The 70,899-nt window shown below is 42.8% G+C and overlaps 5 protein-coding genes across 8 annotated transcripts; 3 read left to right on the forward strand and 2 right to left on the reverse strand.

The window, feature by feature from the left end:
- Positions 1-7,892: 7,892 nt before the first annotated feature.
- On the forward strand, positions 7,893-12,391 carry LOC133906771 (microtubule-associated protein 70-1-like). Its single transcript, XM_062348777.1, has 12 exons — positions 7,893-8,000; positions 8,125-8,378; positions 8,550-8,635; positions 9,308-9,373; positions 9,460-9,630; positions 10,069-10,239; positions 10,328-10,483; positions 10,591-10,737; positions 10,889-10,972; positions 11,079-11,549; positions 11,647-11,834; positions 11,944-12,391. Exons 2-12 carry the CDS (start codon positions 8,231-8,233, stop codon positions 11,978-11,980), a joined length of 1,725 nt encoding a protein of 574 aa, XP_062204761.1. The 5' UTR covers positions 7,893-8,000; positions 8,125-8,230; the 3' UTR covers positions 11,981-12,391.
- A 190-nt stretch (positions 12,392-12,581) lies between these two features.
- LOC133906770 (casein kinase 1-like protein HD16) lies at positions 12,582-18,213 on the forward strand. 4 transcript variants are annotated; one of them, XM_062348774.1, is made up of 16 exons: positions 12,582-13,273; positions 13,368-13,493; positions 13,584-13,657; positions 13,749-13,818; positions 13,922-13,977; positions 14,443-14,514; positions 14,602-14,696; positions 14,870-14,936; positions 15,020-15,149; positions 15,256-15,474; positions 15,578-15,702; positions 16,103-16,277; positions 16,350-16,440; positions 16,826-16,983; positions 17,623-17,811; positions 17,906-18,213. In XM_062348774.1, exons 1-16 carry the CDS (start codon positions 13,070-13,072, stop codon positions 17,963-17,965), a joined length of 1,911 nt encoding a protein of 636 aa, XP_062204758.1. In that variant the 5' UTR covers positions 12,582-13,069; the 3' UTR covers positions 17,966-18,213. The 4 variants fall into 4 exon arrangements, with proteins under 4 accessions (XP_062204758.1, XP_062204759.1, XP_062204757.1 ...); XM_062348775.1 differs by having other exon boundaries at positions 12,583-13,273; positions 13,362-13,493; positions 13,922-13,970; positions 14,454-14,514; XM_062348773.1 differs by having other exon boundaries at positions 12,584-13,273; positions 13,362-13,493.
- A 158-nt stretch (positions 18,214-18,371) lies between these two features.
- On the reverse strand, positions 18,372-38,678 carry LOC133906769 (sodium/hydrogen exchanger 8). Its single transcript, XM_062348771.1, has 23 exons — positions 38,266-38,678; positions 37,955-38,005; positions 37,774-37,865; positions 36,989-37,066; positions 36,762-36,919; positions 35,939-36,040; positions 35,737-35,854; positions 34,074-34,126; positions 33,928-33,993; positions 31,599-31,643; positions 31,431-31,486; positions 30,471-30,655; positions 30,307-30,357; positions 30,120-30,227; positions 28,660-28,891; positions 27,228-27,530; positions 21,676-21,773; positions 20,793-20,924; positions 20,474-20,692; positions 20,166-20,372; positions 19,298-19,556; positions 18,904-19,208; positions 18,372-18,821 (listed from the first exon to the last, which is right to left on the reverse strand). Exons 1-23 carry the CDS (start codon positions 38,402-38,404, stop codon positions 18,489-18,491), a joined length of 3,390 nt encoding a protein of 1,129 aa, XP_062204755.1. The 5' UTR covers positions 38,405-38,678; the 3' UTR covers positions 18,372-18,488.
- A 376-nt stretch (positions 38,679-39,054) lies between these two features.
- LOC133906772 (uncharacterized) lies at positions 39,055-40,474 on the forward strand. Its single transcript, XM_062348778.1, has one exon. It carries the CDS (start codon positions 39,165-39,167, stop codon positions 40,275-40,277), a length of 1,113 nt encoding a protein of 370 aa, XP_062204762.1. The 5' UTR covers positions 39,055-39,164; the 3' UTR covers positions 40,278-40,474.
- Positions 40,475-42,654: 2,180 nt separating this feature from the next.
- On the reverse strand, positions 42,655-46,496 carry LOC133905880 (sucrose transport protein SUT2). The gene is made up of 5 exons (XM_062347666.1): positions 45,934-46,496; positions 44,112-44,842; positions 43,952-44,015; positions 43,840-43,883; positions 42,655-43,150 (listed from the first exon to the last, which is right to left on the reverse strand). Exons 1-5 carry the CDS (start codon positions 46,400-46,402, stop codon positions 42,974-42,976), a joined length of 1,485 nt encoding a protein of 494 aa, XP_062203650.1. The 5' UTR covers positions 46,403-46,496; the 3' UTR covers positions 42,655-42,973.
- Between the last annotated feature and the right edge of the window lie 24,403 nt (positions 46,497-70,899).

Here is a 70,899-nt window from a genome sequence, read left to right on the forward strand (position 1 = left end):
CCAGGAACCTCATCACACGGACATCTAGTCCACACACTCACTCATCAAGATGCATGCGCCCGGAGTCTAGTCAAAAAGGTTCTGCCTTTGTCTGTCCATGACCGTGGACATGGCTATTCAAATAAATTTACACTCTGCAGATGTTGTACAGCTTTACCCACGCGATATGCTCAGCCTCCAACCGTAGCTAGCGGAGAAGCGAATCATACCGAGACTCTCCAAACACCTTTCCCGCTGGCCTTTTCCACGAGACACGCCAAGTATCGGAGCTGCATGTTCCGAAGGCCAGCATCCCTTTTTAAGCCTAAGCTGGTCCCTGAAACCTCCAAACAGCAGGACAGATGGACCCTTGGCTGCTCGTTCCTCTCAGCCTCCTGGTATGATGCCCAACCCAGTCCAGTGAAGGAGAAGTCAAGTGTTGTCCATACAAGACGCATGGTTGCACGGGAGTCGCTAAGGCATGGTTGCGAAATGACTCGGTCCTTAAACGGCCGAGCCAGACATCTTCATTGGCAATGAATACCATTAGGTAACTCAAGCCCCCAAGAGCATCCCCGGAAGACCACTGTACCTGCCCGCGCCAAAACAGTTTTCACCTATTTTTTACGCATCACCTTTCATATCCCACGCAATATCAAGGATTTCACAACCATCACAGAATTCACAACCATTAAGGATTAATGGTATATGAGTTAACATCAACAATGATGAAGCGATATCTCCGAAGAGACATTTTTCCCAAAAGCGACGCCTCCGAGGAGACGTATTCAATCCTAAGCATGCTAGATATCAAGACGTCGTCCGACGTTAATATAGATAACGACATGTACTCCTAGGGTAATATGTATTCTGAAAGATGACATGTAAGGCATGGCATTGTTGATAGGATTAACTACTATAAATAGTTTGAAAGAATACGCAATACATACCACATGCGATAATAAGTCCAATTTTAGTTGATCATGTAGATTGTTTGACAACATAGGTTCAATATGATAAAAAAAAATAGGACTTGCTTCCATAAAGATCAATTCAAGATTGGTCTTGTTGCTTGAGTCATTCGAGGTTGTTCATTATCGGGCCTCGCCTTCAGTTCCTTCCTCATGTTCTTACTTAGAACCTAGACTTTGAGGCTACGCAGATTAACAATGAAAAGCAAGCATCAACTAAGCAAATGAATACAGAATAAAACCAAAGAAGAACGACTGAGGGAAAACGATGAAAGCTAAACCTAGTGAAAGGCGATCGGCAACTCTAAGCAATGTGAAGCTAATACACAGAGAATAGCGGGATCTAGCGAAGCTAGGTTAAGCTGTTAACTTAGTTGTTTTATTAACTTAAGAGAAAAGCCTAACAAGTTATTAACAACTAGGTGAGCGTTTATAAGCTTAACTACTGAAAGGCGACAGTTAGGGTTTCTACATGCAATTGATTGTACGTGTACCGACATAAACGTATGTGCGATACTTACGTTTATATGTATGTGAGCATGTATACATATATACGTAAGTATAACTCTAGATGATTATATGTGCTTAAGTATTGGATTAATTATTCTAATCTATAGCACTACTAAGTTTATCTAGTAATTAATTTTGATTACCTAGTGTTGTTTAATTTTCATATTAATTTAGCTATATACTATTGTTATGTTAAAAACATGCATGTAATTAATTAATAAGGTTAACTATTCTTTGAATCTAATTAATTAATTAAAAGGTTTATTCAATTAATTATTTATTAATATTTAATTATTCTATCATATTCTAATGACTAGTATTTATTTAATTAACAACTACACTGTTTAACATATTACATTAGGTATACTAGGATTAATCATATAGCTTAAAGCATAAAATAACGATCTACTCCAACTAGAATAAAAAGCAATCTTTAGTTTATTCTAAAAACCATTCTTTAATTAACATGATGATCAAGCCTATATTTAAGCTAGATTAATATAAGCAACTAATCTATGATTATATCCTAATCATATTTATAGAATTATCTAACTCGACTTTATTTATCAAAAGGTGAAACCTAATTCTAGATTAAATGTTGTGACAAGAAATAAATACCGAGCGAGAATATTAAATGGACTCTAAAAATTACAAGATTTGACGAAGAGATAGATTATGATTTTAGAGGAATATTGGAGAAAGAATCGCCAAAATCGGAGTTGAAACGGGGGAGTTATGAACCTCGGAAGATTTGCCGGAATAAAATTCCTGGAAATTGGAAATGTCACTGTTTCACGGACACGGTCTACTGAGCTGTGGACATGAGGAGATTTGTGAGGGGGTGTGCCAAAGGAAGCAATCAAGATACGAGGGCAGGTGATACTATTTTTTGTGTTTCATGCATGATACATTCCCCATCTGCAAAGATGCCACTAAGCGATTTGATTTCTTTAAACCTCTCATTCTTGTATCTGGAGCCATCCTCCTAGCCAAACATTTTTATTGATAGCTCCAGTTCTACGGTAGATCTGCTCTCTATGGATTTTTAGAGTAAAACTAAAAAATTTGAAGTAGAGTTGTGGCAAACACGCCCTTAAAAAAATGTATGTGTTACACAATTGTAACAAAGTTAAAAACTTAGTTGCCTTCCCCTCTACCCCTCTCTGTGCTCTATGGCCTTCCACTCTACCGAATGCTGATAACAGTCTTGACAACTTGGGGGCAGTTCTGACTGTTGAGATGATACGTTGATGTGCATCTCATAGTTGTTTCCCTGAATCTGAATGAACGTTTTCCACATGTACTGTATTACAAGTTCCACATACTCCATTGCAAGATCCATATACCCTATTGCACATGTACACCCCATGTTCCAAACCGGTTTCAGAACCATGTGAAATTGTTAAAAAATTCTAAAACCACCGGACTAGGAGAGAAATCTCGGGAATTGACCAAAACACACTTGCGACGATCAAGATCTGGTATGGGAGTGTGTCAAAGGAAGCGATCAAAATACGAGAGTAGGTGATACTATTTTTGTGTTTCATGCATGATACATTCCCCGTCTGCAAAGATGCCACTAAGCGATTTAATTTTTTTGTTTTTTTGGAAGGGTGTCATTGATAATTTATCTAAAAACCTCTCATTCTTGTATCTGGAGCCATCCTCCTAGCCAAACACTTTTATTGATAGCTCCAGTTCTACGGTAGATCTGCTCTCTATGGATTTTTAGAGTAAAACTGAAAAATCTGAAGTAGAGTTGTGACAAACACACCTTTAAAAAAATGTATGTGTTACACAATTGTAACACTTTAGTTGAACAATTTTTATCATAGTGCATGGAGTAAATACATGGTCTACAGCTGATACATATCACAAGGATGAAAGATAATTTGAAAAGAATAGTCCACGACTCAATATATGATCTAAAGATAGATAGCGAAGCTATAAGTAACTCCCAGTTACATTGGGATGTGCAAGACACTTTCTTTTAGAAAAAGAATGGTTAGCATGTCTTGACAAATGTAAGCTTACATATAATGATATGTTTGGTTGGAGAGATATCTCTGGATGAAAAATATCTATCTAGTTTTTTGAGGTGTTTGGTTGGAGGGCTAATCTGGATATGATGACAATCTAAAGAGAATATTCTTTAGATGTTAGGTGACCCCGTCTGTCAAAACTGATGGACGGAGCCATCTAAATTTTGGATGAGCTTTATCTCTGCCGATGTGGTATATTCTAGTTAGTTAGAATAAATATGTTTTTTGTTAGTACGTTTTAAATGATATTATCTCATAAACTGTTTATCTGATTTGCAATTCGATTATATCATTGTATTCATTGCAATTAAATCAATAAAACAAGATCTTCCATTATTATATTTTGATAAAAAAAAACTAAATATATGACAAGTGGGTCCCAAAAAAAATTGGCTAACCCCATCCAAGTCATGTCTGTCCAACTAAACAAGAAATTTGATCACCCTATCCACACTACTAAACAAGAAAGTGAATCTTTCCATCCAACAAAACCTGGATGGCTATATCTCATCTAACATTGTTCTCCAACCAAACACACTCTAAGTAAACTAAGAAGAAAACTCATTCCAAGTCTTGCTTCTTTCAATATGTTACCATTTAGCTGCATAGAAAAACAGTATTATAATGCAAAAGTTGAACCCCATGGAAATCATACTGTCGAAGATTGATGAACCGTCGATCTTACAAATTTATAGAATAGATGAGGGATGCTCCGAGTAGACGAATCATATGATAACTCAGGGGGTTTTATACAAGTTTGGGCCTTCATGAGGATAATAACTCTGCATCTTATTTATCGTGTAATGATTTGAGCTTGTTACAAAAGGATGTACGGCTAGCCTAGATAGATCTAAATCTAGTTGACGACTTATTTGCTCGGCCTCAGGTGTCTTCTGGCTTGTAATGACTTGTTCAACTTGTGCAACTTCTAATGGTTTGTCCTCTACAGAGGCTTCAGGCTCCGTATATATAGGGGGCGTCATACATTCTATTCTTGAAGATAAAATTTCCTGTTTACGAGATGACCTTTGTATATACGGGTAGTTTCCTTTCATTTAGGGATCTCTTTTCCAAAAATAGAGATATGCCTCGAGAATTATGAAAAACCCTGAGATGCTCGGATATGATAGTTACCCAATTGTCATCGTCAAGCTCACCATCAGTACATGAAATGAGGCTTCGATGGATCAAGTACATGGCCAGCAAAGATAAGCATTTTATCCAACCGTGTCATCGAGTAAGACTCGGGTTTCCGATTAGGATAAAGTATCTAATTGGTCCTCTGGATTCTCAGATCATCTACTCAGGATTCCAAACACCTCCGAGTTCTCAGGCAATTCCTCAAGAAGACGTTCCATCCGAGTAGGTTTTCTAGTCAGCCCATAAAAGATTATCCTGTCCCCACGAGAGGATGGTGTCGATGGTAAATCTTTGACAGTGATTCCGGGATATGTTGTATAGTGGGTGCATGATCTTTGTTCAAGATGTGTCTGCTGAATCTGTTTGTGCATGTGCAACTCAAGAACACCGAGGTTTATCCAGGTTCAGGCCCCCATTGAGGTAATAGCCCTGCAACCTGCATCCTGTGTATTCTCCTCTTTGGTCTAAATTGGTTACATATCATGTTCTTGCCCAGCCTTCTTCTCTCCTCTTATATATCAGAGGGAGAGAGAATTTACATGTGAGTCAAGATATAGACCCGGACCTAGCTAGAGATTCCCTCCTAAGCCCATCATTACTAAGAGTAGACGTATCACATTTGCTCTACGGCGCTACAGACATGTCCCATCGTTCCATCGTCTGCGTCATCCTGGTCGCCCGGACTGTCCTGTCCCGTCCTCACGCGCCGCCTGCGCACCTGTAAAAGACTTCCTGGTACGCCTGTCAGGTCATTTCATAACATTTAATACTACGGGACGGGTCATGACAGCTCTACGACGATCACACCATGGACGACCAGAAAGAGGACCTGGGGAAGGGAAATACTCAAGTGAAAATGCATTTGTTATGATTAGATTGTTTAGACACATACCTGCCCCACGACCAGAGGAGACTGGTCGCGAGGTTTGCTTCTGCGATTGGGGACTGATCGCGGAGCTCGGTCGGAGAGCTTGGTTGCGTAGTGGCTGGCTGGTCGCGCGGTTGCTGACTGGTCGCGCAGGAGGACCACGGTTTCAGACAAAACGTGGCATGCAGCACCTACTCTCTTACTAGCATGGGTCCGCCTGCGAGAGGACCCACTATTCTTTACACCGATAAATGGATAGGAGAAAACTTATCACTGGTCAGGTTCGAAAGTTGGAGCATGGCATTAACCACCAAGTCCAGTTAGCGTGTTGACATGGTAGTCCATATCAGCACCACATGTGGCATTAACCACCAAGTCCAGTTAGCGTGTTGACGCCATAATAGGGTTTTGCAATTAAAGTTTACCTATTCATTCTTTTACTTAGGTAATTTTGCATTTAGGTCTCTAGAGTTTTCTATTTTCACAAAAGGCCCTTGTCAACTATTGTGTTTACATTAATATTCTTAGACTTTCTTGTTTTTACATTTACATCCCTAGACTTACTATTTTATTACAAATTATCCCTAAACTTTGCTATTTTTACATAAATACCTTGATTAGTTGATATCTTACATTTAACCTCTTATAGTTTTATTTATTTACATATAGGCCCTTAAGCTTTTTACTTTTTTTACAAAAAAGCCCTTAAATCTTAACCTTTTTACATATAGGTTCATAAAATTATACAAATAAGCCCTTAAACCTTTCTATTTTTGCCAAATGGTCTATGTTCTTTTACAGAAAGACCACTGTAGCTTAAAACTCTTATAACTTTTTCGTTATAGCTTTGTTTTAGACGGTTCTTATACTCATGCGATCGTAGTGGCGTGTGCTTTCTGTTAGTAAGCTTGTCTTAGCCTTTTGATATGGTTCGATATACTATTCTTAGTTGTTTGTACTTGCTTATTTTTGGTGTTCATGAATTCAATAGGAGACGAGTAGTGTGTGAGCTTGTAAGAATAGACCTTTGACGTTTGTGAGCAACCTGCTGTTATCCTTGACCACTTTGATCCTATTGTAGAAAAGTGTGTCATTTATTTGTTATATTGTATGCTTGTTAATATGATTCCCATGTTTAGTGTTTACTAGTACTTTTCATATTATCCTTGTCACCTTTGTAGGAGTAGGGTGTTAAGGGTAGACTTACTTAGCTCTGCTGTTATGGAGAATTTGATATAGATGTGTTACTTAATCACCTGATTGACTATCTATGCACATAAACTGGATTGGATAATCTTTTATAGCAACATGGATCATAAGGATCTATATAGGTTGGTTTGGTCGGTATGGCTACTATGTGCGCATTGGGTAATGTGCGAGTACCTACTTTAGATCATAAGGATCGGTTTGTGAAGCATGTAACTCGGCTCAATATTACAACCACGAGGCTAATATGGTTACGACCCGGCTGAATAATTAGTGGTTCGCCTAACTCTGTACACACCAGTTGGCTATTGAGTGGCACAAGAGGGGGCCTCTGCAGTGGATGAAATCCCTGTCAGCGGTGAAACCTTAGTGGATGTATACAGTTCTACACTCAGAAGTGTGAAACAACACGGGAATTACGACTCGTGGGTTTGTACAATCTCTGCAGAGAAATAAAACTGGTTAATCAGGTCAAGAGCGGTTTGGACTTCTTCACGATTAGTGGAAATCTTGGATGATTGGTCTTCGTAGTTGAGTGGTGGTGATCCGAAGAGTTGGTAGCTGTATATGGAATACCTGCTGAGTTTGGTGGTCGGATGGAATCCGATGAACTGTATCTTTTTAAGTCTGCTGTTACATATAGTATATAGGACTGCTATATCTTTTGAGTCCCAAGTTAGAATAGCTTAGTTGCAGTAAATCAGAGTCAAACATTACTTGTCTTAAACCATCATGTCATATTTTCTACACTTGCAAGTACTCTATGTACTCACTATTTTTCTTTTTCCTTTCCCTATTGTGACCAATTATTATTCAGTCCCTGGTGATGAAGTAGAGTTCTATGAGGAAGACTTCGACCCAGAGACTCTATTCTATGTTGGTGCTTCCCCGGACAACGCATGTTGCTGATAGAAGACCCGTTATCGCTTGAGATTTATCCTAGTGTTTTTTTAAAAAGACATATGGTTTTTTTAATGAATTCTATTGTTATGTAATGATATTATAATAATTTCAATTATAAATATATTTAATATGATCTTTCCATATACATATATGGAATGCATCTGAAAAATTATGTTTCAAAATCGAGTGTGATTGAAGTGACAGTCATCAGCGAGCACAACCAGAGGCCAACTTGACACCACGCGTCCTCAGTGCCGACTGCACAACACCGGCAAGCCAACTTGACACCTGAAGATGCACAAGAAGCCGCTTCCTCCGACGGTGTCTGCGGCCATTTCGGCACTGAGGAGCGCTGATACGTTGTTGTGTGGTCTTGGTGTGGTGAGTGACAGTCCGACGGGCTACTGGAGTAGAGAAGAGCAGTTAGTTGTTTTGTTTCTCGCTCCTAGCATTTCCGCTCCAGGGCACTGTTAACTCTCTCCCTCCTCACTTCTCTCTCCTCCAGGCCAGACAAAGGCCACTCCACTCCTCCTGCCCCAGTCGTGTCTTCGTTCCGAACGGCGAAGATCGATCGGTGGCAGGGCAGGGCACGGCATTGCATTGCGGCGGCCATGGCCGATCCGTACCAGCAGCCGCCGCCACCACAGCGCCCCAGCCCCAGGCTGAGGCCGGCCATCGAGGTGGAGGACTTCATCAACCTCCTCCACGGCTCCGATCCAGTCCGCGTCGAGCTCACACGCCTCGAGAACGAGCTCCAGTGTATGTAACCAACCCCCCCCCCCCCCTCTCTCAGCCTCTGCCTCAGATCTCATCGACCTACCTACGAACTCTCTCCTCCTCCTCCTCCTCCCCATCCTCATTCTTCCGGCTTGCCAAGTTCCCAAATTGGATTGGATCTCACTTCCAGTTCTGTTCTGCTCTGCTCTGCAGATAAGGAGAAGGAGCTCGGCGAGGCGCAGGCGGAGATCAAGGCTCTGCGACTGTCCGACCGCGCGCGCGAGAAGGCCGTCCAGGATGTCAGTAACCCTCACCCTTATGACGACTTTGCTGCCTCTTCCTCAACTCAGTTTACGACCTGCCCCTCGAACAGCTTCTCAAGCAGATCCCACTAGGTGTCTATCAGCATCTTGCAGCTAGTTTAGTATAGGACTCATGATCAGTCCATCCACTGGGTTTAGAATTTTTTTGCTTGAAATTCACCTCTTCTGTGTACAAATCAAACCATTCACTATTGTTGCTCCAAAGAAAAAAAAAATCAAATCTTTGTAACTCAGGAAAGCTCTAATGCTCATGGCCGTGTAGGTGTCTGCTCTTACAGCTGGTTTCGTTTAGGTTCTACATTCCTGGTTATATCATATCATGTCCTAGGAAACTATCCAATTCAATGAACAGGCAGTGAAACCCAATACGACCTGGTTTAGTTTGTGCCCTCTTCTCGAGTACCCACCGTAGTTATTCTGATTGTACACAATGCAGCATCCGGTTTGAACATAAGACAGGCGCCCTCAAGTAATTTGGCCTTATTGTTGGGAGTAAGAAATGATGAAAGTGTCCTGTCTCATCTCTGTGGTGACCATACTTTTATGTTTCCTTCCACATTTTTGTTAATCCACACTTCTATTGAACATATAAGATATTTTTCGTACCTTTTGGAACATTCCTTACTTTGCCTCCTGCATCAATGTAAGCTTACGGAAGAATTGACAAAGGTGGATGGGAAGCTGAAGCTTACAGAGTCTCTCCTTGAAAGCAAAGTAATGGCGTCACCCTTTCCTTTTTCCTCTTGAGCATTTCACTCTTTGTTGTCGAGAACAGGTATCGATGCTGTGCAAGATTGCAGAACCTCGAAGCAAAGAAGATCAATGATGAAAAGAAAGCAGCACTTGCCGCACAGTTTGCAGCAGAGGCTACACTACGAAGGGTACATGCTGCTCAGAAGGATGATGACATGCCTCCTATCGAGGCCATTCTTGCACCACTGGAAGCTGAGCTCAAACTGGCTCATCAAGAGGTACTTGATTCAAGCACCTGAAATTCTGAATACTTTGTTCTTTTTCTTTCCAGCCATTACCAATGCACATCTTGTATCTTTTTTCTTTCATCGCCTATTATCCAGTTCTTGTTCTCACAAGGTATTCCAGTTTTACAAATGACTAGTGCTGCAATCTGCCTACTCATTTTCGGTATCTTTCTTGACAGCTGCTGATATTCCGATTGTCTAATTTCCTAATGCGATTTACTATGTTGCTAGTTGCCACTTCACAAATTTGTGTAGTATATCTAATTCTACAACTTGCTAAGGGTATAGGGTCAGTGCATAAGCTGTATTTTATCATTGGTATTTATGTGCAGCTGTCAATTTTATAATTAATAGTTGGCTATTTATTCTCATACTGATTGAATGGCACACTGCTCGTGAAAATGCTAAAGTATTAATTTTCTTGTGCAGATTGTAAAATTACAAGATGATAACAGGGCATTAGATCGTCTTACAAAGTCTAAGGAAGCAGCTCTGCTTGAAGCAGAAAGGACAGTTCAGATGGCATTGGCAAAAGCTTCCTTGGTGGATGATTTGCAAAACAAAAACCAAGAATTGATGAAACAGATCGAGATATGTCAGGTATGCAGCAACGAAAGTATTCATTCACAGCAATTTACGAGTTTGTGTTAGCCACAGTATATGAGGCTTTGTCTTTGGCACCTAACAGGAAGAGAATAAAATCTTGGATAAAATGCACCGCCAGAAAGTTGCTGAGGTTGAAAAGCTCACACAGACTGTCAGAGAGCTTGAAGAAGCTGTTCTTGCTGGTGGCGCAGCTGCAAACGCTGTGCGAGACTATCAGCGGAAAGTTCAGGAGATGAATGTAATGCATGAATCATGATGCTCTGGACACATATTATGCATTTTGGGACACTTAGTGTACCTGAAAGCTCCATGATCAATGTCAACTTTAATTTTTGCTAATCTCAGGAGGAAATGAAAACCCTTGACCGTGAGCTAGCTCGTGCAAAGGTTTCAGCAAATAGGGTTGCAGTTGTGGTGGCAAATGAGTGGAAAGACGGCAATGATAAAGTAATGCCTGTTAAACAATGGCTTGAAGAACGAAGGATTCTGCAAGTACGTAACAAATGTCTCCGTTCTTCTAGTTTTACACTGTTGCTGACTTGTTCTCTATTGATACTTAGAATCCCCTAAATGGAACAGTACACCCTCACTGAAGTAAACAATGCTGCCTTTTGTTGATGTCTTCAGAGTTGACCTTTTGCAGGGAAGAATGCAGCAACTTCAGGACAAGCTTCGGGACAAGCTTGCTATAGCTGAACGGGCTGCAAGATCAGAAGCTCAACTGAAAGTAGTCTTTTGCTCTTCATGTTTCTCATGAAGCCCTTTCATCCCGTCTTTCTATAGGGTAGGTCTTCCCACTGTCTCTTCATAGTGATCTGCATTGAATGCTGTAGGATAAGTTCCATCTACGGCTTAAAGTACTTGAGGAAGGATTAAGAATGTCTACATCCCAAACCAACGTCAGTGCCGCACGGCGCCAGTCTGTTGGTGGTGCTGATAGTCTATCTAAGACCAATGGCTTTCTGTCGAAGCGTCCTTCATTCCAGATGAGATCCTCAGTATCTACCACAACAACTCTAGTTAACCATGCCAAAGGGGCATCCAAGTCGTTCGATGGAGGCTGTAGATCACTTGAACGCTATAAGGGCCTTGTAAATGGGAACGGTATGAACATATCTACCGATTCCAGCGAAGATAAGGAGTCAAACAACTCAGATGAGAAGCCTGGTGAATTTCCATCCGCTGAGTCAGAGGACACGGTGTCAGGTGTGCTATATGATATGTTGCAAAAGGAGGTCATTGCTCTAAGGAAAGCATGCCATGAAAAGGATCAAAGCCTGAAAGACAAGGATGATGCAATTGAGGTAACATTAGACCTGGGATTAGTATGCAATCCCGTTGCTTTGCTATTTTTTCATTTGTTTTCCCTCGCCTCCTCCTAATGAGTGATTTGTTGTGTAGATGTTGGCAAAGAAAGTAGATACTTTGACAAAGGCGATGGAGTCAGAGGCCAAGAAAACGAGGCGCGAGGTAGCTGCTGTGGAAAAGGAGTTGGCAGCTATGCGCTTGGAGAAAGAGCAGGATAGCAAAGCGAAAAGGTTTGGTAGTTCAAGTGGTCCTGCCAACAGTTTGCAGCTCCCACCTGGCGGGTATTTCCCGGAAACAGCTTAATATCTTCATTTTTATGCTGAGCTGTGAAGAATTTTATTGACCAATCTTGTGTCTTTCTTGGGGTGGCTATGGCCTTGCATAACTCAGGACTTTACCTCGGAGCGGTTCAGCACGCAACATGTGATGCAAAAGGGAAACCGTGAAAGCAAAGACCTTAGGTGGGTGCTTGAGCATCCTTCCTTCTCTAGTTGAATCCTTGGATTAGGGGTGGTGACAAGGACACTCTCCTGGAGAAGATGGCATTGCAGGACAGGAGAGGGGAGCCTACATCTCGTGGGGATCAACAGCTTGTGTGGAACCAGGCAAGCTAGTGGAAGGGTGTGCTCCAGCTAGTGTTTTGTTTTTATGAGATGAGAGCTGGTGGTGTTTACAGTTGTTTTTCTTTTTTTTGCAATGATCTTTGTTGGTGTTGTATAGGCTTGGTGAGGCTTCATATTCTATTTTTTTTAATCCTGTTGGTCTCTGTTCTATTGTAAAATGTATGTAACTAACCGAAGAGTTACTACTTATAATTTGTCTGAGAGTGTTTTTGCTCCTTGTTTTTTTTAATTTAATGTCGAGCATGTTGATGTGAGTAACGTCAACATTGAATTGAATTGAATTGAGTTGAAGCTTGGGCAGGCAGCAGCAAGACGAGGCAGCAGCAGAGCAGATGAAGGTTGTATGGTTTGTACTGCACAAGAGCAAGAGCAGAGCAGACTTAAATAAACGTGTCTCTACTCTCTACTCTAGTAGCTGTATGATATCCATGCATTTAATTTTCTCAAGGAAAGGAGAAACGTGCGAGAAATGAAAGGATTGATTGGAACTAACTAGGGTTTATCCTTGATCACTGATCAGGCGAGAGAGAGAGAGAGAGAGAGAGGAGGGGGAGGAATGGAGGATACCTCCTCATCAAATCCTTTGGTCTGGGAGCGGGAGGGACCGGCCGGGCAGGGGCAGGGGCAGCAGTGCGGTGCTTTTGGTGTAGCAGCCGCCGCATCGAATCGCATCGTCAAATTCCTCATCAAGCAATCCCCTCTTGCAACAAGCTAAACATCCTCGCCTCCTCCCTCCTCCTCGGAATCAACCCCTACCCCCACCCAAATCGACCATCCATCGATCGACTCCTGTTACCTAGAATTCTGGATCGAGGATTCGAGATTCCTAGTTCCTCCCGTAGATAGATTCATAGCATAGCATAGATGACGCGCCGCGCTTGCATGGGACCGCCATGCGCCGCCGCCTTTCCCCGCCGTCGCCTCCTCTTGGCGTCGTGACGAGGAGGAGGACCACAAGGGCCAAAGCCAAGGCCAAACACCACCACCACAGGGAAAGGAGGACGAGGATGGCCGACAGCGGCGGTCTCAGCGCCAACAACGCCGCCGCCGCCGCCCACGACGAAGACGATGCAAACACCACACCTTTCCCCGACACGGTACGTATCTTCTCCCGCCTTTGCTCCCGATTCATCACTCATCACAACCCCATCACCTCTCCTGGATTGGATTCTTCTCAAATCTCAGGTCCAGGTGGGAGGATCTCCCGAGTACAAGGTCGACAGGAAGCTGGGTAAAGGTGGATTTGGCCATGTCTTTGTTGGCCGTCGTCTAACTGGTGGCCACACTGCACGCCCAACAGGCCCCACGGCTCAAGAGGTGCTCATCCCATGCGCCTTCACCAGCAAGAAAACGTTCTTTTCTCTAGATCATCGCATATGTAAACTTAACTTGCTCTTCCTTCCATAGGTTGCCATCAAATTTGAGCACACTAGCAGCAAGGGATGTAACTACGGCCCTCCATGCGAGTGGCAAGTCTATGCGTAAGTCATTATCTCTTCTGCCACCCACTGCAAACACCATTTCCACCCTACTAATCATGTTTTTTTTATGTGCTTGCTTGCTTTACATCAGTGCTCTAGGAGGCACACATGGCGTGCCCAAGGTGCATTACAAAGGCCGCCAGGGTGATTACTATGTCATGGTATCATTCTTGTCCTTCTGCTGGTGCTAATCTCCATGGATGACCGGGCCTTATCTGTGGGTGCGAAACACAAGATTTATTTCATTCCTCTTGTACACTGCAGATTATGGATATGCTTGGGCCTAGCCTGTGGGATTCTTGGAATTCACTAGGTCAATCGTGAGTTCCTCATTCCTACTAACCCTCCTAACGGTTTACATTGGATCTTCTTCTTCCCCCCTTCCCCTTCTTTGTAAAAACAGAATTTTTAGCAGCTCCTCGTCTTGGTAGCAGTCCTTTCCGCGCCTAGCCGCCTATAACCATAGCATCACGAAAATGCATCCACCTACTTGATACATCCTATCTTTTAGGAAATGTGGCAGCACAGATTGCTGTATCTAAGATGCTCAGAGCAGAAAATATCATTCTCCATGCGCTCATTTCTCTCTATATGACTTATTAGGCTTTTGTTGCATGTGAGGAAATAAGTTAGTTACATTTTACGAATCTCCAATTTTCCATGGCCACAGTTGTATTTATTTGAAGGTTATGTTTCCGCCGAGTTGTATGATCAAGCAACACGTGTTAAAGTTTGATGCTTGCTGCATTTCCTTTCTGTTTGTAACTTGTGCTGGAAACTTTCAGCATGTCATCAGAAATGGTGGCCTGTATTGCTGTAGAGTCCATTTCCATCCTGGAAAGCATGCATTCGAAAGGGTAAGCAGGCAGATGAAGGCTGGCCAATGTCTACGTTTAATGCATCAAGATTTTTCTCTCTTTGACGCTTCTGTGTTTTGCTTTTAGATATGTACATGGAGACGTCAAACCTGAGAACTTTCTTCTCGGTCAGCCTTCAACTCCCCAAGAAAAGAAACTTTATCTTGTGGATCTTGGATTAGGTAAACAAACCTGTTTTAACCAAAATGTTATTAATTTGCATTGTTTTGTTGCATCTCGCTTTCTTGTTTCTGCTTGCATACTGGTGGTTGAGTATCCAAACTTGATAATTTTAACTACTGTGTTGGCCCATATGGCTTTGTCTTTGGATCAATTGGTAATTTTCATTTGGCAGCAACAAAGTGGAGAGATCCTGCTAGTGGACAGCATGTTAATTATGATCAACGTCCCGATGCCTTCAGGTCTGTCCTTTATGTTTCATATTTGTCAGCTCAATATGACATTAGTTCTATGCCTGAACTTGTATCTTGCCTTTATGATCTAGAGGAACAGTCAGATATGCTAGTGTCCACGCACATTTAGGAAGAACTGCAAGCAGGAGAGATGATTTGGAATCACTGGCTTATACACTAGTATTTCTTCATCGGGGCAGGTTGCCATGGCAAGGATACCAGGTTTTATATTGTCTAATATGCCCCCCTCTCCCTGAATTCAGCACCATTTGTCTTGAGTGTATTTTGTTTTGAGTATCCTCTTCTTATTTTTCATGGATCTGTGCAGGGTGATAATAAATCGTTTCTGGTGTGCAAGAGAAAAATGAGCACCTCACCCGAGAGCCTTTGCGGCATATGTCCTCAACCTTTCAGGCAGTTTCTTGAGAGTGTTGTCAACATGAAGTTTGATGAGGAGCCAAACTACTCGAAATTGATTTCTTTGTTTGATAGTTTAATTGAACCAAACCCTTCCATCAGACCAATCAATACCGATGGAGCCCAAAAGGTTTGTTTTAGGCATCAAAAGTTTTGAGTTAAGTGAAATAACCTGAAAAATCTAGATGTGTCCAGTTTATATGTTAGTTCTTATGGATAAGTTCACGCTGCAGGTTGGGCAGAAGCGTGCCAGGTTGCCTAATGATGATGATGGCCATGTAAAAAAGAAGATTCGGCTGGGTGTTCCGGCAACACAGTGGATTTCAGTATACAATTCCAGATCACCCATGAAACAGAGGTAGTAATGTCGTTTCTCAAGCTAATTTTTTCTCTGTACAATGCTATTATGCCGTATCCTGTATTCCTGTTTCAGGTTTGCATGCAGAGTTATATTATCATGGTTCACTCTGTATTGTCCTGATAAAAAGAAAGCAACTTTCTATTTTTTATATTTGTATTACATTATTTAAAACCATCTGATTCAACGAAAGGAACCAAGTTAAAAGCCTCATGGTAAGATCACTTGTAGCTTAACTGGGATAACTCTCAAGTTTAAATGGAAAAACCCAATGCGATCCCTTGAGAATCAAAGATAGTTTATAATACGTTCCGTTGTTTTTTGGATTCATGGATGCACCCACCATCATTGATGTGTATCTTATTAGTGTAACAGGCTGGTTAACTTCTCCCCTTGATAGGTACCACTATAATGTGGCTGACACAAGATTAGCGCAACATGTTGAGAAAGGAAATGAGGATGGTTTGCTGATAAGTTCAATATCATCGTGCGTAGATCTTTGGGCAATCATTATGGATGCAGGAACCGGCTTCACAGCTCAAGTCTATGAGCTGTCTCCACATTTCCTTCACAAGGTTTAAACTTCTCAGTTGCACTTCATGTAATCCATTCTCTTTCCTTGCCCTCATTTTCCCCATAAAAAGCAGGAATGGATTATGGAACAGTGGGATAAAAGTTTCTACATTAGTTCTGTTGCTGGCTCGAACAATGGAAGTTCTCTTGTAGTGATGTCCAAAGGTATTGATATCTTTCTTATGACATATTACATTCTTTTCTGGTTTTTGGTAGCTGTCATAGATCTTGCAGTATATTTGTGATTATTCTAACTTTTAATAGTTATAATGCACCCAATGAATGAGCCCGAAAAGTAAACATGATTAGCAAAAAAGAAGAAGAAGATTTTGTAAATCTAGCCAATCGTCCAACAGCAGGATTAGTAACCTGTCATCTGAATTGCCCGAATAGGCATCTGCCATCTATTCCCTGTTTACGATTTGCCACTGGTACTGAATGTGGTACTTACATAGAAATAATCATGTTACTTGTCACAGCTCTCCGCGTTTCATAGAAATAGTCAGTTTGTCCTCTTATACAGTATAGATGTCTATTTGATGATGGTCAGGCACGCCGTATACACAGCAGTCTTACAAAGTCAGTGATTCCTTCCCATTTAAATGGATAAACAAGAAGTGGAAGGAAGGTTTCTATGTCACATCAATGGCAACATCAGGCAGTCGATGGGCCATAGTCATGTCCCGCAGTGCTGGATTTTCTGATCAGGTGAGATGTTTGCACTGATGCTAAACTCCATATACAGAAGGCAGTGTGTATGATACTCAATTCATTTTGAAGCATCTGAATAGAATGCAAGAGACAAAAAAGTTATGTGATTTGTTCTAGAGGTTTTATTCAATATTTTCTTTAACAGTGCACTATTTGCTTAGGACATTAGAAGTGTCTAGGGTCCTTTTGTTTCGGCTTCGGATTGTGGCTTTCAACTTTTACAATCTGAAGCTGAAACAAACAAACAGCTCTTTGCCATAGTGTTTTACAATCCGCTTGTTGGACTGTGGGAATCCAAAAAGCTTATTTTCCTCAGTTTTTTACAGATTGTGTAAATCTATTTTACTGAACTGTCCATAAATTTTTTTTAGAATCCACAATCTAAAAGCTTTTCACAATCTGTTTTTTACAATCTATAATCTACAAGTTGCTTTTCAGAATGACTCTTAGATAATAATGTTATTTGTTGCGTTGGCCCCAAAAGATGTTACTCAGGTGCACCTTTAATCATGGTTAGGTCTGGTATGTGAGTTGTGGATTTGCCTTAAGAGATTGCGCTGCTGAGTAACAATCTAAGATGATGGTGCCCAGGCGTAGTCACAACGCAATGGGCTTATAAGGTTGCAACTCTTGCAGGTGGTGGAGTTGGACTTTCTGTACCCAAGCGAGGGCATCCATAGACGCTGGGACAACGGCTATCGTATCACTGCAATGGCTGCCACAATGGACCAGTCTGCGCTGATCCTAAGCAAGCCAAGGCGTCGCCCAAGAGACGAGACACAAGAGACTCTGCGGACTACACAGTTTCCCAGCCAACATGTGAAGGTAGAACACAAGATCTGTGGGTTCTCTCTTGCTTTGGTTAGTGCGCAGCAATTCACACGTTTTCTTAGTTGTTTCTACCTATTGACGCTTGCAGGAGAAGTGGGCCAAGAACCTTTACCTTGCTGGGATCTGCTATGGGCGAACCGTGGCCTAACATCGTCAGTTGCTGACCTACCATGAGTTTTCGTCCTCTGTTACCGGCACCAGCTACAGGGGCACTCACTGTCGTTGTCCTTGTCCTTGTCCTTGGAAGAAGATAAATTCTGATGTGTATGTATCTGAATCTGTTTGGGTCTCTTACTTAATCAGGGAAGGCTAGGGGTACAGATGGAGTAGCGTAGCTTCTGGTCAGCCAAAACGTGCCACTCTGGTTCTGGTCCAATAAAACGAGCTTGTCATGCACCTCGTTCCACGTGTTTTCCGCATCGTCCCATCCAGAACAGATGTCATGTATACCGTCGACATCTGACAAGGAAGCAAAAGTATTTGGATCCATGCAAATACTGGGATTCCATGACCCATGTTCCTCCCTGCAGGGTTACATTTATACAGCATGAAGATGTCCTACGAAGAAGGGAGAATTGTGTCCCTTTTATTATTGTTATTCATGTGGGCAATCATATCACAGTGCAAAATCCAGCAAGAAAGAGAGAATGCTTGGTATGCCGAAAAGATGGCTACTTGGAGGGCTGGCGGAAAGACAGCATGCTGGGGGAGTCGACTCTGACAATGACTTCTTCCCCCGCGGACTCGTCGTCGCTGGAGTTGTTGGCTTCCATCGCCTTCCGTCGCCGCTGGCCTGCGGAGGTCGCCGGAGCAGGAGCCTCGCCAGCTTCTTTTGGAGCTGCCATTCTCTTCATGTTGGAACCCTCCGACTGCACGGAGAGCAGAGGCCGCGCGTTGGACGGCCTTGACGGCACTCTGGGGTAGGAGGAGCTATGCTTCTGGTTCGTTGCCTGCATGCGGTGCCTCTGCCGCCTCTGACCCTGACCCGAGTGCATGTCATTGATCTGTGAATGCATCACAACAGCTGGTGAGCTGAGTGAACGATGCATCGATAAAATATGCATCAAAATTCAAAACAATACTCACCATGCTGCCGTACATGCTCAACTGCAGGGCTCTAGCAGAGAGGCTGCCCGGTTGGTTTCTCATCTCAGCAAAGCTGACATTGTGAGGCCCTCGGGACTTCCGGAAGCTTTCTGGCCAACTGAGCAGGCCACTATGCTCTTTGCTCAGGGTCCGTGGTGGTTCATGGGTTTGAGCCAGCAATGACACGGTTCTCTGAAGATCGGGCTGTGTCTCCCAGACCCTGCCTATTTCAAAGAAGATAATCCGCGCTCTAGCCTCTACTTGATAGCTGGGTGCAGTGTAACAGTAGTCTATATGGTTCATAGCTGCAAAAACCAAAGAAAAAGAACACTTAGAAAGAGTCATGATGTAACAAACAAATGAATGGTGAGCTATACACGGGCAGCTTACAAACCTGAAGACTCGAGACCAAATAAGTTCAAGTCGGTATTTGATGGCAGCAGCACCCCTGGAGGTGTGATCAGATTTTGGTTCTTGGTCTTCAAAAATCCTTCCAGCAAAATGCCAATGTAATTCTGCTCGAGTTCAATGTCTTCCCCCTTGATGTATATGTTCATAGTAGATCTTTCAGCAATCAGAACCCTGATCTCATGCATTGCCATTTTCTCAAATATCTGTGGGAGCAAAAGCCTGGCAATGACCAGAGCGCTTTCCTGTAATTTCCATGTATCAACCATAGAGTGTTATTAAATAAAGGACTATGTGATGCCAGGTTCCCTATGTAAATCAGTTGACAAGGAAAACTGTTTGCCTGATTTCAGGGGGCCGGGGACTATTCTACTTTACTGTAATACACAAAGGAAAAAAAATGATAAGTGACTAATCATAGTGATAGTAGTTAAATGTGCAGATGTGACCTTCAGTTAGTTGATGTGCCTAAAAAATTTAATTGATGTACCTGCACTACCTTTTCAGCTAATTTCAATAGAAGAAAAAGATGTGAGCAAACATTTAGAATCTCCATAAATTTAAATATGCCAAGTGGTACTCAAATAATTGTAAACAGACTCTCTTATTAGTAAAAGTTAATATAACACTGAATATCTTGTAGGTGTTTCATGTAGTACTGTTCTTTGCCTCGGTTGACATTGAGAACTACCAAAACCATCTGCTCCACTCGTGTTCATAAAAACAAAAGAACTAAACAACTATACATGTCTTCTGCAGAGCCTCATATGAAATCATTCTACTACCACTAAATAGAGGTACATGATTTATTTGAGTTAATAAGCACAAATGTAGGAAGTACAGTGAAATGGTACCTGCCACAGGAAAACCTCAATCGATGGATCTGACTGACGCAATTGCTCTATCTTTTCAGCTTCGATGAAGAAACAGTGTACCACAGAATCTGTAATCATGTCACAAATATATGGCTTTCCAATCAGCACCTCATATAGACCCAAAGTGTTTCCATGTGATAAGATCGGATCCAAAGAATGCCTGCTGCTTAATCTCTGACTTGTCCACTGTTGACAGAAGGGGACAGGAGGTATGTGCTCATTAGAAAAAAATCAGAACAGAAAATCCTACAAAGATGCAGCAAAATGTTCTTGAGGTGGAAACAGACCTTTACTACACCAATCGAAACAAGCCATATACCAGTTGGCCTTGAGCCTTCCCTATAAAGATTCGTGCCGTGTCCTCGTACAGTTTCTTTTGTATTACTTAATAAAAGATCACGCGAAACAGCAGGCAGCGCACCAACTAAAGGATGATTGTTTAAAAGCTCACTAACTCTTGGCATTTTCACCAGTGGTGGATTCCTCTTCAACTTCTTCAAGTCTGTCTGCCAAGCCAATGAGCTTACTAGAGTTGGCATTTTAATGTGATTCGTGAACTGAAACTAGAGTCAGAAAAACAAATGACGAGCTAAATATTCCAGCTACCTGCAAAGCATCATCTAAATGGACCATTTCCTTTTCTTCCAGCAATCCAGTCTTCTGGAGGTTTTGGATATACCCACTCAAGTGTGTCAATACTGAATATGTGACTTGTCGCGTCTTTAGCACACGTAGTACCTGAAAATTGAGAATTCAAAATCAGGTATTGTAATTTTATCGGCAGGAGGATTCTTTAGTTTATTTATGCAATGATCTTTTTCTTCATCGCTAAAAAAAATGCTTCCAGTATATAGTATTCATGTCTTTCAAACCGGCCTTTTATTTTTGCGATTACTAGGAAAACGTGAGTGCGCCCCTCATCACACGCCCAGAAACTCATGTAGCTCAGGTACACACGCACCGATATGCGTGTGCGCGAGCGTGAAACTCGAAGGCAGCATATTTAGTCCTAAAAAAAGCCTGTTTGGAATGCTGGAGTTAGGAATTACTGACGAGTTTCACATTTACTTTTCAGTAAACAGTACAATTGCTCCAAACTTCATATAATCCCTCCAATCAAAAGAGAACCTGGAAGGACCTTCATAAAAAACTGTCTCTAATTGTTTTATCTCATCAATGCAGCCACTCCCAACCTCAAGCCATTAGTCAGCCCATCTATGCTATGAAAGGACAAGACCAAACAAGTCCCATTTCAGTTCTGGTCAACAGTTTCTGGCAGCAGCGAGATACTATATTCTGGGAAAGTCAAAATGTTGAGCACAAAACTTCCATAATTCATGACAGAGTGCACGAAAATCTTGATGCACAATGTCCTTTCTTCCCCAGTTTTACAAAAAAGAAAATTGCTAGAATCAGTTACAAATATTTTGTGTTGGAACTGAACTCTCTATGAAAGTTAAATCGATACAAGCACACTGTAACCACAAACCTGCGGGAATGTAATGCGAACATCTTCCAGGAATTTTCTAGCTTCCTCCCCCTCAGCGTTACTTTCATCAATAACAATTCTTGCAACCTCACTATCACCTGAGGAGAGAAGAAAACAGTTCATAAAAAGGTAACTAGTGAAGTGCATTAGCATCATATGTGCAAATTCAAGGCAGAGTATCTACAAAACAGAATGTAAGAAGATGATTGATTCAAAACAGTAAAGATATCTTCAATCAAGCATCTATAATTCACAGTAACTGAATACTAAACTACCTGAGGTTTGTCCTCGATGAGATAATGTAGATTGACTCATCTACAATTTTGTCCTATAAAGTGGTATTATGGTGAGGTAAGGCTCTATCACCCTACATGACCAGGTAGTTTGACCACCAAATGCTGTAATGGACTTCAATGGAAAAAGTAAACCATGCTTAAAGTAAGTACGCTTTCTCTTACCATATATGAATTACATGCCTACAAACAGTGTAAAGGTAAAGCTACAGAAAGATAACTTCACGACATGTAAAATCTCAAATGCAAGTATTGAGTTTTTTTTTTCTTCATCATCCTATTCTTTTTGGCATGCAAAAGAAATAAAAAAACTTTGACCAACCTACTTTTTTATGCAAAACCTAAACACTACTCTCTGTCATTAGAGAAAACCGAGAGGAGCTGTTACAGGCTAGAATAGAGAGATCTTGGTGACGAGCGTATCCGATTCGGAAGGGTGGCGGGCAGCGGAGCTGTGCGCATCGGTGGCATCAGCAGATTGGATCTGACTGGAAGCCAGCAGGGAGTGCTCCAGCGGCGGCGGATCCGGCCAGGGGCGGCGGGGAGAGCATCGGACAGCAACAAGTGTAGAGAGAGAGACGACAGGGGAAAGAAAAATTGGTGATTTGGCTAAGATGAGGATGACTTGCTATATCCCAAGAGAAAACCCGATTTTGATACATATGAGCAATATGCAAATAACCCCTTATAACATGGGGATATTACACTGACACAATATATGACTATATATCTCTAACAATAGGCACCCAAATTCGAGTTGAAGAGGACTCAAATCTAGGGCGGTGGATGTTAGGAATATAGTCCTATCCTTTACATATAGGTTACTAGAGTCCTTATCCTGTACTGCTTCATGTACTCTCTATATATGGCTCATAATGGCTACTATTGAATACAAATTGCTATTTTTAACATGGTATTAGAGTTAGGTTTTCTTCTCCCGGACGCCTCAACTCGTCCTACCTAGATTGTTTTTTTCTCTACCGTCGGCTTCTCTTCCATCGGTTCCTCTTTTTCATGATTGTCGGTTCCTCTGTCGGATTGCTGATTTGGCCGCACCATTGAGATATGCATGGGCGGATCCTCTCTCTCTCGTCGATGGATCCCTTCTTCACGCCGCCACCAGGCTTCTATAGCCATGGCTCTGCCACCGCCGGTTTCGCTCGCTCGACCGTCGGCTTTGCCTGCTTGCCACTAGCTCGTCACACGCGGCGTCCAGCGCTGCCTGCCACCAGCTCATCCCGCGTGGCTCATTGTTCGTCAGGGCCTCCTTCCGCACCCTGTGGCTCCATCGCCAATCCGGTGCCGCTGTATTCCTCATAGGCCGGATTTGGCACCTCCCAGGCTAGCGCTCTCAGGCCAGCAGTCTGCAGATGCGGGAGCCGTCCGCGCCCTCCTGGCTGACGCCGAGGCATCGAGGGCCTCGATGGCGCTGCGAAGGCGAAGCAACGCGCCCAACTGTTGTTGGATCTCCCGTTGCTCTCCCACCAGGCGCTCTTTGCGCCTGCCCTCATTCGTCGCTTGCTTGGTTGGGTTTGGTCCTGTCTTGGGATCGTCCCGATCTACTCCACCGTGCTCTCTGCTGCTCTTGTTTGTTGATCGGGCTCTCAACGGTGTTTGCTTCATGGGCCATTCTGTGCCTTTGATTGGGAAGCATTTTTTTAGGCCAAGGTGTTCTGTCTTGTACTAGTTGGTGCTTGCTATTTAGGCATTATCCTTGTTGCTTGCTGCTGCTAGTATTTGCTACTCTTAGGTTTTATTCCCTTTACTTCCGCTACGTCCACATCCAAGTCTATTTTTTCTTTGAGTTCGTCTATGCCGTGCGAGTCCACATATTCTTTCGTCTATTAGTCGATTTCTTTTGTGATTAGCTAAATATTCTTCTTTGTTTGGCTAATCCTTTTTCGTCGTTATTGATGCAACTATGTCATCTGTCTTTCTGTAGCTTTAGTGATAACTTCATTTGTTGTCTTGCTACTCATCGTCGTTTTGTTGTGATTCTTAGTCAAGGACATTCTTTGTTGTCATCATCACGACTCTATTACTGTGCTTCGCTTTGCACTTCTTTGGTTTGATTCAACAGGATTACCAAGGCTCCAACCTGCGACGGCTTTGAAGAGACAAATTTTGGATGTATTAAGTTTAGCATTTAGTGTCCACTCTTTCAAATGCAACACTATTGCATACGCCTTGCATTTGAGGGGGAGTGTTAGGAATATAGTCCTTATCCCTTACGTATAGGTTACTAGAATCCTTATTCTACAGCTACAAATGGCGCGTGAGATCATGCATGACGGGGAACATCAAGCTACAACTGCAGATGGCGCGCGAGATCATGCACTGGCTGGAGATTTCTTAGGACGCACGATCCCTCTCGGCTGAAGAGAGTTGGCTACGCCGCAAGCTGAAGAAGCATTGCCTCAGCCTTGCATTCCTCGAGCGTACCATTGCTCGGCTTCCGTCGCGCATCGGGTGGCTAAAAGAGGGAGACACCAACACTGACTACTTCCATGCCCATGCTCGCCACAGCAAGCGCAACAATTTCATCGGCAAGCTCCACGTTGGAGACCGCGTGATCATCGGACAAGAGAAGCAGCAGGCTGTCTTGGAGTTCTACGCCACCCTACTAGGCTTGGTGGAAGAGAGGACAAAAACCTTTAATCTCGCCTCCTTCCAACCTTCACAAGACCTCTCGGACCTCGACGTGAAGTTCACAGAGGTGTGGGAGACAGTCAAGCTAATGCCCATTGACAAGGCTCCTGGACCCGATGGGTTCACCGATCGATTCTACCGCATGTGTTGGAGTGTCATCAAGCACGCCATCATGGAGCCATTCCGGGCCATTCAGGCAAGGGACAACAGGAAGTTGGGACCCGGTCGATTCTACCGCACGTGTTGGAGCGTCATCAAGCACGACATCATGGAGCCATTCCGGGCCATTCAGGCAGGGGCAATAGGAAGCTGGGACTCCTAAACTCGGCCTACTTGACCTTGCTGCCCAACAAAATCGGACACCGTGAAGGTTAAGGACTTCCGCAATCAGCATAATCCACAGTTTCGCTAAGCTGGTGGCCAAACTAATGGCGAACAGACTTGCACCACGGCTACCGGCAATGGTGGGCACCAATCAGAGCGCTTTCGTGCGGGGCCGCTGCATCCAGGACGACTTCATCCTAGTGTAGCAGACGGCGAGAGTGCTCCCCCAACAGAAAGAGCCGCGAATACTCCTCAACCTGGACATCTCAAAAGCCTTCGAATCCGTGTTGTGGAGCTTTCTCTTGGAGATCCTCACCCACCTCGGCTTTGGGCATGGCTGGCGCAACACCCTTTGCAGTCTGTTGGCCACTGCCTCCACCCAAGTGCTTGTCAATGGCGCGCCCGGTGAGGTCATTCACCACCGGAAAGGGCTACGACAGGGCAACCCGCTTTCGCCAATGCTCTTCATGTTGGTGATGGACGTGTTAAACTCCGTGCTGAACAAGGCGAGCGACGACAAGCTCCTTCAACCTCTCTGACCCGGCTGATCCACCGTAGGGTGTCGCTCTACGTAGACGACGTCGTGCTGTTCCTGCGGCCAGTGCGAGGTGATCTTCTGGCGATCCAAGAAATCCTCGACCGGTTCGGGATTGCCTGGACTACGAACCAACCTCCAGAAGTGCTCGACGAGCCCGATTCAGTGCAGCTCCGTGGGCGTAGATGGGGTGCGAATCAATGGAGTGCGCCATTGTCGACTTCCCGTGCAAGTACTTGGGGTTGCCGCTGTCGGTGCGGAAACTCACCAAAACGGCTCTACAGTCGATTATCAATCGCATGGTGGATCAACTTCCGGGGTGGAAGGTGGGTCTACTTCATCTGGCGGGCCGCAATCTGCTAGTGAAGATGGTCCTCACGGCCATCCCGAGCTACCAGTTGATGGCCTCGACACCCCCCCGCTGGGTGATTAAGGCGATTGACAAACGACGACGAGCTTTCTTGTGGAAGGGCAGATATCAGGTAAATGACAGCCATTGCCTCATTGCGTGGAGCCGTGTCTGCCATCCAAAGGAGCTCGGCGGTCTCAGCATCCACAACTTAGGTACTCGGCTGGGCACTCTGCACCCTGTTCTTAGCGCTCCTAATCTTAGAGGTTGGCGGAGGGAAACACACTCTGTTTTGGTCGGACAAGTGGCTGTTGGACAAATCTGTCAGCGAATTGGCACCGCATCTGCTCGCCATGGTGCCTAGCCGGCTCGTCAACAGGCACATCGTCAAGGAGGCGCTCACCAACAACGCCTAGATCAGTGACATCCGAGGAGCGCCATCCGTGCCTGCCATGGTTAAGTTCCTGTAGATATGGGGCTTGGCGACCGAGACCAGCTTACAGCATGGAATTGCAGATCGACATATCTGGACCGCAGCAGCGTCGGGTGTTTTCTCCACCAAATCGGCGTACGTGGCCTTCTTCACTAGCAGTGGATTTGGAAGGTCTGGGCCTCACTGTGGGCTAAGTATTTCGTTTGGTTGGCTACCACAACCGCTGTTGGACGGTGGACCGCCTTGCTCGGTGCGGACTCCCACATCCTCCAAGGTGTCCTTTGTGCGACCAAGCTGATGAAACCATCACACCTACTGGTGAATTGTCATCTCGCGTCACGTTTGGTTTGAACTACTACTAGGTGCAGGTCTGCAGCACATCGCTCCAACCCGTCGCCAAGGCTCCTTCCCATACTGGTGGCGTTGCGCGACACGCAAAGTACCTAAGGAGAAGCAGCGCGGATTCAATTTGCTAGTCATCCTGTGCGCGTGGTGGATTTGGAAACATCGCAACAGCTATGTCTTCCGAGGGCACTACGCCTAGCATGCGATCCATCCGTCGCGAGATTGCAGATGAGAGCACGTTGTGGTGTGTTACCAAGGCAAAGAGGCTACAGGCTCTGATGGCTTAGCATACGGTGCTCTGTTGGTCATTCCTATAGCTTGTGGCGCGAATGTAATAGTTCAAGGGAGTTTAGTGTGTGAGTGTGTTCGTGTTCACCCTGCTCGTTTTGGAGGGGGGGGGGGTACGGGGTGTGGTTTGTATTGTCCTATATTTCTATCTTCTTAATATGACACACAATTCTCTCGTGCGTAGAAAAAAAAAGAATCTTTATTCTGTACTCCCTCATGTACTCTCTATATATTGCCCCCAAAGGCTACTATTGAACATAAGTTGCTTTTCTGCATCCAAAAGAAATAATGGGTAACTTGCTGAAAAGAGCATCTCAAGAGTTCATAATATATTACCAAGAAAATCATGTAGTTGACGCCTTGCAATTCTGTGAGCACGAAGAAATGCAGCACACATGTAACATCCTGACTCCAATCTTTCTACTGTGAAGTATGTGATAAGCTTTCGTGGCAACTTGCTCATCTGAAGGAACCTATAGTAATTCGGGAACTGGACACTGGACTGTAAACCCTTCCAATCACATAATGGTTGTCTGGAAACAAGATCCATAGCTTCATCAACTGATCTCATTAGAATATTTGCTGTCGCTTGATTTATTCGTCCCTCTTCAAGCATTCCCCAGTAAGCAGCTTGCACACCTGTCCAAAAATACTTCAAAATAAATTGTCTCCTCTAATAACATTCAAGAGGGAACTCTGCATATTAAGGAGCATACTTATAAAAAGATATAACCATGGAGGGAACAGTAAGCAAACGATTTAAAGGTAAAAACATGATTGCAATGAAAAGGGTGTTAAAAAATGGAAAGACAGGTGGAAATCAATCACAAACCTACAAATCAAACTGATAGAGATTTCTCAGAAAATGACAATATATGAAAGTAATGGAGGCTACTCAATAGCAAAGTAGAAATTCAATTAGAAGACAGATATGCAAGTACCAAAATTTATCGTCAGGTCAGACAAATGAAAGGGCCTAAGTTTTAGCTAAAAAGATTGATAGAGAAAATTTTCCTGCTTGCAGCTAGTAAGCTACTCCACTAGGTTAATTTCGGCAAGCAATGGTGAATAGTACAGTATTATTCACTTTAGCATTTTGAGAAGAAGGTACAGGTAAGTATAACAAAGAGGAATTAAGCTGTTATGTGCATGGCTTGGTACAGGTCAGAGCACCAATGGTAGGGCACTTGCCTTTGGCTGCCCAACCAGAGGCTCTTCCCTCAGGCCGATGTTCAAGGCTATAAGGCTACCTGTTGGAGATAAGAGGGTGGCTACAGACATTGTATATTCTTCTTGGTTGCATCTAATAATTATAGATAAAATCAATCTAAATAACAACCTCCCTAACTCCAAACGACTGGAAGAACTGGCCAAACAAGGTTGCACCTATTCCTTCCTTCCATGGGTCAATCTTCCCCGGTAAAACACCGCGTGCTCAAATGATTATCGCTTTTACACAAGAAAGGGGGACCGCCGTCAAAGCTTAAGTATTATTAATCCTAGCTGCAGCTATCCACTCTACAGGAAAGGGCATGAACAGTACCATGACTATAACTCAAGGAAGTTAACTAAAAGGATTACACTAAAATTATATTAAATCGACAGAAAACATCTTTAAAAACACCTTAATAAGAAAAGAGAAGAGAACTTATGCGAATTAGATATGTTAATATGGTGCTTCATTATCTCCGTGCAATATTTGTCTCAAATTCCATTATGTAAGTTCTTAAAAAAAATCCATTAGATAACCTGAAAAGTGATAACATACCATTCAAAAGCCGCACTCGGATATCCCTTAAGTTCATGGTATGCATGCGATCATCTTTGTCAGAAACATCATGGGGATGCTCTGGCTCATCACCCAAGTCATGCAAACAAGTGATGTATTTCTTTACAGTAACCCAATCAGCAGGTCCAAGTTCCTCATCATCCCTAAGCTCACCAAAAGCCTCTAAAGCTTTGTTCAGCATTTCATATCTTGTATATTTCAATATGCGAAGCTGCAATAAAAATCATATTATAATATTTATCTGGAGTGCGAAGTGAACATAACTATATTCATATTCATAAATCAGAACTATTGTGCTTATGAAAGCAATAAACCAAGAATGAAAGCAAACCTAGTGATCTTGAAGTTGGTTAATGAAACTAATGACAGTGACCAAGACTAATGACAGTGACCAAGGCTCGCTGAACAACTTCTGAAGATGAAATTGTTTCAACAAGAGGAGAAATTATTAACCCTCTTTTTTCGCAAAAGTTTGATGTCAACCTTACTCTTAGAGTAAGGACAGGTTCCATTTGGAACCTAGAAGTTTTGGTGGCCATGTTCTTCAGAGAAACAGGTCAATTCATCATAAATACTTTCGGCAAAAGAAGGGATAATCAATTGCTCTGGATACTCATCTATATTGTCAAATCACTTATTCAGTTCCATTTGGGGACCAGTTGTTATCAGTTCCAAAGCCTATTCAGCTATTTCTGTAGAGGATCATATTTGTGGAAAAAGAAATGCATGCTAAGACAGGATTCTCTTTTTGATTTTGTTCAATGGAAATGTTAATACAAGATTTCTGATGAAGAAAAAAGAATTTTAATGTTTTTTGAGGGAATACAGTAGGGGTTTGTAGGGGAAACCCCTACTGTGGTAATATAAAAAAGAATTTTAATGTTGCCACTGAAACTAGCGTTAATATGTAGCTCTGGTGTTATAGAAGACTGTGATCATCTATTCTTCTCTTTGTGGCTCCAGCCAGAGCTTCAGGAGCTTAATTGGTCCCTCTTGGAGTATTTTTCCATGGATATTCTTGACAGATTGGAAGTTGCAAAGAATGAGTCAACTACAGCTACAAGACTAATTTACAAAGAATTTAGCACTTGGCGTGCTGGCATATTTGGCTACGAAAATAAATGTCTTTGAGAAAGTCCCGCTCGACAAGCACAGGGAAGAAATTATTCTATTGAACATGGCTCTGCTTAAGAAAAATGTCTGAAAGAAAATGTGGGGTGTCAAGCTTTTGTTAGATGAGTCAACAGACACCATTAACCTTGAGCTTGTAGGTACTAGACTAAATGGCAGCACATAACACCTTGCCTTTGCCAATTCACTAACTAGTCGAGGGAGAGGACAGATGGGTATGAATCAGAACTCGAAAGGTTTCTAACACACGAAAACATACAGACAAGCAAAACCTGAAATATTCATAGATGACAATTTGTGAAGTTAACCTTTGTCGCTGACAGTTTGTCCAGGCCAAGAATATGTAACAAAAATTGTGTGGTCGAACCATTCAAAATCAGTGTCAGAAACACGATGCCACCAGTGAAGAACACAAACTGCATAAGATATAACATTAGTACAACTCATATTACACATTTGATACTCATCCAAAAAAGAAAAAAACTAAGGGCATACCATTGTTCCAACTTCTGGTTTCAGATAAGGTTGAACTGCATCGCTGGTACGCTAGTAAAAGTATTTCAGTAAATGCATCAAAAAACTCTGTGGTAGACTAATGTACTTACATGACAAATGAAACACAAATGAAATGGTTGATCCATACGAGCAAAACAACTTACCTTAACAGATAACGCTAGTGACAGAGCAACAGCCCCTCGCAGCCCTGACCAAACAAGAATTGCGGCCTCTTTCAAGTCCAAACCATACCCAAAGTGACGCAACAACGGATACAAAACACCAACAACTACAACTCGAGATATTTGCACAAAGACATAGAGCAGAACAAGGAAGCCCCACGAAGTGCCTACAAGAGCAAGAGATAAAATGAACTTACACAATACACAAACATATAATAGAATTAAGCTTATAGTACAGACAAACATATAATAGAATTAAGCTTATAGTACAGAAAGCTCACATCAGAATTCATAAAATATTATCAAACTGCAACTCAACTCTGCAATTATACGAAAATTATGATTTTTCTGCACAACGATATCTAGCCCAAGATGAGGTGTTCATGCATATTTTTTGACTAAATCAAATGCCAAGTGTTTGAAGATGGTTGGCTGATAGCAGCTGCAGAATAGCCCTATGGCACCAAAATCTAGCAGCAGCCAGCAGGGCCACAAGAAATTTTAGTCCAATGATTATATTGATAATTTAGCATCATGTTAAAATACTTAGCTTTTATGCACTGCACCATGATAAAAGTGAGACATCACATGATCAAAACTAGAAAAGAAATACTTCTATAGTCCACCAAGGAGAAGTTCACAAATCTTTTCTAGTTCACATCCTAATATTTTAGCGATGCAAGAGAGCTACGAAACTTCAATGTAGGCACTGTTTTTCAAATCCTTTAGGCAAGATCATCAACTTACAACCTTAATAGAGAGGGTCCAATGATTATAACCCAACTCACCATAACATCAGAACATCTAAACAAAAATCAAAGGCAATTCAGAAGATGTCAAATGGAAATTATTTGTTAGTGCCATGGTCAGGGGTGAAATGGATTTTGTATTTTTCACTTGGAAATATAAAAGTAAATTCCAAGAGGAACATGAGATGAATACCATGCCTCTCAAAATGGACATTGTTCTGTAGAACACCGTCTGCAATAACAACCCCACTGAGGGGAATTCACGTGTGAGAAACATTACAATGGTGTCATAACATCATAACAAAGATAAACTAGAAATCAGAAAATATTCTTTCCACATGTACAGAAGAACTGCCAATACCTCAATATAAAAATAAGTGTGTTTGCAATGTAAGCAACCATTTCCCTGAATACAAGAAAAATAGCAAGCAAACAAGAAACTCAGGTCAGAAATATATTTATATATCAGAAAAACAAAGAAGAACTGCCTGGCACAACACATCAAAAACAAGCCCACGTGTACATAATTTTGGTCAGCTTAATATAGAACAGACATAAAAGAATCCATTATCTGATGTATTAAATGGAAAATCCTTAGTAACACCCTAGTTAGGCTACCCTAATTCAGTGACAACTGAAGAGATTGCAAAGGTACTTTTGGTAACCCAACAATGGCCAAATTATTCATGAACAAAGATAGGATAGGAATCGCAGTGACACTATGAGTGCTACCAGAAACAATCCATGGCCAAAATTCAGTATTTATGCTTGTGTTTTTTTATGGCTTTACTATTTTTTTTTATAATGTTATTTTTTGTTGATTACAGACTCCAAAGTAATACTGCTGGTACATTGATTTGCGAACCCTCGAATTCAGGTCTTGATGTGCAATAAGTGGTTCATCAGCAGTCCCAATTCCAGCACCATGACTTCTTCTGCTTATTTGGCTCACTCAACCTTGCCATGTCGCACAGGAGCTCATGAGATGCATGCCTAGGGAGTAGCAAACTTTGCAAGAACTCCAATATGTTACCGGTTGTTATTAGTTGCATGCGCCACTTGCTTGATATGTAGCAGCAGCGGAGGGAAGCGATCACTAAATTGTTTTTTTTTTTTGACAGAGGAAACAGTAGAGAAGGCCCCTACTGCAGTAAATATATTATAATAACATAAAGGCAACTGTACAAATCACTAAATTGTCCTGGACGCATAGAATTACATAGCGTGTTGACTGCTTGGAAGTCGATCTATGGTGGCAACGGAAGGAAGCAACCACCGGCGACAGCTGTGGGGAGTTGGCGGCAAGCAACGTCAGGAAGGAATATGGAGCATGATAAGTTGGCGAGCTGTCTTCACAGTATGATAAGTTGGCATATGGAGCCCTAAATTGGTTTAGATTAAGAGATTGTCATCAGTAGCCTGGATATTGTGTCAATTTAGTTGGGTTTAAGGCAGCCTTGGAAGGATTTACAGTTCCATTGGAAACTATGGAGAGCGCACTCACAGTTCAGGACTGGTAACAATAAGGCAACAACTGGATCATGCTGGATCCATGACCTCAAAAATTGGGGATAGATGGACCTAAGTCAACTGAAGTGGATGATCACATGTTCCTCTTCTAAATCAGTCACATGATAAGATGAAAGGATTTGCATGGCTACGTCACAAAAAATTGAGGAGTTTGGTGAACATGCCTCCTCGAACAATTTGGGGCCAGAGAAGTTCCGGCAGGTGATGGAAGAGCTGGACTGAAAACAGCAGAGACTACTCAGGCTAGAAATGCAGGATGAGAGGAATGACATTGGGTAAATGGCTTACATTTGCTTTTATAGTGCTTAGCTCGGCTTCAGAAAATTGCCATAGCTCTTGACAACTATTTTTGCCAGACAAAGCCCCTTGCTCCGTGTAGCAAGTGTAGGGGTGCACATAAGCCAACAGAGCCATCCAGAGAAGTTTAGGATCTCTCATGGCCCACTTGTTGTGCATGGTAGGAGTGCAAGCACCCAAGTGAACGGTTAACACACCTTGCAAGTTCAATGACCAGCCATGCAATTTGCTCTAATGCTGCTACATGATGTAGGGCATTTGATAGGGATTCTAGGTTTGGGATCACCTACCAAAAGCGCAGAAAAGCATAAAGGGAAGAAAAGAATTAGTTTCCTATTAGGTTTCGGTATAATTAGTTTCCTTGTAGGATTCGGTATAATTAATTTCAGGACTGTTAGAGTCCTATTCTATCTGTAAGTCAATATATTTCGGAATAGGTTTAGAGTTGGATTCGGAATAGGATTAGAGTTGGATTCAGAATAGGTTTAGGGTTGGGCCTCTATATAAGGAGAGTCTTATGGTGTAATCGGCAAGCAGAAATTAATCTAAAGATTGGTCAGAGCCTGGAAGCCAGGGAGACCTAGTTATCTAATAGCATTGATCATAAGTTCCATGCCCATTAACATTAATTATTAAACAAGGTGATAACAAGAACTGGCAATTGGACACCAACAAAATTGAAAATATAGTGGTATTACAAGAGCACATATATTTAAATGTAAATACTGCTGAAGTAACAAAGCATGAACATCCTTATGGAATTTATGGAGTGCACGAGCTACACTAGGAATACTAAGATCGATCATCTGTTGAGAGTATATGTATCCGTTGACAATACAGTGACATCTATTGCTCACACATACCAGAAATGGTGTAAACTTTGCTGACTGTCACCCTTAAAAGCAGTTTTTGCAAAAGCTGCATAGAACCTGCCCAAGTAACAAAGTTAACACGAGAGGAATGATATCAAAGGATATGGAAAACAATTTGTTCACGCAAGTTTACTAACATTCCCAGCGTCATAACGGTCAGAACACCAGAGACTTCCAGTGAATCTTGGGCCTGATATGGACGAAATTAGAAAAAGCAAAGTCTCCGAGAAAATAGAGGGATGTTAGAACTTCCAGAACGAGTCTTTATGGTTGAAATTTGCTTTGCAGGAGATATGAGAAAAATAGTTTGTGGGGCACAAGCAATCACTAATAAGCTACTAATTGTTATGGAAAGAATCATCATGAGTACTGATATTTGCATATCCTTGGAACCATATACATGATGGACAAGACATTGAATTGAAGGTGATACTCGTTCAAGGTTATGCATTCAATAGCTGGCAAAAGCTGGGAAAAGCAAACTGACTGGGTTAAAAATGACAATTAACCCATTTCACATATCAAATCCAGGGTCATGTTCCCATACATTTCTCTATGTATGCTTCTTTCAACGACCCATACTCAATTACTTTCTGCCTACAATGCTTATCCTATCTTAAACTTCACCCAACATTTCCCAAGTTAGAAGTATAGCACAGAAGAGCAGTCAGTAAATAGAATTATGTTATTTTGGTTGCAACTGTTATATATGTATATTCTGCAGGTATACTCACTATAGTTCATATCCGCGCACACCTCACAAGTTGTAACTCATAGTGTTTCGGGTTGTAACTTACAGTGTTTCGGGTTGTAACTGGGGATGTGCGCAGTGCGAATAACAAGTTGTAACTCACAATGTTAGCTTCTCGTATTGCAATTATGCATTTATAGACGTGAGGTTGTAACTGGTCTACCTAAAAAGTTGTAACTCACAGTGTTTCGAGTTGTAACTGGGGAATGTGCGCAGTGCGAATAAAGTTGTAACTCATAGTGTTAGCTTCTTGTGTTGCAATTATGTATTTCTGGACGTGAAGTTGTAACTGGTCTACCTAACAAGTTCTAACTCACAGTGTGTCGAGTTGTAACTGAGGGATGTGCGCAGTGCGGATAACAAGTTGTAATTCACAGTGTAACTCACAATGTTAGCTTCTCGTATTGCGCACATGTTAGCTTCTCGTATTGTAACTGGGGGATGTGCGCAGTGCGAATAGCAACTGCGTATAAGCGCAGAATAGCCTCGCTGTAAATATATATATATATATAACAGTTCATGCGCAGCTCCACCTTCCCGCCAGCCTGAGCACGGCTCCACCAGTCCGCGCTCGTCGCTTTACGCGCGGTGATTCTGCTCCCAGCTCTCGATCCGCCCGGCGTCGTCTAGTTCGCTTAAGGAAATACAAGTTGCTATTTCTAACAACAACATGGTTCTTACTCCGACAAACACTAAAAAAATAAGATTTTTGTATAAACCACAAGTCACTCCATAATAGGGGTGCAAATTGGTGAACATAAGGGTACCCATCGACCCTCTTTAGTTCAACTAATAACACTATTTTTCTCAAATTGAGCAACTTTTTAGAAAACTAGTGTTATTGGTTGAACTAAAAAGGGTCGATGGATACATATCTGAGGAAAAACTTGTCGCTTTGTCAAATAACACAGCTTCAAGATCTAGTGGATATTCTAGCAGTCTAGCTATATGTGCATCTAGCAGTTACCATGAACCAATATCAAGAAACTCAACAATGTCTTGAAAGAAAAAACAGGAATGTTAAAGATTGAATACATTAATTATCTTACAGTGAAGAAAGCTATATAGCTGACGGCAAGAGTAAGCGCAATCTCTATGATTGTATCATTAAAAATAAAGCCCAGCCACAGTACTGAAACAATTCCAAACGCAAGGCCCAGAGCGACACTGGTCAGAGAAGATACTAATTAGAATTATAGAGTAAGCACTATGCCATAAATTCAATACAATTAATTAATAGTTTTCACATACGCTCCAAGTGAAACTTGTGACAAGAACTTTATTATTGAGCCAGCATCAAAGGTTCTTCCGAGCACCATTCTATAGAATAACTGATAGACAACGATAGCAGTCCTGTAGAACGTGTGGTCAGTTAGCATGAGCGGCAGTTCTTACAAAAACTTATAACCATACATAATGGAACTTAGAAACATCCAATACTTCTAATTATCTTTCAAAATACTATATTACTCAACATGTAGCTAATGCAAACAACAATGAGTGTGAATCCCATAGTATACATTATTCAAGGGTGCCAAGTATGGTTTTTCGAGAATACACAGGAGAGCTACGCATTTTCTCTTCAGTGGAAAGATTTTGTTACAAGCCCTACTGTCGCGAACAGGGTGGCATGTATGCTCAGATAAGGTCACGGCAGAGTTGATTAATTTTTGAATCCTAGTTTTAGCTTACATAAATAGAATAACAAAATTTACATTCCTAATACGACTGTAAAAGCTTTAGCAGCTTTGATTATGCTTCAGGCCTCTATTGTTATGTAACGGGATCTCTATCATTGAAGGATGTGAAAAATGATTTGTAAACTAAGTCCTCGGAAAATTCATAAATGAAGATTCAACCCCTGAACTGAAGTCGAAACACATGGACTGAATCTCATAAACAACTGGTTCTGGTGCGATTTTAGAAATACTTTGAAACTGTAGATTTAACATAAATCAAAAGAGGTTGCCCCACAAATGACTAGAACAAGAGGTCCAATTTTGTAGGGTTCACCTTCATACCCTTTTCCAGTGTCCACTATTATAGAAAGTCCAATTTTGTTCAAGTATCTTACCCATCGTTCATTAGGGATTCACCCTCAATTATTGTACTGAGCTTATTACTTGCTCCAAGTTCTTTTAGCAGTGCAACCACAGCAACAGGATCAGTTGCACTAAGAAGTCCACCAAGCAACAATGATGTTTTCCAGCTCCAGTTGTATGGAAAAGTGAGCTGCGGCACATCAATTATGAAGTATCGGAATAGTAAAACTAATGTTCAATTGTTTATCTAAGTACATACCTTTACAGCAGTGCCAAGTAAAAATGTTGATATTATGACACCTGGTCCAGCAAGTAACACCATTTGTGCCATACATCTCTGCAAAATAAGCATCGTAGTCTACACTCAGCAAACATAAATGCATCTACAATGCCGCATCACAAAATAATATCGCAGCGGAAAAGATCAACAGTTAGCATTATTGTTTATTAGTAGCAGTGATACTAGAGAAACCAAATATGATGTTTGCACGGACACTTTAGATGGCAATGTATCGTGGTATGAAAATGAAAATATGATGGTCACCGGACAATGTAAGATCATCAGTATACAGCACTACAGAATGAATATGGCATAACATGGTTTTAAGACTTAGTGGCTTTCAACAGGGGTTTGCAGGTTACTACGCCAGTGGCATGCTTGGAGCGAGTGTCCAGGAGCTCTTCAGCCAGTTTGGATGCCAGTCTAGGATACACATTGAAAGTAATCACAATAATCGTGATTAAGAATTTTCATTCTGGCTTGTTGGATTCCCATTTGGATTTTGGCACTTGGTTTTATCTTGTTTTGGTTGTGTGCATCTTAGTTATGCAGAGGCCAGGAGGAAACTCTTGTGTGGCTCTATCAACTCGGTGTAACATTGAGAGTTAATAAAGCTTCCCTTTTCCACAAAAAAAAGGGGTCAGCTGATGAGGTGATCTTTCAGGGAGTGATGGTATGAAAACTAGCTTTGGAACAAGAGGTGATCTTTCAATAGGGCTTTAAGACTTGTGGCTTTCAAACACAAACAAACTGACAGAACATACCTTTATTTGGTGTATTTCCATTGAAAACGAGCTTTCGAACAGGAGGGCAGGTAGAAAAACAGCCAAGAGAAGATCAGGGTTTATGTTAGCCCCTGTAATTTGATTTTGGAAGGATAATTAACAAAAGGTTAAGCAAGTAGGAAATTACATGAATTGAAATATCAGAAAATTCCAGACTTACAGATACGAATGCCGGATCCAAGTTTGCCGAGACCATGCTGTGTTCCGTATTCTGAAAGTTGGGGAAAATACTATTGAAATTGAAATAGTAACAGTTCTAGTATCAATCACTCCTAGTTGGGGTAATCAATGAGTGACTGGACTGAATACTCCCGGTAGAAGTTACTAGGTAGTAAAGAAAGAGTGAGGGAACAGAGCAGGAGTATTCTGAACAGAGGTCTTGGTAAACTCCATAAATCTAATCTGAATTGAAGAAGACAAGGGAGGAAGGAGAAGAAGGGTAATTAGAGAAGAGGGAGGAGGGCAGCTGACCGAGGGAACCGAGGGCGACGCCGAGGACGAGGAGGGCGACGGTGTAGGGGACGCGGGTGCCGCGGAGGAGGTGGCGGGAGGCGATTCCCAGCACCAGAGACACCCCTACGAAGAGCACCGCGTCGTCAGGGTCACCCATGGCTCTCTTGTTGGGAGATTGCTGCTTCTGCTTCTGCTTCTGCTTCTGCTTGTTGGGAGTTGGGAGGGGCAGCTCGTCGTTCCAGTCCGGACTCCGGGGAAGGGAAGAAGATGGATCCAAGCGGTGGCCGCACGAGAAAGTCCACTCGCTAGCTACCTGTGCTCAACATGTAGACAGGTCTGATGATGGCCACGGGTAGCTAGCTAACGTGACACAACTAATATCTATCATCTCTACACTAACAAACGAATGAGACAAGTCTGTCACAGGCAGGCAGGCGATAACAATATTAGTATTGGTTATTTTAAATAGGGATTACTACGTCTTGTCTTGTGTTGTGTTGTGTAGTCTAGTCTAATCTAGTGTTGTGTCGTGTCACCCTCATACGTACGTCAAGGACTTGAAATACTTCCCTCCACTGTTGTCGTGTCACCCTCATACGTACGCAAGGACTTAAAATACTTCTCTCCACTGATCGATCCTAGCTTGTCGTGTCACCCCATACGTACGTCAAGGACTTAAAATACTTCCCTCCACTGATCGATCCTAGCTTATCCAACAAGATCCGATCCGATCCCACTGGTTGAACTTTGATCCAAAAATTCAGCCTGGTGTTGTGCGGCCCATACATATTCGATGCGAAAAAAAATGAAAGAAAGACAGCAACCAACCACTTGTTTGTACACGTTGCCTAGGCTATCACCACTTGTTTGTTCCCGCGTCCACTCACCCCATCACCGGATTCGTGTTGGTTGCGCTGATGGCCATGGCCGCCCGCCTCCAGCTGCTCATCAGCCCAGCGGCGCCTCCTCCTCCTCTGTCCACCCGGGCTTGGAGCAGGCGTCCAGTTCCAGTAATGCATCACCCCATCTCCTCCTCCTATCCTTCCCAATCGTCCCCATCAATCACACCAGCAGCCAGCAGCAGCTCTTCATCCTCCGGCTCCGGGCAAGGGCAATCCATCACCGGCAGCAGCAAGACGTCGCTGAAGCTGACGTACCTGGAGATCAACGGCTGGGTGTGGGAGCTGCAGCAGCAAGGCCAAGCCCCTCTACGCATCCTGGTGGATCCCATCGTCGTCGGCAACCTCGACTTCGGCGCGCCCTGGCTCTTCGACGGCGCCAAGAAGAACCCCAAAGTGAAGGCCCTCGGGGTGGACGACCTCTTGGCGCCGGAGATGGAGCCGGACCTGCTGCTCATCACGCAGAGCCTGGACGACCACTGCCACGTCCGGACGCTCACGCAGCTCTCCGCCAGGGCGCCCGACCTGCCCGTGGTCACCACCCCAAACGCGCAGCCCGTCCTGGCCTCCCTGCCCACGCCCTTCCGCCGCGTCACCTACCTCGAGCCCGGCCAGTCCACCGCCGTCAGCGACCACATAGGGATACTGGCCACTGCAGGCCCCGTGCTGGGGCCGCCGTGGCAGCGCCCCGAGAACGGCTACATCCTCACCGCAGCCGGAGCCACTGGTGGCGATGGTGACAGGAGGAGCAGGGGCCTCCTCTACTACGAGCCGCACTGCGTGTACGACAGGTCGTTCCTTGACAAGAACCGGCTGCGGGCGGACGTGGTGATCACGCCCGTGGTGAAGCAGCTCCTTCCCGCCAACTTCACCCTCGTCTCCGGCCAGGAGGACGCCGTCGACCTCGCCAGGCTGCTGCAAGCCAGGTACGTGGTTCCCATGAGCAACGGCGACGTGGACACCAAGGGACTCCTTGCCACCGTCCTCTCCACCCAGGGGACGACGCAGTCCTTCAAAGCCATGCTGTCCGAGGCACTTCCTGAGGCTCAAGTCCTGGATCCAACGCCCGGCGTACTGCTCCAACTGGAACTGGACATGGACGTACAGATTCATCAAGCTCAATTAATTTAAGCTGCGGCTAGATAACTGACCATCCAATTTTAATTCACTACATGAATGATATATGCCAATTCTAATTGGCTATGTGTAGGTGCCAGTAGTGCAGTATCTTACATGATAGATGATGTATATGGATATGGTGGAGCACAATATTCAAGGCGCCATCCATCCAGCTTATCTTCGCCGGAGTCATTGCCCACATCACGTTAGATCCAGAGTGTTGTCCGTGCTTTGGCTTATGCATTGGCGTCAACCGAAGATGGCTCTGCTTGGTTACCCATAGAACCTGGGATGGTAGACATCGTTCGGCGTAGAAGCTGGTGGACATATGGAGAACAATATTCCACTTGAAATCCGGCCATGGGATTGCACACTTGTAAACTCCCTCCTTGTCCCAGGCAGCACCAGAGCCCCTTGTGTAGCACCAGGTTGCATTGCATGCAGCAGGCTTCTGTGATCATCATCGTCATCACTACCACCAAAGCTGGTCATAAGCATAAGTGCCAAAGATTCCACGGTCCTTGAGATGTCCATGCCCATCATCACCTGGTGAGCAGAAATACACCTGATCGTATTCGTATTTGGAAGTCTAGAATATTGGATTCCCGAACAAGAGAGTTTTGTTCAGCCTCCTGAGCATAACTCATCCATCTGTAGTTGCTGAGACTATCCAGAGCTCTTGGAGTTTTGAGGACGAACATACTGTTGAAGCAGGGGTTGCAGCAGCATATCAAGACGGCCGCATAAGCTGAATGAGCATGAGTTCCAGTGCTTGAAACCGCTCCAAACTAAAAGGTCGCTCAGCGAGGGCAGACAACATATCAACAAAATACTGCATAAATCAAAGCAGCCATGCCATGGTAATAAGCTTGACCAAGAGGGATGCCTGTTACTTTCCTTGTGGTCAGTGCTCCTGATATCCTCCTTTGTCTCTGTTGCAACAAATCACCACCGATCCTGCACGGCGGGAGATAGATCCTCAACTAGGCGATTTCATAAAACAAAGAAAGAAACCCTCAACTATGTGCCAGTTGATAGAGACGAAGTTTTGGTAGCAGCAACCAAGATTTGCATGAAAACGACGAATTAAAGAAGCGAGAAGAAGGCGAATACCAAGCGCACCTGAGGACTCCCGAATCAGTTGACAAGCAGGGTTTATTTTTTCACCATAACAGATTAATAAATTGAGGAAACTGGATCTCTAGGGTTACTTAAGGAGCCTAGCCTGGATTCATCAGATTGGGAGCGAAGCTGCAGTCCAGTCGCCGCCGACCGACTAGCCGCCGTTGCCGCTCTAGTCACGGGGGACGGACGGAGGGACAAGGAAGAAGGAAGTATGGAGGAGGCTCTCCGTTGGCCCGGTTGCCGATTCCATGCCATTGGGCCTTATTTTGAGCCCAAAAACCATTTGGTATCAATTGAATCTTGGATGTCGTCGCAGATTATACAGTGCACCAGATTTTTTTTTTATATTTCATATTTTTTCTATATTTACAAAATTACATTACATTTTAACAAATTGCATGAATAGACTACTGTCGCCAGTTCCTTAGGTAAGATCAAGGTCTCGCTCGATGAACAGACGAGGCCTTATGGACCCTGCCAGTCAGAAGATTAAAAAATACAAAAAATACGATCAGACCACGTGTCACTCGTTCAGTGCGCGAGACGTGCGAGCAAGCAAGCGATCCGTTTGTCCTAGTACAGAGCTTGTGCATGTGTATTTATTTTTTTCATTTAACTCTCGATTTTATCTGAGAGTATCAGAGTGGTAAAAAAAAATCTAAGCAGACTAGAATACACTAACAATCCATTTTAATTGGTTTACCAATATTTAATTAAAATTCTTCAAAAAGCATACTTTTATAACTTGTAGCAATTTTAATGCCTCAAATAAATTTTCAAAAATCATAAAAAAAATTCACTAATATTCTTATCATATGATGTACTATTTTATAAAAATGTTTCAAACCCTAAGTTATTTAGTAAAAAAATGAGTTCCTTTATAATTCTATTTATATACATTTTATCAAGATTTTGTCTGCTGAACAGGAGACGTGATCTGATTGCATTTTTTGTATTTTTTATTCTTTTGACTGATAGGATCCACAAGGTCTCACCCATTAATCTCGCCTGATAAACGAACGACGACAATCTATTCTTGTAATTTATTGGACGACGGTAGTCTATTATTGCAATTTATTAGAATGACCGTGTAATTTTACAAATATAAAATAAAATAAAATATAGAAATAAAAAAATTCCAGTGCACCATACATAGGGAGGTGAGGTGTCCGAGGCCCAGCCCAGTAGGCTCAAGTGCCAACAATCTCCCCAGTAAGCTAAACTGAATGCATTTCCCACAAAATAAAAAAAATAAAAAGAACACTTAAGCATTCAACTTTTATTTTATTCATTCATTAAGTAACCTCTCTCTCTACAAATGGCTTGACCGGCATACATACATTCGACACACAACAACAAATGATGATGTTTCACATGGACACAAGGCAAAAATAGCTCATCCACGAAACAAAGGCAATCCCCAAAAAGATACTTCCAGAGCTTCCAGTTCTTTTCCAGTCCAAGAGGAGAGCTTCCCCGTGTCTTGCTGTGCCCAACCGACCGCAAAGAATGGTTGCAAGTTGTAACACTTCCACCGGAGTGGAGCGGAGCAGAGCATTCACACATGTAACGGTGATAATAACTTATCGGTGTGCCCCTGCCCCGCCTCTCCTCCTTGATGATGCAATGCGCGCTCGCGGAAGCCCCAGAATAGCCACCAACCCGCCTATGAAAGATGCACCAGCTGCCACTGCAAAAGCCGGTGCATTTCCGCCACCGAAGAGTTGATCCCATGGCCCACTACCAAGTGACACAATAACCTGCAGGTATCAGTATCAGTAATGTCCTCAAGGTTGCAGTACCAGTAAATAAGGTTTACATCCTCATCCGTATTCAAGTCGTTCATTTTGGGGAATTAACTTGCAGGTGCCATCCGCCATGCTGTAGTTTACCAATTTATGCTCATACTAAACTTTGTGATACCCCACATTCACTCCCCACTGATTCTTTTCCCCCTTGATTTGTAGTGTTGAGTTTCAGTCCGGCATTCAAGTTTGAATTACTTAAGTTACACCACCCTACAACTGGTACCAGTACCTTTTCCAAGCTTACACCAGGCCTAAAAGTATTGACTTAAGTTGCTGATATAGGCTGATAGGCATTTGAACTCGAAGTTTAAATATTTGTTCTCCTGAAGGTACATGCTCTAAACAGCTTCTCCTGCTTCGATAAGAAACAAAGCTAGTATGCAAATTCGCAGTACATGGCTGATTTGGCAAGGTTTTACTTGAGGACTCCACAACATCTTATGACCTTCAATACGCATTATATTGGGTTATGGAACCGATTGTCACATGAGAACACATATTGCTGCTGTTGTGTATAGTTTGATCCATTATCTACTGGTTAGTATAGGAGCCAATTTCTCTGTTACTGTTCACAGTTGCCGCGAATCAAAAATATGCATAGGACAGAACTGAAGTCAAGTGAAAATATAAAAAGTAAGTACCTGTGGTATGACAATAGCTAAATTGAGAATGCCCATTGCTAGACCTGCATGGGGGGAAACAGTCTAAGAACAAACAACCATGATGATACTAAGGACTCAAAATGGAAAATACCTTGGCCAAGACCCAGATTTTCGACACGACTAGCAGCCATTGCATATGGTATACTGTATGTGATCTGCAAAAATAAAAATGAGTATGCCACGTCCACAACATAGGAGAGAACTGGGACTGAGAAAATTATTCTGGTTAGAGAAAAAATTATGTTACTCACTGCCAAGGGTGCTCCTAGAATTGTAAAAACCACAAGGGAAGCAATGACAATGCCAGTTGGAGGTACACCACTGGGTGGATAGTCCATGTTCTTCGCAACATATGTTATTACAAGCATTGCCACGAAGCACAAAGCCATTAGGATATTGGAGACACCCCATACTAGTCCAGCACCCCACTTCCTACATAACTTTTCTAGTACAACAGAGGTGAATCCAAGAAGGACGGAGTTAAGCATTAGACCAAAAGAACCCATTCTCACACCATCATGGTACCTCTGAGTTTCTCCTGGGTTGTCCGGGCTTCCTCGGTAGATCTCTCGGCCCATCCAATCGGTATCAAAGAGGATAAAAGGAAACCACCCAATCCAAGTAAGGGCAGTGACAATCAAAACCATCCAAACTGGCAGTGTAAAGTATCTGAATGACCCAAAAAGTTCCCAGAGGAAAGTTTCTTGTTCGTTACTTGGATGTTCCGCTTCATCACCTCCAAAAGATTGAGGTTCTTGCACTGATGCTACAGTAATGTACGTAGTGAACACCAAAACAATGATATCAAGAAGAAAGGCAGACTTGAGGTTGGCACAACTGATGCTGCAGGATGGAGTAACAGTGAAAGGAAATATCCTATACCAGCCACTGTATGCTCCAGTGGCATATCCGAGTATGTTTCCCAGGGCCATGAAGAGTGAGAAGTATGCATTAGCAATACGAGTCCTCCTTGGGTCATTCTCTGCATTGTAAAGTATTAGAATGGAGTCATCTCCAACTTTTGACAAGAGAAGACAAACATACAGTATGGCTGGCACAGCCCTATCACGATGATATTTGCATTTGAACTTGAACATGTAATATGCCCTAAAGGATCCAAGTTGAAACTACTACTAGTCTACCCACTTGCTTAGAACTGAGAAAATTTTAGGAGGGCACATCCAGTAATTCTGAAAACTGAAAATCGCCTTAAGGTCAGATCTTCTCATGCACTGGCAAATAGACAGCTGGCCTCAATTGCATAAAGAGAAAATAGTCGTTTATTGTTTTACTGAAATTTTCCCAGAAATTCTACCATCCCATGAGCACAGGCACAAAACCACTGGCAGTCTTGCAATTATTAACCAGGGCCCTTCCCTTAGAGGAAACCTGACTGTTGGCCACAGATGCCGTCCTATGATTCAAACATGCAACAATAATAGAGTAACAACTAAATATCTCTCCCTGCATAGGCCTACCTGAATGTGAAAGCGATCCCTTGACCTCCCCACACTCATCCTGAGTCCCACATAAACAAAGGAGAAGCCCAAATTATTGGTGGTGACATATGTCCAATTTATTCAAAAATCGCATGCATTGTGTAAAAATTGGATTGGCATTGGCATGTCGTTATTCATCCTAACCTTGATGCTAATGATAGGCCAGCTGGCAAGGCAAAAGAAAAGCACGGCCATACATAGTTTGGAGGGGCCAGGCAAGAAGCAAGTTCTAGTCGTGTAAAACGAGTAGTTAGGCACGGCGGGCAACGTCGCATCGGAGCAAAGAAGAATCTTAAGCTAAAGGGGAAAGCGATGGGCAGGCTCTTCTTCTCCTGCAATTTTCACGCTGGAAAGAAATATCAGAGGCAACCCCTCGTGATCTGCAAAATTGCTCCACTCACTTGTTGGTTACGCAAGAATTCGCCAAAATGGAACGATCGCTTGCGACGGACGGAAGCGAAATCGAATCAACCGAAGCCCTCGCATTTGCAGTAAATTGAAATCGCATCCTCTCCGTCGGAAGGAAGGAAGGAAGGAAGAAAGAAGAAGAGGAGGAGCAGGATTAGTTACCGACCGGTGAGGTCCGCGAGGAACGCCCTGCAGGGCCCCTGCGTTGCGTTGTTGCCGACGTCGAGCAGCCAGAATCCGACGAGGTAGACGCAGATGGCGCCGAGGCGGGTTGAGCCCGGGGTGATGTTGTCGCCGAAGAGGCGGCCGAGGTCGGCGGAGAAGCCGACAGTGAGGACGGCAGCGGCGATGGAGGCTGCGCCTGCGGCGATGAAGGGCCTGCGGCGGCCGAGCGGGGAGGCGGCGGGGGCGATGCGGTCGGAGAGATGGCCGACGAGGGGCTGGACGAGGAGGCCGGAGAGGGGCCCGCACAGCCAGACGAGGCTGGCGAAGGCGTGCGGGATGCCCAGCTCCTGCACGTAGGGCGTCAGCAGCGACAGCTGCAGCGCCCATCCGAACTGCACCCCGCACGCTACCGACGCCGCACGCAGCAGCTTGCGGAGGGGCACCTTGCGCGGCGGGGCCGCCCGCGGCATCCCGCCTCTTCCTCTCTGCAGGAGCAGGGAGAAGAGGAGCAGGAAGAGGGCAAGCCAGCAAGTAATGGAATCGAATTGAATTTTGTGAGGAGGAGGAGGAGGAGGAGCGAGGAAAGCTTTTCTTCGCTAGTCGCCACGGCAACAGCTGTCACACTGGCCCACTGCTTTTTTCTATTTCTTTTTCCATCTCATTTCGTGTTTTCCATTCAATAAAATAAATTATCACTATATTATTTTACGCTCCCTCTAGCTGTCGTAGAGGTGTCCCATTTTATTTATTTCTTGTATCCTATAACTTTACTCACACAAGCGGATGTATATTAAATCGCTGAGATAAATAAAATCATAACACAAGTACAATTCGACATCAAAGTTATATATTTATATAACTATTTTATAATTGCGAGCATCAGTGTCAACTTTAAAACGAATCTAGGTGGGTCAGTTCCACCACCTAACTTTTGTGAATCTATAGAAAGCTAAAGAGTTTTAGATATTAGAACTAACATGTATTTTTGCTCAAATAGTGGAGCTTAGTGCTAGCTTAGAGGAGTTCAAAGTTTGCTATGTACCTGAAGTTCTAATGTGGGAGCTTGCCAAGCTTTGTTGAGGAAGAACCGGTGTCTGTGGGGAGGAAGAGCACCGGATTTCCTTGTCAATTGTATTCATCTTGATTGTAATACTTCTTATGATGAATAAAATCTAAGCTTCTAAAGCTTTTTTTTAAATGGATCCTTTGATAACCAAGGTTATTCTTTGCTATAGAGAAACCAGATGATTTGTTATGACTAGGATGAAGCTTGGATGAAATTAAGCAGATGTCTTTTGTGGTTCAAAAACGTAGAATATGGAAATGTAAGAATGGAAGAAAAGGAAAGAATCCTTGCTTGCTTCTCTTCTGTCTTGGAAAAGTGAAGATTTCCTATCTAATCAAGGGAAGGAAGAGAGGTGCAAAGTGTTGTTGTGTCGAATCAAAATTGTGTGGGTGTTTAGTGTCACAATCCTTGTATTAGAGGTTCTAGCTGGCTGCGGGTGGTTGTCCTGATATTGGCTATTAGTTCAGTTGCTATATTAATAGTTATCATATCATTTATATATGGTGCCTCCACCGCATGATGTGCACATTCTCTCTTCCATAAGACACCAATAAACCCCATACATGTTCATGACGTGTTCTTTCGGTATTATGGGGGTATACCTATGTAATATGTTATATATTCAAGTGCAACATTCTAATTTTATTATATGTCTTCCATTCAATTTCAACCTTATTTATAAGGTTGAAGGCACAAACAACAACCGACTAAACAGAAGAATGATGCGAAAATTCAAGAGAACCTTAGGTATTCAAGAGAAAATGCAAAGTGAAAGATATCAGGTTGCATGGAAGATGGAGCAATGAGCAAGACCAACCAACAATGACAATGATAGATAGATGTTTCAGCACAACAGATTGGGATCTGTTGTTTCCTTGTGGTCATTTACAAGCTATATATATCAACCATGGTTTCAGACCATTGCCCATTACTATTAAGGGGGAGGCCACTCATAAGACATAAAGGGATTTAGATTTGAATCCTACTGGACCTCTATGCCTGGTTTCATGGAAACGGTCAAAGCTCTTGGGGCACAACCTGTGCATACCTCAGATGCCATCTTACGCATGCATATCAAACTTAAAAGTACAGCAAAGGTGATCCAAATATGAACCATCAGAAGAAGTTATTTTCAGACTTGATGTAGCTCAAGAATCAAGACAACTCACCCAGGAAGAAATAGCCTTCAGGAAATATCTTAAACACAAAACTTTGGGTTTGGCTGCAATTGAGAAGGCTAGGGTGAGGCAGCACTCTAGATTAACATGGATTCGAAAAGCAGATACAAATACGAAATTCTTCCAAATTAAAGCAAACTCAAGAAGGAAACACTTCATTCAGTCCTTGCAAACTAACATTGGACGAGCAATCACGGCCCAACAAAAAGAAGTTGAGCTATACAGACACTTTATAGACCAATTAGGAACAAATAAACCAAGAGAGCTAAGCATAAATTGGGAAAATTTGGGGTACCAAACCTAAGATCTTTTTGATCTTGAAGACACTTTTGAAGAACAAGAAATTCATGAGACGATACAGGCCATGCTATTGGAGAAATCACCTGGATCGGACGGTTTTATCAGGCTTTTCTACAAACACTGTTGGGCAATAGTTAAATATGATTTAATCAAAGCAATAAAGGGTTTCTACATGTGGGCTTCTAATCTTGCACTTGTCAATAGTGCCAACATCATCCTACTTCCAAAGAAAAATGAAGCCATGACAGCGGGAGACTATAGGACAATAAGCCTAATCAGCAGCCCGTCCAAGTTTTTTTTTACCAAAGTACTGGCGAACCATCTAGCACCGCAATTGAACGATATTGTCTCACGTAGTCAAGCGCTTTTATAAAGAAGAGATGCATTCATGAACATTTTTTATATGTGCAAAATATGATCAGAGAACTACAAAGGACAAAGCAACCTGCTCTCTTCATCAAACTTGATATCTCTAAAGCATTTGACTCAATAAATTGGGCATATTTGTTGGAGGTCATGATGTCACTTGGTTTCGGTCAAAGGTGCTATTCATCCTAGCAATTGATCCTTTGCAATATCGCTTGGCTAAATAGAAAGTCTCCTATGCCAACCCAAAGAACAAAGGGGTTTAGAGATTCTGGACCTGGACATCTAAAACACTGCTCTCCTCTAGAAATGGTTGTACAAACTACTCACTGGAGAGGGGGGTGTGGCAAGACCTCATTCGAAACAAATATCTGGGATCTAAACCACCGATTCAAGTGGAGGGGAAACCAAATGATTCACACTTTTGGTCCAGCTTAATGAGAGTAAAGCATACCCTGTTCTGGTATGGCGCCTTTCATATTAAAGATGGGTCGAAAATCAGATTTTAGGAAGACAGTTGGTTAGGCAAATTGCCGTTAAGAGACCAATACCCAGAACTATATAACATAGTTGAAAACAAACGAGACACGGTGGCTACCATTTTTTAGGTCTTCCCACCAAGAATCACCTTCAGAAGGGACCTAATTGGTCCAAAACAAAATTTATGGAATGATCTTCTTTCTCGCCTTACAAGCATTAACTTGACCGAAGAACGAGATGTGTTTTAATGGAACTTAAACCAATCGAGAATATTCTCTGTCAATCCTTGGTCATAGAGATGAACCAATCCGGTACAAACATATGTGGAAACTAAGACTTCCATTTGAAATAAGATCTTCCTTTGGTACTTATGAAGGTGTGATATTAACAAAGGATAAGCTAACTAAAAGGAAATGGCAAGGCAATCAGAAGTGCGGCTTTTGTCACAACCGGAGATGATTAATCATCTTTTCTTTGAGTGTCGCTTCGCTCATTCCGCATGGTTTATAGTTGTCACATCCCAAATTCTATAATCACGTGATTAAGCTTAATCATGCACCATTAGCGCCATAATTAGTTTTGATGTAAATTATTTAGGCACACTAGAGCACTTTGTTCCGAGTCATTTGGATGAGAGAAAGAAATTATTTTGGTTGGATAGATTTCAAATTTGGAGTTAGGGTTGTGAAGTTCATGAGTTCTTGAGTTTTGGAGCAAATTAGAGGATTGAGTTAGGAATCGAGTTGATAGATTAGTGAGTGAGTTCTAGACCCCCATGAGCCATTGCAAAATCTTGCTCTTCAATTTGGAATTGAATCAACCAAAGTTTCCCCTTGAAATTTCTTTCTGCGCAAGATCCGGAGTGTCCGCAGAAATCTCCGGGACTCCGCAAATCTCCGGAGAGTCCGGAGAAATCTCCGGAGACTCCGCAAGTATGGAGAGTCCGGAGAAATTTCCAGAGTCTCCGGCCTTCTGTATTTCTCTGGCATTGTTAGTTCGCAAATTTCGTGTTCTTTCTTATGTCTTATCCATTTAGCTTGTTGTTATGCATATTGTAGCATACATTGTTGCACTTCATTCATGCTCATTATTGCACGCGTTCTTGTTTAGTGAGCGAAGAACTAGCGCGTGACCCGACCGTGTTCGAAGGCGACGCCAACCTTCCCATGTCCTTTGAGTGTTGTGCGAGGAGTATCGGGCGATCACTTGAGCAGCAAGGAAAGCATTTAAGCATGTTGCACCCTTTGAATGAATTTTAGAGTCTAAATTGATAAATTATGCTTTATGTATGTTCGCATGTTTAGTGAGTCAATGTCGGGTCGATATAGGTAGAACCTATATTGATGCATGATCTCTACCGTGGCTTATTGATGAATCTGTATCCTTGTAACCTAGGCTTCATATAATGTTGTTAATATAAAAGTGATACGAGATTCTTAGCAATGCATAGTTCACCGGTAGAAGTTGAGTGGTGGATCGTTCCATCGCTGGTGAGCTATAGGTTTACTTATGGTTCATACTGCAAATGTTGATGATGGTTGAATGAGTGGTGAGTATGAGACGATATGTGGGAGTTTCTAGGGGTGTTATCTGCTTCGGAGGAAAGTCCTGTGGGCAGGCCGAGAGAGGAGCCCGGACACCGTAGACCCCTTGCGTCGTTTAAGCACCGATTGCTAGTGTAGTCGGCTTTAGCACTTACCTTACTTACCACATGCCGATCTAATGGTAAGGCGAGCCGAATACATCTGTAGCTATAATCATTTGGGAGTGAACATCGACGGTGTGAGTGGACGGGTTTGTAAGAGGTGCTAGTTTGCTCCGGGAGTAGTTCTAATACCTCCACGCCGAGCGATGCCTGATCCAAATGGTTAAGGCTTATTGGGAAAGGTTGACATGAGTACCCTCTTGTATGGACCTGTGTGGTCATGCAAGTCGTATGGTGCTCAAGTCGTGTGGGTCCAGGAGTATCCCCTACAGGGTGTAAAAATATTTTGCAATGCCGCGCTCTCGGTCATGAGCATGCTTCTGTCCACTGCATCGGTCGTAGAGTTTTCACTTGTGGTTGATAGTTGGATATGTAGGAGAAGGTTGAGTTGGTCTTTGTTACATATATGTTCAATGGTTCCAGTTATTTATATTCAGTTGGTTATGGCTGGGTAGAATTATGTTATTGTTGGTTAAGTTAGTTGCTCACATCTATGTGTCTAGGCTGCTTACCGCTTATATTTATCTTAACCATATGGCTTTTCCTTGCTAATAGCCCAATGCATAATCCTTGGAGTTGAGCTCTGTATATGTGCTCTATATGGTTTAAGTTTTACGAGTACATTCGTACTTAGCTGCTCTACAGGTTTTATAGGCGAGGAAGAGGTGGTGTTTGGCTACTTCACGCATGTCGAGGGTGGTGGCGGGTATGAGTAGTGCATCCTACTCAGTTGGTGTGCTTTTGTGATGGAGTCTAAGTGCATATGGCTCCATCCTCCTTTTGTTGTATAGCTTTTAGTCTTCCGCTGCTTAGTTTTGTTTTGCTGGTTAGGAGTTTGAGCAGGTTTTAGTCTACTCATAGCTCTTATTTGATGTAAATTGTAATAACTTGTTGCATGCTTAAGAACTGTAAATAATGTTAATTATTCGCTATTTCTTAAGCTTTGTTGTGATGTTTATGTTGGAAAGACATGTGTTTTGATCTTGGTCACAAAACACGTACTGGGACTACCGGGATGATATTCTGGTTAATCATCAAGGTTATGATTATGAATAATAATCCTTCTGGTAATTAGTTAGAATATTATCTAGACAGTTCCTCATAATAGTCCAGGTGACAACAAATCTTTACCAACCACGAAGTGCACCAAACATGTTTGGAACTTGGTTACATGATCTTAGTAAAAATTTGAAAGCTAATATTCTAGTGGCAGTGACCTCTTTTTGTTGGTCGCTATGGTTATGTAGGAACGATATTGTTTTTAATAAAAGAAAACATGCTTCTCCTTTGTAGGTTATATTTATTTGTACTCTGTATGTGGTCGGTGATGCAATGACAAGAAGATCATCACTTTATTACATCTAGATGTACATACTTGGAGCGAGTGGCTAGGGAGTCTTTGCCCGGTTTGGGTGGTGCTCTAATCTTCGTATTGAAGCTCTACCACCACAATCGACTCATTGAAGATATGTACTCTTTTGTTTTAGCTTTGTTTCTTTTGTTTGGATGTGTGCATTCTTATGCAGAAACCGAGGGTGAACTCTTGTGTGTTGTATCACCTTGATATGACTATGACAGTTAATAAATCTTTCCTTTTCCCAAAAAAAAATTGATCCTTTGCAGCACAACAGAACATTCTCAAGCCCGCCCTCCCAAGATCGGCACAACTGAGATGCTCCCTTTATGTAGAAGATACCGCACATTCTCTAATCCAGACCGTAATGAGCTGCTCACCCACCATAATATTTTATAGGCCTTTGGGAAATATTCAGGTCTGGTAACAAACTTAAGCAAAACTAAAATCTACCCGATCAGATGCGAAGAACAGCCATTGGATCAAATATTACAATGTTTCCTAGGCAAAATAAGCTAATTCCCGTACAAGTATTTGGGGCTGCCATTACACACAAGGAAAATCCGTAGAGTTGATGCCCAGTCTCTCATTGACAAATTAGGAGAGAGTCTACCGGGATGGAAAGGGAAACTATTATCTCCAACGGGGAGAGACCCTAGTCAAGATGGCGCTATCTTCACAACCGACATACTATCTCATAGTCCCCCTTGTCACGGCCCATGAGTAGGAGACTGGGCTGCTCAGTGGGCCCATGACTATCAATCGAAGTCACGGAGAAGCAATACAATAGAGGGGAGCGTCCAAAAGCACGCATGGAAGAATACAAGTCAGAACAACTCTTCTTCCTCCTCCGGCTCTTGTCCTCTACCTGAGATCTCTTCCCACTTCCCATTCCTGATGTTCTTCCTCCATGTCCTCTCTCTCTCTCTCTCTCTCTTGTACCCGGACTAGCTACCTTTTCTCTTTTCTAAGTTCCCTCTTCACTCAGTTGTACCTTGGATATCGTATTGAGTTGTGTTGGCAATAGAACTCCCAATTTGGATGCGAATTGGTGTGCTTGTGTGTTGATTGATCGGTGATTACCAGTGGGTACGTGATCCCCCCCCCCCCAAATGGATGACCAAGAGAATTGATTACATCCATTGTAGCTTCTAATGGAAAGGAGAGGAGTTAGAAAAAGTGTCTGGTGGCCATTGTTTGGTTAATTGGGGCACAGTCTGCAGACTAAAACATTTAGGGGGGCTAGGAATTTTGGACCTTCAAAAATTTGCAAGGGCATTGCGCTTGAGATAGCTATGGTTCAAATGGAAAGAGGAGGATAGGCCATGGACAGGAATGCCGCTGCCATGTGATCAAGGAGGCAAAGACCTTTTCAATGCCTCAACGATGGTGACTTTGGGCGATGGAAAGAAAGCTTCATTTTGGCAATCCAGCTGGGTGCTTGGTGAGGCACCAAAGAACATTGACCCAACCATGTATATCAAAGCTCAAAGGAAAAATCAGCTGGTCAATAGAAGTGCTGCCAAACCACAATTGGATCTGAAGTTTGGGTCAGATCACAACACAACTGGAGCTTAATGAACTAGTGTTATTATGGGAGAACCTACAGGAATTCTCGCTGAACTTAAACAACCCAGAAAAAAACACCTGGCTAAATGACGAATACACCACTAAAAGCGCATACAACATTCAGTTCATGGGAGCAGTAAAAATAGTATAACATGAAGCCGGTTTGGACAGCAAAAACTGAGCCAAAATGCAAGTTCTTTACATGGTTTCTCCTACAAAACAAGATTCTACAACCTTGCATGCAGAGGTTGGCCGCACGACCAAACATGCAAACTGTGTGGACAAGCCAATGAAACTCCAGTTCATCTGTGGAAAGATTGCACCTTCACAAAAAAAATGTTTGGGACAAAATTGAAGGTTGGCTCAGCATCACCGGAGACCGAACTACCAAAGTTAAGTGACCATTCCACAATCAAACACTGGTGGAAGTAGGCAAACAAAATGGTACAAAACAATTTGAGAAAGAATTTCAACAATATAGAAATTTATTTCTGGTGGAATGTCTGGAAAGAGTGCAACCGTTTAACGTTCCAAAACAAGACCATGTCACTATTGAGTGCACACCTATCTGGACTCATGCAGACACGTTGGAGCTTCAGCTGAGATCGCCTGAGCTGAAGAACAGAAGGAATAGAGGAGTTTTGTGCTACACTGATCTGCAACATTTTTTGACCCCATGTTTATATTATGACAACAGTGAAAATAAACTCCCCGTTGATCTTGGAACACCACAGAAGATGATGTGCGCCGTCCCCACATCTCTGCACATCCCGCGCTTAGCGTTGAGGTGGACCAACTAACTATGACTACTTCTCTGCGTGATCACAACATGATTCACCACAAAGTTTCTAATAGAAAAACTAACTGATGAACTAACTAACTATCTAACTAACATTACTGATGAAACTGACAGAACTAACATTCCCGACTAACGCACACATGATTATTCCTACAATTCACTCCCCAATCCTTGTAGCTTTGACATCCGTGATTCCAATCTTCTCCTGAAGCTTAAGAAACTTGATTCTTCTGAGGGACTTGGTGAGAATATCTGCCAGCTGTTCCTTTGAACTGGTGAAGTCGGTGTCAAAATTTCCCTCTTTGACACATTCTTGAATGAAATGGATGCGAGTGTCAATGTGTTTGCTCCTATTATGACATACCAGATTTTTTTGCAAAGGGAAATTGTAGCTTTGCTATCCACCTTTAGTGTTGCCACTTCGGGTTGGGTTCCCTTGAGATCAGCACCAAGTAGTCTTCCAAGCCAAACTGCTTGACAAGCTGCAGTGCTAGTTGTGATGTATTCTGCTTCACAAGAGGATAGTGCAACCACCTTCTGTTTCTGCGATTGCCAGTTGATTGGACTACTTTCAAGGAAAAACATCGCCCATGTGGTGCTCTTGCGATCATATGAATTCCTAGCAAAGTCATTGTCGCTAAAACCAAGAAGTTGTGTCTTCTCTAAAGATTTTCCAGCAAAAACACACCCAAAATCATAGGTTACTACAGCTAGATGGTCCTACTTTGGTTCCTCCATGAACCTACTCAAATAGCCCACTGAAAAAGCTAAGTCTGATCTTGTGTGAACAAGGTAGCGAAGGTTCCCGATCAAACTGCGATACTGAGTTGAGTCCGATAACGGCCTTTCATTATTTTTGCTCAATTTCAATCGAGGCTCCACCAGCACATGGCATGGATTGAAACCAACCATTCCTACCTTCTTGAGCACTTTGCGAGCATAAGTTGTCTGATTGATTATGATCACCTCCTTTCCTTGCTTGACCTTAATCTCGAGGTAGTAGCAAAGCAAACTAAGGTGACTCATCTTGAAGAGACTCCTCATTTCAGACTTGAATTTCTCAATTTTGCATGAATATGTTCATGTGATGATAAGGTCATCAACATAGACGCCTACCATCAATCGAGCTTCACCTTCTCTTCTGGTATACACACCATGCTCTGACATGCTTCGGCTAAGCTTCAGTGAGATCAGGCTTGCATCAAGCTTCTCATACCAAGCTTAGGTAATGAGAGTGGCATAGGCTTACTTAAGCTTCTCATGATTCTCCTTGAGATCATCATGAGATATCTTTAGCCTCTCATGGGAATCTTGAAGAGATTTGTATTCTCTCTTAAATTCCTTAAACTTCGCTTTTTCTTTGCCCAATGGTTATTTAGTTTCCTACCATTTTCACAAGATCATCGTAAGTGAATTCATCATCATCGTATACCTTTGGTTTACCTTTTGCCATACGACAATGAGGTGTGGAGAAGAGTGAATGAGCCTCTTTGATGGTAGCACCGACAAGGCCCTTGTGAGAGGGCTTTTCAACATCATTGGAATCGGGTCGTCGGAGCTTTCATCGAATCCCACTCCATATAATATGCTTGTCCATCCTTCTTCTTTGAAGCTTCTTAAAGAGCTTCTTTTTTCCATCAAATTCTTTCTTCTTGCTAGGCTTCTCTTCTTTCTTGTTCTAGCAATTTGTGGAAATATTGCCAATTTCTCCACAATCAAAGCTTGTCTTGTTGGCAAAGAGGTTTTTGCTTGATGTTTTACCCATTTTGCTAGAGCTTCCTTGATAGCCCTTTTTCTTCATGAATTTCTTGAATCTTCTCACCATCAAGGCCATCTCATCATTGGACTCATCATTATCATTGCTATCATCATTTGAATCTTTAGATGCTTGAGCCTTGAATACCACATTCTTCTTCTTCACATCGGTCGACTCATTTTGAATCTCCTTTTGTGACTTCTTGAAAATATCATGAGTGGAAATTTCACCTAAGACTTGAATCAGGGTGGTTTCTTTCAAATTAGATCTCACAAGTAAAGTCACAATAGTATCATATTTACTATGAAGAGCTCTAAGAGAAACCAACATCGAATACCACCATGCCAAGTCCCTTGAGATCATTCACTATGTTTTTCAAATGAGAGAACATGTCAAAAACACTCTTGTTTGGTAGCATAGTGAATCTCTCAAGTTGCCCTTTAAGAATGAAAAGCTTAGCATCCTTTACCATAGTTGTTACATCATGAATCTCAATAAGAGCTTTCTAAATTTCATGAGCGATCTCAAACTTGTAAATATGATTAAATTTATTTAAATCAATAGCACTATAAAAAGGCATTCATACCTTGAGCATTTGTAAGGATATTCTTCTCATTTGCCTATGTTTGTTCCTCTGGATTGAGCACTACAAAACAATTCTCAACATAATTCCATATTGATTTACCCATGGCTCTAAAAATATGGACATTCTTACCTTCCAATAGTCATAATTAACCATCAAATAAGGGAGCCTTCCCCATACTCATAGGATCATCACCACTAGCCATATCCTACCCTTGGATGGTTAAATATGCAATAAAGGGGGCCTTAGGCTTTGATACCAATCGTAGGATCGAGGACGCCGTCTAGAGGGGGGGGGGTGAATAGACGATTTTAAACAATTGTAATGTAATATAGCAATCAATTCGAAATTCAACATGAAATATCAACTAGAAGTCTACAACAATATGAAAGACCTATGTCCTCTCACAATCATGATCATGGCTTCTTCACAATCTCCTTTGAAGAGCTCACCAATTCACCAACTCCATGCCATCTAGGAAGAGGCAACCTGCAAGAGTAACAAGTTGATGACACATTCTTGAGGTATCTCTAGTGCCACAAAGCTCAAACAATACAAATTAGTGCACTAGAAGCTCTCACTCTCACCAAATCAAGCACTAAAGCTAGGAGAGAGAGCAAAGGGATGCAAGGAGGTCAAGTATTTAGTCTAGAGTGCCAAGAGAGGCCTATTGAGGCTGGTAAGGGTATATATATAGACCACACCATTAAATGTGAACGTTACTCATGAACTATCCCAAACATTCAGTAAGACTGGTTAGATCGACCCTCAATGTCGGTTAGACCGACCCATAGTGTAATGGCTATTGATAGTGCATTAAATGCACTAAATTCACTTTCCAGGGGTGTTTCGGTTAGATCGACCACACAAGCGATTAGACTGACACCCCCACTAAAATGGCATTTACATTCTGGACAAATGCGGTTAGACCGCACATGATACAGTGGTTAGACTGCTACCCCCACTAAATCGGCATGTACATCATGTCGATGTGTGGTTAGACGGGCCCCTAGGGTCCGGTTAGACCACAAATACTGAAAAACTTGCCCCAAATTATGAGACAAAGCTTCAAACCATTTGGAACAACTTCTCTAGTATGCAATGCAAGTTTGAGGAATTTGGCACTTACATTCTCTAGTATGCAATACTTCTCTAGTATCAACCCCTCTTAATAGTACGACATCTATCCTAAACTCTGGTTATTACTTCTCTAAACATCCTTGACCGGAAAAATAGAAATCCTATATTTATACCTTTGCCTTAAGCTAGCCATCTTCATGATTCATCCACACATGTATATTCTTGCTCTTTTATCCATTTCGAGACTAACCTTTCTCAAAACTCAAATGAAATTGTTAGCCCACAATTAAATATTATCATTAATTACCAAAACACGAATTTAGGTGCCTAGATGCTTCACTGGTCTATATAATAAGGGTTAGAGAGTACGACAAAGAGAGAGCAATCCAAGAAAAAACACATCGGATCTTAGTTGGACCAAGGCCATCCGAGATCTTCTATCGGATCCCAAATGGCCAAAACGAGAACAAAAGACCACAACTCGCTGGAATTATACCCATCGAGACACCACATCCAATTCATGCCATGAGAGAACTCACCGGAAACGTAGGAGTAGATCTAGAGATACTCCCACATTATAATTGTCTCCTCCTAGTATAATCGAAGGTACATATGACATAGTGCTATTATTCGATAGGAGGCCCGAACATGTATAAATCTTGCGCTTTCTTCTTTGATGATGCTATGCTCATAGTCAGATATCCCTACTTAATATACATAGGAATAAGTTCACTTTTAGTCCCTTAACTATTCAATTTATCTAATTTTAGCCCCTAACTACAAAATCATTTAGAACAGACACCTAAACTATCAATACCATCCAAATCTAGCATCCTAACAGTTAAAACCGGCTCAATTTACACCCTCAGTCCTTTTTGAAGCAGTTTTCGCATGACAGTTAGCATTTTGCCACGTGGGCTATGACATGGCCTAGCCCCACCTGTCATCCTCCACACAACCCTGTTTTGGTGCTGAATTGGCAGTAGTTTTGCTTACGTGCTAGCCACTTAGTAAACTCAAAAAAATAAAATGAAAAAAATATAATGGGGGCACACATGTCATCCTATAATCACATTTCTTCTTCTTTTTCCTTCCGTTCTTACCCCTGTCACACCTCTGTCATATCTCCCTCTTCACTCATCCTGAGCAAGTTGAATCATGTGCAAGCAACAAAGCAAGGATAGCTATTGCGCTAGTGAGCCAAGGCTACCAAATCGAACCCATGTGCTACTGAGATGTGCAGACTACCAAATCAAGCTCATGTGCTACAGATCCAAGGCTCACTCGACCTCATTGCCCCAAATTAGTTCTTCCATCATCAAATTGAGCTCATGGGCGAACCAGATCTGCCTCCCAATAGCCCCTAACCTCAATTTCAATGCGGCTCCTCCAGCTAGCTCAGGGGCGGCGGTGGACGTCGCGAGGTATTGATGGTGCTACTCACCTGCGGCTGTGGAGATTTACCGATGATGTAGGCGTCGAGATGCCCCGAGCACCGCACGCACAAACTGTAGTCGACGAGGAATGAGGGGGACGATGGGGAAGAGGAGGAGAGAAGACGAGAGAAGGAGAGAAGAGGGGAGAGGAATGGGCACCGCACGCACGAACTTATGAGCGGGCAGGAGGAGGAGAGAAGACGGGAGAGGAATGTGAAGCGGGGGTCTCAATGCAAAAATGGTGGGAGGAAGAAGATGGAATGGGGGTTGGGGATCAACTTGGAGAGAGAGGATAGAAAAGGAGAGGGGAACAGAATGGATGTGCTTCGATGTGAAGAAAGAAGCAAGCAGGAGAAAGGAAAGAGAGAAGAGAGAGAATGACAGGTGGGATCAGGTCACGCCATGATCTATTTGGAAAAAAACCATCAACTTAGAACTAAAATCACTTTCACGTCACCTAAATACCACCAAAAACGGGCTGAGGGGTCTAAATCAAATAGAATTGATAGTTGAGTGTCAGTTCTAAACAGTTTTGTAGTTGGAGGCGGCCAAAATTAGACAAATTGAATAGTTAAGGAGCTAAAAGTTGACTTATTCCATATAAATACTCATAAGTTCAACTTTACCAATGATTGACAACTGGCACCGTTCATGGGTATACAACAAGATTGATTCTACATCAAGTACATGCATCATGCCTCCAATTACGGGCTACACAAATGATGGGTTCTATGATGATTTTTGGCCCTGACATCTACTTCCGACACCCCTGTCAAAGTTCCATGATCTTCAACGGCAAATTTAGATCATCTAGCTTTTTATCTCAGAGATCAAGATGGCCACCCGAGTGGTTATATGGCTAGTAGATCAGAAAACCCGACTACAATTGTGGCCTCAGCTTCTGATAACTTACATTAGGCCCTATTTGTTTAGCCTTCTACAAGCTATGGCTTCTCCATAGGCCTGCTTCTAGTACTAGCACATTCAGACTTTCTTCTAGCTTCTCAGGCTTCTGTAGTAGTAAAGATTGTTTTTGCTTCTCAGAAACCACAGTCAGAAGCCATTAAAAGTAGACTATTTGTGTTACGCTCCTCGATCAAGATCAACACAAATACGCCCAAACTGGTAGTTGTATTAATAGTTCTAGAGGTTTTCGGAAACACAATGTCTTCAGGAAGGGGAAAGGGAGAGAGGTTCAGAGGAAGCGAGTTCCATCTTAATACAGCTCAACTCCAACACACGCACCCTGCCATCCTTTTAAGCATCCATATCCTTCAGTGGGCCTAGTCCGAGGTCGGGTATCGAGTCATGGGCCGACGAGCACGCCTGGTCTCCCTCTAGGCTCGATTTGCTTCTTCCTTGCCTTCGCCTCACACGTCTTGCCCCGCTGCTGCAGTAGGCTATGCCGTGACATCCCTCATCCCTTCAAAACCAGCTTGACCGCAAGCCAGTGTTGCTGGAAACCTTTGCCGAAGCTTCATGAGGTTCTCCTAAGTTTCCCATTCTAGTGGTTGACCCTTCCATTGGACCAAGACTTGATTTGTTGCCTTGTACCCGGGCCAATGAGGATGGTGATGCAGAATGCACTCTGGTTCAGTAGGTGCTGCATCTTCCACCAATGGTGCCGACAGGGTTGCTCGAGTAGTTGTGGGTGGCACTGCTTTGTGAAGTTAAGATACATGGATCATCAGTTGAATCTGACTGTACTCTAGCAAATCCAGCTTGTACACCACCTCTCTAACCTTGTGCAACACTTGAAATGGACCAAAAAAATCTGAAGGCTAATTTGTGATCAGAACGATCAGTTACCGAGGTTTGTAGGTATGGTTGAAGCTTCAGATACATCCAATTGCCTTCCTGAAAGGATCGCTCCTATCGTTTGTGATCTGCCTGATCTTTCATGCATTGCCGTACATGGTGGAGATGCTGACATAGAAGTTTAATGCGTAGATGTCGCTCCTTCAGTCACTTGGCCAGATCAGGCGAGGCACGGGCTGATGCATACCGAATACCAAAATGTATTGGGCTATGACCATATAAAACTTCAAAGGAAGAGCAACCGAGTGTCGAATGAGAAGATGTATTATACCAAAACTCCACGAGAGACAACCACACATACCATTTTGTCGGACAAGAATGGACAAAACAACGAAGGTATGCCTCCAAGCATTGATTAACGTGCTCGATCTGTCCATCCGATTGTGGGTGATATGCGGAGCTCATATTCAACTCAGTGCTTGGAAATTTGAACAAGTCTTTCCAAAGAGTACTTGTGAAAATACGGTGAAAATACGGTCACAGTAAAAAATCATAGATTGAGGCGGTCCATGGAGTATATAAACATTGTGCAGATAAGCTTGCACCACCTGCCAAGCTGTATAAAGATGAGCCAATGGGATGAAATGGGCATACCGTGTAAGCTTATCGATGACCACCAAGATGCTATTGCATCCCGATGATCTCGGTAGTCCAAGGAGACAATCTTCCAAGCTTCAGCCGGGACTGGCAATGGTTGCAGTAAACCCGGATAGTGAACATGCTTCGGTTTGGCTTGCTTACAAATAGTGCACATATCCACGAACTCCTTCATTGTTTTCTTAAGACCATACCAGGCAAATAATTTACAGATTCGGTTGTATGTTACCTGCACACCCGAATGGCCCCCAATAGCACTAGCATGAAAGGATTGCAACAGCTTCTATTGTATTTTTGGATTGCGACCGACCCAAATCCTTCCCTTAAACGTAAAACCCCATCTTGCAAAGCAAAACCAGGTACCACAAATGAACTTACACTTAATTTGGCAATGATTTGCAGAGTACTCTTATCATCCTTGTATCCTTCCACAATATCTGTAATCCACAGTGAGACAACAGTAGAAATGGCTATCAGTTTTGCGACAGCAACTGAAACACAGTGCGTTAAGGCATCGACAGCTGTGTTGTCAGACCCTTTCTTGTAGATAATTTTGTAATGAAGTCCTTGCAATTTGGTTAGTGCCTTGTGTTGCCACAGAGTGGTGAGTCTTTGATCTTGTAAGTGCATCAAACTGCGCTGATCCATTTTGATAGTGAACTCCCCATGTTGCAGATAAGACCACAAATATTCCACAGCCATTAAGATCGTCAAACACTCCTTCTCATAGGTGGAAAGCATCTGATTCTTAGGTCCCAAGGATTTGCTAAGATAAGCAATGGGATGGTGATCTTGCATCAAGACAACACCAATTCCCTTCACCGACACGTCTGTTTCCACCACAAAGCGCTTCTCAAAGTTAGGCAGAGCTAAAATGGGTGCAGACATCAAGGCATGCTTTAGGGAAAGAAAAGCATCTTCTTCCACTTGTGTCCAGCAAAAGATGGTGTGTTTTTTCAAGAGATCAGTGAGAGGATGACACAAGATACCAAAATTGCAGGCAAATTTGCAATAATATTCAGCCAAAATAGCTGGCCAAACCCAGAAAACCACGAACCTCTTTCACTGTTGTTGGTCTTGGCCATTTCTGAACTGCTTCAATATTCTTTGCATCAGTGGCTACTCCGGCTTCACTAATCACATGGCCCAGATAGGTTAATTGACATCTGGCAAAAACACATTTGGATTGCTTGATGCACAACTGATGTGCATCCAAAATCTCAAACACTTGGGTCAGTATGCGTACATGATCTATAGAGAAGCAGTATAGACTAAAATAACGTCAATAAACACTAAAACACCCTTCCAAAGTAATGGGCTAAGAATTGTGTTCATCACGCCTTGGAAGGTTGCCGGTGCCCCAGTTAAGCCGTATGGCATGAACTTTAACTCATAATGTTTGTTGTGGGTTTTGAATGTTGTCTTCAACTCGTCAGATGGCACCATTCGGATTTGATGATAGCCAGCTGTAGGACCGAGAATGACGACTAGAGGAGGGGGGGGGTGAATAGGCACTTCAACAACAATTTCTTTTGAAAAAGATGGCCTTCTCCTATTTTTTCACCCAACGCACCTAAAAATGAATAACAACAAAGTGCAACACTTGACACAAAAATCACAGCGGAAACAGAAAAACTCAGAAGATCCGAGTTGAATAGAACAATGATTCCAAAAATCAAAATCCAAACATGAAAATCCAATCAATGGTGGGTCTCATGATTGGAATAGCTCAATAGGTTCCATAGTATACCAATCCATAACTCATCCCCACATAAGGCTTGGATCTTGAGAAGGAACACACAAATATCAAAGAGATGAACACCGAGTGAAGAAGATCTCCAAGTTGGTAGATAAGTGGCAAGGGAATTCAGTACCCAATTATTTACCTTTGTACGTGAATTTTATGCTTCTAGCAATGAGAAGAATGACTCCAACAAGGTGGAAAATTTCAGTATAAGCACAAAAACGAAAATCACAACCGAAAACTGAAGAACTTGCAAACTTGCAAGGGAACAAATAGAGGGAAACTAGAAGGAGGTGAATACAAGCATGAGAAAAAAAAACTTTATTACTTCCAAAGATCAATCCTATTTTAGGCAGATTACAAAGATTTATCCTCGCAAAGCTCTCACCTAATACATATGCTAAGCGATCCTCCTCCTCTCTTCTAAAACCCTAGCACAAGGCTCTCATATGAATAGCTCAAGGGGCTGATTCAACTTCTCCCATAGCCTTACCCCTCTATTTATAGGTCTAGATTCCTTAACCCCTATGTTTCCTAGCTTTACCTCAACGCAAGCTTCGTGATGATGCCACATGCACTTCCATCCTTCCTAAGGTTTTGAGGTCAAATCGTGAAACCGCCTCGCATGCTTCTCAAAGCGTGACTCACCGTCACTTGCTCACACCTTGAGCAAACACTCCGATGTTGATGCGCGTACTCCGTCTTGCTATCTTGACCGCCAGAAAGTCTATCCCGCTCCCGATCTCTCGGGCTGCTTTGTCACTTGCATCGGCATCCCTTTCGCTTGACTTTGTCAACACATCGTCTTCATCCGCCTTCCATGCTTTGCTTGACCTCCATATGTACAACTAGGATCACCCTTGACTCCACCCGGCCTTCTTGATTGTCCTGCACCAAGCACCCCGCTTAGTCCCGATCATCCCGCCGTTGACCGCCAAGTTGCATCCATCACCTACACATCATGAGACAAACAAACACATTTCTCCAACTCCATTTTTCTCTCCAACTTTGTTAGTCATGATCATAATTGCAATATATAAACATGTTCATGTAATCCCAAAATCATCAAACCACATCAACAATCTTATCAATCACTCATCACATATAAACCAATACACATTTCAACTTGGTTTATCAATCTCCCCCTTGTGAGTGCATTAACAACACTCAAGTCATAAAGATTTTGAATTGAAGAAATTTAACAAGAGAAGCTCATCCAAATGACCAAAAACACAAAAAAGAGCAAAAGCATGTCACTAGACATAAGAAAGATTGCAAACAGCCCGAAGAGAAGAGAAGTAAGCCAAAGACACAATAAAAGCTCAATAAAAGCACAAATGCTCCCCCTTGATGAATGCACAATTTTCACATATTTTCTCCCACTTTCATCATGCAAGATTCTTATTTGTGGCTTAATGTATATTTTTCTCCCCCTTTGGCAATGCAAACATCAAGGATAAAATACTATACAAAACATGAATATGCAATCCTAATGAGCTTTCACAAGTATAGCATAAAACATTTGAAAATGCTAGAAGTGTCAAAGGGCTATGGACAGTAGAATGTGGAGCTCACAAGCGCATAAAGACTCAAAAAAGATACAATGTCATAAGAACATGAAGCTATACAAGCTAAACTGAAGAATTATTGGCGCATTTAAGTTCATATAGCCGAATCATATTAAAAGTGACCACCACATAAGCATCCACTCGTGCCGAGGCAATACAATCATTAAGAAGTAGCTAACTTCAATCTCAAAGTCAGAAAACAAGCATTCATAATAATAGGCTTTGCAAACTCTCACATATAAAACGAAGACTTAGTTAAATCAAGTGATTAAAAGATGTAACATTGAGGCACATTCCTTTGTTTTTTTTTTATCCTCAAGTTGCCTCTTATCCAAGTGAAGTATCATGCGATTGGGTATGACAAATACCTTGAGGTTTCAAGGCAACCATATTGAATTATATTTTAGCAAAAGAAACTTGATTTCTCAATATTATTCAAATTTGCACAAATTATCAAGTTTTCACATGATCAAGTCAAGTAGTGCCTTTGCGACACAAGAAACACATGTTCCCCCAAGGTTTTATCATGAGCTAAACATTTGACAAATACAGAAAATATAGTGTAATGTTCCCCAATCCACGATCCTGAACCAAGAAGTCTAGAGCAAGATATTCATCAACTAGCCTTAACACAAGCATTAACTAAGCCAAAGCAATTACGAACATGGTGATCAAGAATCCAGCATTTCATAGTCTACATGATTCATAAAATTGCTAATTTTCATCTTTAGGAAAGCTAGCTTGCTTGAAATATTTCGTATCAAAGCATCAAGATAAGCCTAAGATTAAAAGCTTACTCCGCACAACTACTCAACTTAGTCCAAATTTAAATCTAGCAACAGAAAATGCTAAAGGCATACAAGTCAAAGCTCAACTACTATGATTATCTTACAAGATGATATGCAATGGAAATGCACCAAAAATAAGATACAGTATGTATAACTGCAACTTTCCCTCACACAATGTCATAGGGATAGCACACTCCAAGCTCTCCTCTCAAATAGGCAATTTTTGTTGAATCTAGAGGCTTGGTGAAAATATCGGCTAGCTGATGTTGGGTATCTATGTAGCTCAACTCAATGTCTCTCTTCTCATTGTGATCTCTCGAAAAGTGGAATCTCACATCTATGTGTTTGGTTCTGGAGTGTTGAACTGGGTTATTGGCTAAGCTTATGGCACTGGTGTTGTCACACAAAAGTGGCACACTCTTGAAATCCAACTTAAAATCCCTTACGGTAGCAACCATCCATAAAATCTGAGGACAACAGCTAGTGGCAGTAACATATTCAGCTTTAACACTAAACTATTTGCGAGAAGACCAGCAAACAAGAGAGGTACGCAAGAAATAACAAGTACCAGAGGTAATCTTCCTTTCAATTCTACAACCAGCAAAATCCGCATTCGAAAAACCACGAAGAGAAAGTGAAGAAGAAGCAGAATACCAAATGCCATACTCGAGAGTGTGCTTGAGATACCTCAGAATATGTTTCATCGCTTGGCGGTGAGACATCCTCGATGATGCTTGGAAGCGAGCACAAAAGCAGACTGCAAAGTGAATGTCAGGTCTTGTTGCTGTCAGGTACAGGAGAGAGTCAATCATGCTCCTGTACTCCCACTGGTCCACCTCCTCGCCATCCTCATCCGGATCAAGCATGATCGAGGTAGCCATCTGTGTCGCTAATGGCTTAGCATCGCTCATGTCGAACTTGTTTAGCAAATCCTTGGTGTACTTCATTTGGTGGACGAATGTACCTTGCTTGCATTGCTTCATTTGCAGTCTAAGGAAGAAGTTGAGCTCTCCCATCATCGACATCTCGAATTTCCTGCTCATAGTTTCTGCAAACTTGGCCACAAGTGCATGAGAAAAGCCACAAAAAATGGTATCATCCACATAAATCTGAACGAGTAGGAAATCATTGCCATACCTAAAAGTAAATAAAGTTTTATCCACCGATCCTATCACATACCCATACTTTAGTAAGAAAGGCTTAAACCTATCATATCAAGCCCTAGGCGCCTACTTAAGTCCATACAAAACTTTCTGAAGCTTGTATACTCTATGTGGGTATTTAGGGTGTTCGAAACCTGTTGATTACTTAACATAGACCTCTTCTTCTATGAAACCATTTAGGAAAGCACTTTTGATATACATTTGATACAACTTGAACCCTTGGGATACTGCAAATGTAAGGAGGATTCTAATAGCTTCTAGTCTAGCTACCGGAGCAAAGATCTCTCCAAAATCTATCCCCTCTACTTGAGTGAAATCTTGAGCCACAAGTCTAGCCTTGTTTCTCACTACAGACCCATCCTCCTCTTGTTTGTTCTTAAAGACCCATTTGGTGCATATGGTGTGAATGTTAGGGGGTGGCTCTATAGGGACCCAAACTTGGTTTCTCTCAAAGTTTTATAGTTCTTCATGCATGGCATTGACCCAATTTGAATCAGATAAAGTATGTCCAATATCATGGGGCTCAAAAGAAGAAACAAATGCAGAATCAGTGAAATAAGCATAATGAGCATATTTGAACCTTGTTACCCTCTCACCAAGGTCGTCGATCATCAGCTGTGGGGGATGTCTCCGCTAAATGTGTCAAGGAGTCTCGCGCTGTGAGACGATCTCCCCCTCAATTGCTGCTGGTGCAGGCTCGAAATCAGCTGAAGTGAAAATAGAGATTGTAGGACCCTCTGTAGGTGTAAAAGTAGCAGGAGCCAGCTCTGAAGTAGGTGTAATGACAGGAAGTAGTGATCATCCTCATCATCACCAAGAGCTGGGAGGTCACCATCCACAAAGATTCTTTCGCTCATTTCTTGGTCACCTGCACACTCAAAGACAGAACTAGCACACGGGGTTGATTCATCAAAAGTCACATCACATGATTCCATGATGGTGTTAGTGTCAAGATTATAAATCCTGTAAGAATGACCATGAATGGAATACCCGAAGAAAATTCCATCAAAAGAACGCGACTCGAATTTGTCAAGATTGCCACGCTTTAGGATGAAACATCGACAGCCAAAAACTCTCAAATAAGAAATATTCGGCTTCCTCCCAAAGCGCAACTCATAAGAAGTCAAATTCAAAATCGAGCGCAAGAAAATCTAATTGGAGATATAGCAGGCTATGTTAATAGCCTCTGCCCGAAACTTTCTAGAAGTCCTATGCTCATCGAGCATCATCCTAGCCATCTCCACCAAAGTGCGATTCCTCCTCTCAACTATGCCATTCTGCTGAGGAACGCATTGGGTAGAGAATTAATGCTCAATGCTATGTTCAAGACAGAAGGCATCAAAGAGATAGTTCTTGAACTCGGTGCTATTATTACTGCGAATTGCTTTCAATGCACCAGGGAGTTCCTTAAGCAATCTCAAAGCCAAGCTCTGAAAGTGTGAGAACACTTCATCCTTGCTCATAAGAAAGAAGACCCAAGAGTAGCGAGAGAAATGATCAATAATAAGAAGTACATGCCACTTCCCACCAGCCGAATGAACCCGGAAAGGACCAACAATATCCATATGGAGAACAATGTCATCCACATATAGGAGCAGGTACACTGTGTCGGTGCCGCAATGATAAATGAAGAGAGAGGTGTTCGATTTAGCTTCAACAAAACCAAGGAAGATGAGGTAGGAAGCAAATCGGCTGTACCATGCATGCGGAGCATGCTTTAGTTCATACATGGATTTACTGAGGCGGCAGACAAAATCTAGGCGAACGCTATCAACAAAACTGGTTGGCTGTGAGCAGTAGATAGTTTCAGTTAAGGTGCCATGGAGGAACGCATTCTTCACATCCAGTTAATGAATAGGCCAATTCCAAGAGAGTGCAAGGGAGAGGACCATCCGAATAGTTGCGGGCTTCACAACAGGACTGTGAAACCGCAGAGAACCTAATGCACCTTATACTTGTCAAGTGTGCCATCAGCCTTCAGCTTGTGAGGAAAAATCCACTTTCTAGTGACAATATTTCTGCGAGACGAATGTGGCACAAGCTCCCAAGTATTATTGGCCAGAAGCACCACATATTCCTCCTCCATGGCAGCACGCAAATGAGGATCGGCGGGAGCAGACCGATAAGTCTTAGGAATCTGGGATAGAGCGTCAACATGAGGGTTGAGGCATTATACGGGTTGGCGGAAACCCTGCTTGCTGTGCGTGACCATTATGTGTGAGTTGGCTATGAGCAGCATGGGAACGGCGCCGGCAGGCAAGGTGTCCAGTGGAGCCGAGTTTGCGGCAGGTGGATCAGGGCAGCAGGCGGTGCCTGGGTGACTGGAGCAGCCGGGGCGGCTAGCACAACCGGTGCAACCAAGGTGGCGGACGCGGTCGGTGAGGCAAGGGTGCCCGGTGAGGACGCCACAGTCGGTGTTGGTGAGTAGGGTACCCCACGCCAGTAGCGGGGGAGCCTGTTGGAGAGGGCGGCCACTAGGGTAGGGCCACGAGTGGCGTCACGGCGGGTGCCAGGGGCCTAGCCTCGCACGCGACAGGGATGCCAGCAGACGGTGAGAGGGCATGGGCACCTGACGGCATGATGACCGGAGCAGCAGAAGTTGCACGAGGAGTAGCGTGTGGCGGGGCAATAGGCGTCGGCATGAACTGATAATCTGACAAAAAATCAAGCTTATTAGGGGTTAGTGTGGAAATCGACTTGGCGAAGGGAAATGATGTCTCATCAAATATGACATGGTGGGAAATAATGACCTGATTGGAGGAACGATCAAGACATCGGTAGCCCTTATGATCAGAAGAATAACCGAGGAAAACACATATAGTGCAGCGAGGAGACAACTTGTGAGGCACTGTGGCGGACAAGTTGGGATAGCACTTACAACTAAACACATGAAGATCGGAATATGACAGGTGTTTAGCATGAAATGCGAAAAAAATGGGGTGGCTGCGTTTAGTGTAGTGGTGGGGAGGCGGTTGAGGAGATACGTGGCAGTGCGGAGTGCCTCAAACCAGTAGGGGGGCAAGACTTGCTTGAAACAAGAGCGAACACATGATTTTGTTGATGGAACGAATGGCGCATTTGGCCTTACCATTATGCTGGGAGGTGTAGGGAAAGACATGCGGAGAGCAACACCTTTGGTGAGGAAGAACGTGCGAGTAGTGGAGTTATCGAACTTATGACCGTTGTCGCATTGGACGCTCTTGATTGTACTACCGAACTGAGTAGCCACATACGAAAAAAAGTTAGACAACATGGAAAACATGTTAGACTTGAGGCGTAATGGTAACGTCCAAATAAAGTGAGAACAATCATCTAGAATTACTAGATAGTATTTGTAACCAGAGACACTGTCATCTGGAGAAGTCCAAAGATCATAGTGTGCTAAATTAGAATTCTGGAGAGCACAAGATGAAGAAGTGGCAAACGACAGGCGTACATGATGACTAAGTTGACAAGCGTGGCAAATGTTGTCACTAGCACCTTTGTTACACACTATAGTAGAAGTACTAGCAAGTCTAGAGAGCCTTGTGGCCAGGGTGACCAAGGTGACGGTTCCAAAGGGAACTGGAGGCGCCGGTGAGGAGGGGACAAAGCGGTGATGCGACGGAAGGTAAACG

The sequence above is a fragment of the Phragmites australis genome, chromosome 23 (genome assembly GCF_958298935.1).
Source record: "Phragmites australis chromosome 23, lpPhrAust1.1, whole genome shotgun sequence".
Classification (NCBI taxonomy): Eukaryota; Viridiplantae; Streptophyta; class Magnoliopsida; order Poales; family Poaceae; genus Phragmites; species Phragmites australis.

Coding starts and splice junctions, on each gene's coding strand:
- LOC133906771 (XM_062348777.1), top strand. CDS start 8,231: ATGGCCGATCCGTACCAGCAGCCGCCGCCACCACAGCGCCCCAGCCCC. Junction 8,636..9,307: donor GCGAGAAGGCCGTCCAGGAT/GTCAGTAACCCT, acceptor CATCAATGTAAG/CTTACGGAAGAATTGACAAA. Junction 10,240..10,327: donor AACAGATCGAGATATGTCAG/GTATGCAGCAAC, acceptor GGCACCTAACAG/GAAGAGAATAAAATCTTGGA.
- LOC133906769 (XM_062348771.1), bottom strand. CDS start 38,404: ATGGGTGACCCTGACGACGCGGTGCTCTTCGTAGGGGTGTCTCTGGTG. Junction 37,866..37,954: donor TGGATCCGGCATTCGTATCT/GTAAGTCTGGAA, acceptor ATCAAATTACAG/GGGCTAACATAAACCCTGAT. Junction 36,041..36,761: donor GAATCCCTAATGAACGATGG/GTAAGATACTTG, acceptor CACGTTCTACAG/GACTGCTATCGTTGTCTATC.
- LOC133906772 (XM_062348778.1), top strand. CDS start 39,165: ATGGCCATGGCCGCCCGCCTCCAGCTGCTCATCAGCCCAGCGGCGCCT.
- LOC133906770 (XM_062348773.1), top strand. CDS start 13,070: ATGCGCCGCCGCCTTTCCCCGCCGTCGCCTCCTCTTGGCGTCGTGACG. Junction 13,658..13,748: donor TGCGAGTGGCAAGTCTATGC/GTAAGTCATTAT, acceptor GCTTTACATCAG/TGCTCTAGGAGGCACACATG. Junction 13,819..13,921: donor AGGGTGATTACTATGTCATG/GTATCATTCTTG, acceptor TGTACACTGCAG/ATTATGGATATGCTTGGGCC.
- LOC133905880 (XM_062347666.1), bottom strand. CDS start 46,402: ATGCCGCGGGCGGCCCCGCCGCGCAAGGTGCCCCTCCGCAAGCTGCTG. Junction 44,016..44,111: donor TTCTAGGAGCACCCTTGGCA/GTGAGTAACATA, acceptor TTATTTTTGCAG/ATCACATACAGTATACCATA. Junction 43,151..43,839: donor TAGCTATTGTCATACCACAG/GTACTTACTTTT, acceptor TGATACCTGCAG/GTTATTGTGTCACTTGGTAG.